At 44.8% G+C, this 64,037-nt stretch overlaps 2 protein-coding genes across 3 annotated transcripts; both read left to right on the top strand.

Annotated features, from left to right (window-relative positions):
- The first annotated feature begins 6,113 nt into the window (after positions 1–6,113).
- On the top strand, positions 6,114–16,893 carry FGF3 (fibroblast growth factor 3). 2 transcript variants are annotated; one of them, XR_009114589.1, is made up of 4 exons: positions 6,114–6,363; positions 8,137–8,240; positions 12,009–12,525; positions 16,658–16,893. XR_009114589.1 is itself a non-coding variant. In XM_058026577.1 (3 exons), exons 1-3 carry the CDS (start codon positions 6,114–6,116, stop codon positions 12,339–12,341), a joined length of 687 nt encoding a protein of 228 aa, XP_057882560.1. In that variant the 3' UTR covers positions 12,342–12,802. The 2 variants fall into 2 exon arrangements, 1 of the variants encoding a protein (XP_057882560.1); XM_058026577.1 differs by lacking the exon at positions 16,658–16,893 and having other exon boundaries at positions 12,009–12,802.
- Positions 16,894–39,093: 22,200 nt separating this feature from the next.
- Positions 39,094–42,273, top strand: FGF4 (fibroblast growth factor 4). The gene is made up of 3 exons (XM_058026955.1): positions 39,094–39,397; positions 40,340–40,443; positions 42,097–42,273. Exons 1-3 carry the CDS (start codon positions 39,094–39,096, stop codon positions 42,271–42,273), a joined length of 585 nt encoding a protein of 194 aa, XP_057882938.1.
- The last annotated feature ends 21,764 nt before the right edge of the window (positions 42,274–64,037 follow it).

A 64,037-nucleotide genomic window follows, 5' to 3' on the forward strand; every position in this document is an offset into this window, starting at 1 on the left:
ATGGCCACTGTGATAAACCCAGTAATAACCAGAGAGGCCTTAGGGACATGGGCTCCAGAGAAAAATTCCATATTTGTACCCCCAGGAGTTATTCATGGCTCCAATTTGTGTCCCACCCAGGCTCTGAGAGATAAATGCAGGGAGTACAAAAGGGAAATATCCTTTCAGCTTGTTCCTCTTTGCAATGCACCTTTCCCTTTCACCATTTCTCTGTAGCATCCTGGTTTGTGTGGTGCAGGGACACATCTGGGAACATTCCCCTGGGACTTCCTCACCTCTTCCCCTGTGGGAAAAGAGGAATTCTGCTGAAATTCATCTAAGCTACTAACTTTCTGTTTCTGTTGTTCTCTCCATCAGCTTTTATTTTAGATTTTAAAATCACACAGCCTTTCCTAGCCTGTATTTCTCCTGATTCCTTGGCCTCTTGGAGATAGGAGGAACTTTAAGACATTTTGCATCGTGGCCTTCTGAGGACAGCATATAACCATGGGTGGGATTTTTGGGAAAACCCCAGGCGTATGATGCAAACCTTGATCTGAAGAGGTCTTCCCAGAAGATTTTAAATGCAGCAGTTGCTGATCTTCCTGGTGGAGTGGATCATTCCTGGCACCAGTGTTCTCTCCTCCAGGGACAAATGTCCATGCATTTGGACCGTGCATGTCCACGCCATTGTCCGTGCCATGTCCATGGCATTTCCCTAAGGCAGCCACTTCCAGGTTTTATCCCAGGCCTGACCCCTGTGCCTGTCATCTGATTTTGCCAAGTGTTGATCCAGGCACAGCTTGGAGAAAGAGAGAGATCTTATATCTCCAGGTAACTCAATTCCCAAGGATCTGCAGGGCTGAGCGAGATCCTAACAAACCTCTGATTTGCGAAAGCAATGGGGGGATAAATTCTAAAAGTAGTAGGAGATTTGTCTGAGATCTGTCTTCAGGCACAAAGTGCAATTCCATCGTGGATACGGTACAGGTACACCAGGCTCCTGTGTAAATCAGAAGAAACTCCTTGATTTCAAAAACATGTGGTGTGTTACCAAAAAAAAAGGGAGTAAAGTTTTTCCTGGCTATTAAGTTTTTCAGGCTGTTAAGTGAGGATTGAGATATCAAAGGTGTGAAGCAGGTATGCTGACACAGTCTCCAGGTTACCCCCAAATTACCTTTCTATTGTTTTGCACTCCCTTTCTCCTCTTCTGGACTACCTCTTATCTTTGTGTTTCATTGTTTTCGAGGCTGTAGTTTACAGTTCTGTATGAGTCTGAATATCCCCATTGCAGCCTGCTTTGAGCCTGCCCCAGACCTGTCCCAGCCACCTGACAGTCATCTAAACCTCACCATTGCACATTTTTCTCTGTTAATTTCTTCTACTGTTTCCTTTGTGGCTTGTGTTGAAAAGGAGTAAGCAATAGAGGGTAAAAAGTTTTTCCTCCTTTAATGTTGCTGCATTCATTGTTTTGAATATTTTCATTCAGTAAACCATTAAGAGATTATCAGAGCACGACAGAAAATAATTTTTTTGGTAATAAGATTGGGCCTGACCTAAATTCACTGGCATTAAAGAAAAGGCTCTTAGTGAATTCCATGGACTTTGAATGAAGGATTAATCCCTTGGTCCTCAGACAGAGAAAAAATTCCTACCAACCTTGGTAGGAATTTAGTAGGAGTAAGGAATTTAGGCACTTGCATATTGAAATATTAATAACGGCAAAAACAAAAATAGATCTCAATTATATAATGTTTTAACCAAAATACAGAAGATCAAAACTTGTAAACTAGTTTACTGTCTGAAGGGCAATATAGCACTAGCTCATGTAGTATGTGTAGAATCAGCTGTGTCATCCTAAAGTCCTCAGATAGTTTGTTCATGAAGTGCAAAGAAAAGTTACTATAAAAGTGAAAAACATTTCATATGAGTGGATAAAGGGGAAAAATATTTTATGTGTTTAACATTTCATTTAGGGCTTTCTTTCTGCGCGCTTTCATTGGAAATTACCTATATTTCATTCTCCCCACCTGGAAAAGCAACCTGAACTTCAGAAGCTGTGAATTTCCTCTCGGGAACTTTCCTCCTCCTGCATCCTGCTTTTGGGGAGCCACCAGCGCCCAACACAATAAAGAGCACTGCCCGCCCCTATGGACCGGGATAGCGCGATGCTGTGTGGTCTGGAAAGTCATTTAAACAAGATTATATTGTTGGCGGGGTGCAGGGTCACCCCGCCAGGACAGCACAAAGAAAACAAAATACAGCCGAATGAAATCAATTGGATTTTCGGGGCTCCTCCCGGTGCCAGCAGGTGTGCGGGGGCCGCAGCAGGGCGGGGAGGAGAGCCCCGCTCGGAGGATGCCATCAGTGCATCCCAAACCGCGCCTGCTTCCTCGGCACCTTCCCACGCTCCACAGCGGAGCCGGGATGCATTTTTAATTGGAGAAGGAGAAGATTTTTTTTTTTTTCCCTGCTGGGGGCTCCACCCACCGCCTCGGTATTTATTGCTCTACAAATTGTGACTTCCTTCTCCTTCGAGTAACGGGCCGGTCGTAAATCAGCGCTGGGAGCGGAGGAGCCGCAGCACATCCTGATTTACAGCCCCATCGCTGCGAGATGGGTGTTTGGGGAGTTTATTACAGCTTAAAGAAAGTTGGCGCTTTCAAAGTTTTGCCCTTTTTTTTTAATGTTTACGCTTAGGTAATACTTAAATAAAAATTGTGTCTCCATAAAGATCTTAAACGACCGAATATATATATAATATTTTTTATATATATATATATATTTCCGAATATAAATATATCCGAATATATATAAAATATATATTATATATAGTATCTATACATATATTGTATATATACATATATATAATATATATGTGTATATATACATATATATAATATATGTGTATATATACATATATATTATGTATATGTGTATATATATTATATATATGTATATACATACATACACATATATATTTTTTTTATATATATGTATATACACACATATATATATTTTATAAATATATTCCTTCTCAGAGGGCAATTAGCTCTGAGTACGAGTGCTTCACGTGCTTGCAAGGACAAAAACTGCCTCTGTCTCAAATATTCGCTTTCACCCAATGGCTCTGCAGGAGAAACTCTTGGTTTATGGCTGAACTGAGAGAAGCCTTCGAAATACTCCGTTAGCAAAAAAATAAAAAAAAAAAAAAAATCAGATCCCTACCGCGTTCCATTTATCATCACACACTTCTAGCGAATTAGAAGATCATTATCAGCCGTAATTCTGATTTAGTTAGGTACGGTCTGGAGCCTCTTCTCCCCCCACCACGTGAAGTAACAGACTCGAACCGCTCTCTGATTATTACTTTGGGGCTACAGGGAGCTCTGGGGGCATAATTAAAAATATTTCCAGAAAGACTCGGTGGACCACATCTGACGTCGCAGGCCCCGTTAGAACCAGACCACATCAAAGGGACCCTTTTTGTTTTCAGAAATGGTCACCAGACAAACTTAAAATATACAAGAGTTTGGCTTATGTTTTATTGTAGAGATGTCTGAGCGGAGCGAAACGACTTTGGGAGTGCTGCTCCGGGTGGGACGGGGTAGTTAGGGCCCTTTGATATTTCCGTGGGGGTCGGGTGGGTTTCATTTGAAAAGGGGACCATTAATGATGGACCTGTGAGTGTTCCCCTCCCTAACAAGCGGAATCCACATCGCTCGGGAAGCCCGAGATGCCCAGGGCGGAAAGATTTGCGGCTGATGGCGCTAATTATGAAAATGTGATCAAGATGGAAACAATTTGAGCCAAAGTCATTAGCGTGTTACTCTTCCACCCACCGGTCTTTGGGGTTTATCGCTGCGGCGGGGGGCGGGAGGAGGATCCTGCGGGATTGGCGTGGGGCTTTTTGCAGAGCGCTAATGAAAATGCCCTGCGAATCCCGAGCCGGAAAACGTCAGATGCGCATCCACGGGGCGATGCACCAGGCTCGGGACAGAGCCCGGGTTTGCTCTTAGGAGATCGCTGTAATTACTGTCAGTAATTGCGCTTTATCTTCTCTTCAGGCGGTGCCGGTGAAAGCACCTTTCAGGAGACTCGTGGCACGCCAGGAGTTATTTTTCTGTTGCCACAGTTGTCTCGTAGCCCGTCAGAGGTTACGCGTACCCAGGAGACGATTTACGGAGCATCCCCGAGAGGAAGGTTTTCCACAGAGGTTCTTCTTTTGGGAGAGACCGGCGGATTTGGCCCGCAAGCAACACCCCTCACCCCATACACTCCAAAACTGGGGTCCTGCACGTTTAAGATTTTCATTTCTTTACTTGCATACACTGCTTATTTAGCTTCCAATGGATACACCGGGACCACACGGCAGTGGCATTGTAGGAGAACAGCAATAAAGAATTAATTGTACAAACATTTATCATCCCCAGATCAAACTCTCCTTGTGAGGCTGGGGCTTAACTTGCGGAGAAGAAAAGGGGGAGGAAGGGTGGTAATGGCGGAGAGGGTGCTTGGGGGTTTTTTTGTGTGTTTCCTTTTATTCCAGACGACTGTATAATGAAAATCCTTTTAGCCTTGAAGAACTACTAAATATTAAGCACAGCTTAAAACAGGGAGTAGCTTTCGAGACGGTTTCGTCCTCCTACCATTCCTTTTAGGAAAAGGTCGTACCCCTTCCCTTATTTTCCTGCTAGTAAAAGCTTCCCTTTTAAAAGAAGTCTTTAACGTGTAAGAAAATCCCCCTGCTCTACATAGGAAGGTATTTAAAAAAATTTATAGACCTCTTCATGTTCGCCAGTTCCGGGAAAATAAAAAATTACATTGATCAAGGTCAAACGCTCGAATTGTGACGTGACTCACTTCAAAGGTGCATTTGTGTGCCCTTCGAGCACATTAATACTAATTATCTCTCAAACACTTCCCCAAAACTCCTACTGCCTGTTTCAGATGCAAATCTAATTAACGAGCTGCCTTTGAGGAGCACGCAGGGACAGCGTAATTCACGGAGCTGTTGAACCTTTTGCCTTCTTTTATATTTATTTATAGGTAGCTCCATCCTCTTTGGAAAGCGTAGGCAGTGGTGTGAAGCGACAGGGTAGCGAGGGCAGCTCCGCGCCAGCTAATGAGACTTTCCAGGAGTCAAGGAAAAGGATTAGCCACGACTTCTTGCGAATGCGCTCGGGGATGTACATCAGAACACTCGCCTTCCTTTGCCTAAGTTAATTTGGGAATGATTAAATCGTGAAAGCTCTATCTAAACAACGCCTAACAGTCCCTAAGAGCGAGCTGAATGATTTGGGAATGGCTGTCTGTGCTGCTCACCGGGGGCAGAGCAGGGCACCCGCACCCGCACAGCGAATCCCGACTGCGAGCCCGGGGGGTTCTCTGCCCCCAGCGCCTCCCGGCGAGCCGGGACCCGCACCCCCTCCTCACTCCTCTGCCTTTAACACTCCCCAAAGCCTCCTCCCGAGGATGGAGCATCATCATCATCCCCGACCATCCCCATGCTCGGCTCGGCGGAGGCTCCGCGGGGCGGGCGGCCCCCGTGCGGGGGTGTGCGGTGTGAGAGAGAGAGGGAGAGACGGAGATGCTGTGTAATTTTATCCACGCTGCACTCTGGGAGTTCACACGAGACTGATACCTTTTGCCTCCTCTCTGCTCCGTATCAATTGGTCGTAGATCAGGCTATTGTTGCAGGAAGCTCCTTTTATTTCTATGCTCCGTCGATCAACTATTTTCCCCGCAGTCTCCTGCCGAAATTCAGCGGCACCCTCCTTCTCTCCCTCCCTCCCTCCCTCTCTCTCTCCCTCCTTGCCTCTCTGTCTCACGCATGCCGTCTGTCTATCTGGGAATCCAAGGAGAAGGCTGATCACGGCAGCTGCGTGTAACACAAACAGCTGGGACTCTTCGGTGCCCTTTGCCGATGTCTATTGATTTAAGTAAATCTGAGACAGATAAAAGGGCCCGGATCGAGGCTGATAAAGCCCCGCCGATGCTGCGCGGCTCGCAGCAGCGTGCGCTCGGCATCTCCGGAGCGCTGCTGGCAAGACGCCTTTAATGGGAGCCCTGGTGCCTCTCGCTGCGAGCCTCGCTCTCCCCGGCAGACCCGGCGCCGCGGCCACCATGCCACGATGGTTATAACCTGGATCCTGTTCCTGGCCCTGCTGCAGGAGCCGCGCTGCCCGGGCCGGGCCGCGGCCGTGCCCGAGAGCTCCGGAGCCGCGCCCCGGCCGCGCAGGGATGCGGGGGGACGCGGCGGCGTCTACGAGCACCTCGGGGGAGCGCCCCGCCGCAGGAAGCTCTACTGTGCCACCAGGTACCACCTGCAGATCCACCCCAGCGGCAGGATCAACGGCACCCTGGACAAGAACAGCGCCTTCAGTGAGTACCGCGCTCGCCTGGCCCGGCACCGCTGCCCCCTGGCTGGCTTTGGGGAATGGGGATCCCTCGCCCGCATCAGCGGCGCTGCCCCGGCCGCTGGACGGCACCGACGGGGCGGTGGCGAAGCTGCTCCTGCCCCGCACTGCCCGGGATTAATTGTACAAAATTACAATTGCCTCCTCGGCGGGCACCTGGGCATCTCCCATCTGTGTCCCCCTCCCCTCCTCTCCCTTTTCCTCGGCATCCCAGGGGCCGCCCCGGTGGCTCTTTCAGACGCGCGGCTCCCCTGTCCCGGGGCTGGCAGCACCCCCGGCCCTCGAACCGGGCGGGAATGCCCTGCAGGGTGCGGGGGCCCGACGGCCGGCCCAGGGCGGCGATGCCCGCGGTGCAGGAGGAGACCCCCGAAGCCCCAATTTCCCCGACGGGGACTGCGCCCCTGCCCTGCGCAGCCCTGCCGAGCTGTCACTGGGGCTCCCTGTCCCCTGCCCGGCATCTCCCGGGCCCATCCCGGAGCCCTCTGGAGCTGCCCGCGGGTCCCCGTCCCGTCCCAGCGTGGCTCCCGCGGGGGCTAAATCACATCTGTCCCCGTGACATGTGCCGGGCAGCGGCGGTAATTAGCATGAAAGCGGATCTGTCGGGAGCGAGGAGGTTTGTGCGAGGGCGGCAGGAGGGAGGAGAGCGGGGCTCAGCACCGGGGGAGCCCCTGCCGCCCCAGGATGCGCAAATCCCGCCCGGTGATGGCGCACAGAGATAGGGAGACCTCAGGGATGCGTCTGAAGTCGATAAAGGAAAACCACTATTTCCGAGAGAAGTCCCCCCTCGCTGTCACGGCCCGGAGGAGGCATCCTTCAGCAGTCAACCGGTGCCTGATTCAAACCAGCTGTGCCCAACCCAGCCCAGCTCTCCCAGAGCTCCCAGCAATCCAGCTCTGCACACGGGACTTGGAACCCAGCTCTGTCTTCAGGCTTTCCCAAAGGCAGCAGGGGTTTGGGTGCCAGCGTCGCCTCTCGCTCTCAAGCACTCATAGAAAGCACAGAGCCATCAGGATGTGGCTGGAGAGCTGAAAGCAGGGTCTGAGCAAGCCTGATGGAGAGCCATGCACATAAAACAGCATCCTCTGGGTCATCTGTGCCTCCATGGGTGTCCTGGCACCTTTGGCCGAACATTTGGGCAGGTGTTGCACCACTTCTGCTGTTGCAGGATCCTGTGTTGGATGGCCTGAAAATGTGCTCCCTTTTAATTTGTCTCAGACTGTCATACAGCCCTTGTCTGGAGGGCAGCGCTGCCTTCCTAAATCTCAAGTGCCTTTCATGATTATGTTCATGGCAGCCTTGCTCAGGCTCACCCTCTGGAGACCTCAGCAAGGGCTTTGTCCTGAAATGGGCAGCTTTGTGACTGGCTCCAATAAGTCAAGAGCTCTTGTGTTCCTAAGCATTAAAAGGGATGTAAAGTTTTTTATGCACATATAGGATTAAGTGAACCTCTAGTTCAGTGTCGGATCTTTTTCATTTTTGAAAGAGTTCAATCTCAATCAGACATCTTGGGGTTTCTTGTCCACCTTGTCTTGAATAATTCCCACATCATCCTTGCTTTGTGTTGTTTCAAATAATAATAATTTCTTTCAAATAATAATAATTTCATTCATGTGATTGCCCTGATTCTTGTGTGAGCAAGTGGTGGCTGTGAGATCACACTCCTCAAGTAAGCAGCCATGCAAATGCATCTCAAAAAATTACACCTGAGCAACAACTCATCTCTTAATTCTGTTTCAAGGTATTCTGGAGATAACTGCTGTGGATGTTGGAATCGTTGCCATCAAGGGCCTGTTCTCTGGCAGATACCTGGCCATGAACAAGAGGGGCAGACTTTATGCATCAGTAAGTTTTACTGAGGCCTGGCACGTGCCTGCCATTTCCTGTGGGGGGAACGGGTCTAGTGGGGAGCACTGATTTCTTATAAATCCACATTTCTGGAGAAGAGTAAAGCTACAAGAATTTTTTGCCTGGAATTCTTACAGGCAACCAGTGAGTGTATTCTTAAAAGTGGGGAAAAAGCTGTGTTCTTACCTTCTTACTGCCTGGACAGCCGCAGGTATGTGGAATGTCAGAATGGTCCATGTTTTATATGGATCTTGGATGCCTGCAGAGACACGCCAGGTAAAGAGAGTCCACAAGTAACTGAGCATTGGTGCTGCAGGAAAGCAGCCTCCTGATGGGAGTTTCCTTGCACAGAGCTTATGGCTGGGCAGTGGAAGAATTTGCACCACTAAAAGGCAGGGCTATGCAAGGAAAGCAAACAGGAGAAGGTGCTAGAAGATAAATGTGAAAATAAACACCTTATTTTACTCCTTTAACCTAATTTTTTTTCCTTAATCTGTGAGATAAAATCTGGGGTGTGCTGATATAAGTGGGAGCCTTGCCTCCTCAACCCAGACAGTATCTCCCCTGAGTGAATAAAATACTTCAGCTTAGACTTCTTCACACTCAGGGACATACCAGGGCATGTTTTGTCAGTGTGTGCCGCACACTTTATCTCCCTGCTTGAATTTCTTCCACTGTCTTTGATTACATCCCAGCAATCTTGTGATCTCTCTTTGGGTAGGACAGCCCAAACTGTGCAGTTTCCCCATGAATCCTGGGGCATGGAAGCAGGTTTGAACAGGGGAAATATGGCTGAGGTGAAATTTGCTCCCTCCTAGAAGTCATTAGATGTAATTCTGTTGATTTGGGCAGCAGGACACACCATTGAGGGATGTGATCTTTCCCCATGAGGACCCAGCCTAGGTGACACAATCAACTCTGTCCCTCCCCAGGTTGACACCTTTAGCCCCAGCTTTTCAGCAATGCTCTGGCACTGTTTACCTCCCAGTTTCTTTAATGTGCCTCATGTGATGCTCTCTGATTAAGGGGGCTGTGTGTAAAGATGAGTGTTCTTTGCTACTGTGGAGAACCACACCGCAAATGATTTTGGCAAAGGAAAATGCAGCTGAAGAGGAATGAGGGCATGGTAGCTCTGCTTGCCAAAGGCAGAATATTAAGCAGAAGTTAATATTCTGATTGAAATGGGTATATTTTTCAATGAACCTCCTCCATCAGTTCAGAGCCAGCATCTGCTGCAAAAAAATTATTTGGAAGGATGATTTTTTCAAGTTCTTTCTCATCTTTCTCTCTTTCTTCTTCAAAATAGGGTTTTTCCCTTCAGATTATTTACACTGAATTAAAATAAGACTAAACAAATTCTGAGCAAAAAGCTCCTCTCCTAAAGTGCAGAAAAGCCAGGAGCAGGACAGCTCTGAGACTCCTTTTTTCCTGGATTTCTCTTTCTGGTGGTAGGAGCATCAGGCCATCTCCTGATTGTTCATTCTCTGGTTTGTTCACCTGTCATGTGCCAAAGAACATCAGCCATGGGAGGTTTCTGTGTAACTTGAAAAGATAATTTGTCCCCTTCCAGCTCAAGTTTGAGAGATTTGATTCAGGCTTGTGTTTCAGGGAATGATGCTCCATTCCAGCTTTTTTTTCACAGGAGCAGGAAGGGATGAGGGCTCAGCTCAGGAGAAACTTCTTGTCTTTGCTTGCCTGACTTCACTGCTATCACTAGCCCAAGACCCTGTGCAAGGCCCCTGTTTAAAAAACCTGACTAATTCAGGGATAATTATCCAGGGAGCATTTTATGAAATGGAATTGGAATAACTCCATTACCCCTCACATCACCGATTTTCCCATGTCAACAAGATGGGTTTAACAGAGTCTGCAGAATTTATCCTGTGTGATAAACCCTCCCCAGGCAGAAGGGAGGCAGGCAGCAGGACAAACCCACCTACATCTGGTGGCTGTGTGGGCTCCAGCCCCACAACATCTGAGAACCCTGTCCTCGCAAGGGAGGGCGCTTCCGCTGCACAGCTGGGAATCCAGGACATGTGGAGTCCTTTAAAACCTTGTTCAACCCCCATCAGTGTTTCTGGGGAGTGAGCAGCACTAAAGACGAGCTGCTCATGGGGTCTAGGGCTTCTCAGGCTATCTGTGCCCTTTCCACGCCCTCCAGACAAGGAAAAATAAAACCCCACTGGGCTGGTTCCTTTCTGCCTCTGTGCTTCACGCATTTTAGATGCTGAAATCTCAGTCCCACAGGTGGAGCAAGGATGGGTTTGGAGTTAAGGAAGGATGGGCAGTGTGGGAGCTCCTTTGTGCAGGTTCTGCTCCCAGGGAGGGGGAAGGAGTTCCTCATGCCAGGCTTTTGCAGAGAGCTCTCTCAGTCAAGGAGCAGGTGAAAAGGGGCAATTTTGGGCAGATCATGTGAAATGTGAGCAAGTGGGATGGGTGCATATTGTGCCTTACAGTTTGTGATGAAGGAGCAGCCTGGCATTTTGGAGGAGCACACTGGTAGGCAGAGTGTGCTTTCAATTTCATAAATTTCAAGAAGGTCCATAAAGGTATGTTTTACTGCTCAAATATCCAGCCTGAACTGGATGGAACAGACTCCAAGTGTATCTAATGACTAATACACAAATTGAAGAGACACACTTTACATTACACTGTAGGATTTTAGCTTTTCAATAGATGGCAGAGGTTGATAGGCAGCAATTAAATAATCTGTCCAGTTTCACAGCTGCATTAAATTCATAAGCACATAAAAACTTACAGCTGAACAATCAGTAGAGCTATTCATCCCTATCCACATACCACCTTTTTGTTTTCAGTTTGGTTTGGGGCTGCTCCCGATGGTCTTTGGTGCACAGAGTGCTCACACTGCTGACAGAGATCACCTTGCTCAGGCTCAGTGCTTCCCTCCTGCCTTCTGGGGTTTTCTTACCAAGTGTGTTGCTGTCCTTGTCCTAAAACTGAGGAGAGTCTGGCTTAAGATTTTTTTGTCGCCACATTTCTCTTCACAGAGAAAAGCAAGGCACAATTCTTCCCAAGAATATTTCTGGGTGTCACATTCTCTGAGCCTTAGAGAAAGGAAAAACAATTCTTAATCTCATTTGCTCTGCCTGTGTTTGTGCCAAAGTAGAGTGCAACTTGGAGATTGTTTATCCAGAGTGATGGGGTTTTGTTTCCTTGGCCTGTCAGGGCCAAGTGTGTGTATGTGTGTCAGGATTGTTGGAGGGCAGTCACAAGATTCTGTGCAGTGGAGTGCTTGGCAGATTCAGTTTAGATGTAATGTAATACAGTATAGAATAATAATATAATATTATAATAATATATAATATAATATGATATGATATACGATATATGATATACAACATACGACATATAATATAATATAATATAATATAATATAATATAATATAATATAATATAATATAATATAATATAATATAATATAATATATCATAATGTACAACAATAGTATAATAAAGTAATTGATTAATAAATATATAATATATAATAATATATAACATAGTATATAGTTTATATAGTATATAGTATATAGAATATACTCTATTGAATATAGAATATATATACTTTTTAATATTAGATATTTATATATAATACAATATATAATGATATATGATAGAATATAATAATGATATAATAAAGTAATTATTTAGCCTTCCTATAAGATGGAGTCCTGCTCATCATTCTCCCCTTTTGTCGGGGGTGCAAACATCCCCTATATTTATATTTTCCCCCATGTTTCCTCCCCAGGAGAGCTACAACGCCGAGTGTGAGTTCGTGGAGCGCATCCACGAGCTGGGCTACAACACGTACGCCTCGCGGCTGTACCGGAGCGTGCCCGGCCGGGCGGGCAGCCGGCGCAGAGCCAGCGCAGAGAGACTCTGGTACCTCTCCATCAACGGCAAGGGGCGACCCCGCCGGGGCTTCAAGACCCGCAGGACACAGAAATCCTCTCTCTTTCTGCCCAGGGTGCTGGACAACAAAGACCACGAGATGGTCCGGCTGTTCCACGGCAGCGCCAAATTCCGGGAGAGTCTCCTGAGGGCGCCCAGCAGGAACCAGCGCAGGAGGAGAGGGCACTGATGGAGCTCCTGGTGGGGCTGGCGGGGACTGAGAGCCTTCGGAGAACTACCAAAGGACTCACAGCTGTGATTGTACCAGGGGCATGAACACTGACAGGTTTTATACACTCTGTGATAGAACCAAACCCCACATCCCTTGCTTGTAGCTGTTGTAGGTTTGTTACCTGTGGGGAAGGAGATGGGAGGTAAGCTGAGGCACAGTGAAAGGTAAATCAGCTGGGTGTAATAATTTTGCAATGACATTCATGTTTTCTTTTCTTAAAAAAAAAAAAAAATTCAATATTAATTTCAAAAGTATTTTCATTCTAACCTGCCATAGGCTATAATCTCGGTGTTGCCCTCCCAGACCATATGGATATTTAACACCAAATTCATGTCCAGAGAGAAGATACAGTGCTTTCATGGCTCTTCTGGCCTTGAGAGGCTACATTCTTATTTTTACATAATACAGGAGTTAGAAAACTGGTGGTTTGTTTCTTTTAATTTACATATATTTATTTTTATTTTATGACCACCCATTATCAATTATACTTCTTCCAAGACTGTCCAAGAAAAGTAGGACTGTCAGCTACTTCAAACACTTCAACAGACCTGCACATTACCAGATTACGTTTGGCCTTGTGCTCTTCATTTCCCTGAGTTAGGCCCTAATAGTTGAGAGCTGGAAAAAGGAAAGATTGCAATGAAATAAATGCTCCATCTGAATTTAACAAAAGATCTGTAAGTTAAATCTGACATTACAGAGAAACAGACGGATTTGAATCCCATTCCTGGTCATACTGAAAAAAGAGTTCTTGTGGGCTGCTTTTGAATAGACCCATTTAAATGTGCTCATTTAAAACTAGGTAGGGAAAAATCTTCCTTTCAGAAGGAGATGAAATCTGTGAGAGAGAGAAGTAAGATGAGTTCACAGAATGAGGTGACCAAGCCTGGGTTTAGCACTGCTTACACCTCCATAAAGGTAAAACCAGAAAGGTGTTTTTATACCAAATAATGTGTTCCATTCCTTCCACCCTCCTATCTTTTCTGTAAAATTCTAAGAAAAGGAGGAAAGTATGTTTCCATAAGAAAGTCAAAGTTCCTTGATCTCCGTTCTTTTTTATACTAAAATAATGTAAAAGGCCCTTTCAATGATGTACATTAAATAACGGTGCACACAGAATAGACCTAGGTTTAAAGAAGAGCAGGGAAAACCATGACCCATGGCTCCCAAATTTTCCAAAATAACAAAAAATAGTTTTTGCAAAATAACAAAAAGTAGTGATGGGATCTTCATGGAGTTAACCAGGCAGCCTCGTGTCAGGAGCCACTGTGCAAAGACGAAACAGAGAGACTGAAGAGGAAGCAGAAAAATTCAGGTTTTCTCTTTGTTCACTGTCCTGCCAACCACACAGGGCCCAAACTGCTGCAGGATGCAAGGTGCCTTCTGAAAGGGAAGAAAATTAAGTTTTGCCTCCTGGGCATCAGGGCTGTTTTGGGGACACTCTTGGTTCTCCCAGCTCCCTGTCCAATTCACTCCCTGTCCAGTTGCACTTCCCACTGGAGGTGGGAGATGACTGGGCAGGAAAGGGGGATGGAGGAGCCCTCCCAGCTCTCCAGCTCCAGGAGCAAAATGCAAGGGAAGGAAAGGGTCAGCAAGAAAAGATCACATACAGCTGAAGGCTGAGAGACACTGTTTCCCTCAGGTGTAATTTCTAAATAAATAACGAAAAATATTTATTTGATCACTCTCAGATTTACTTGACCTCAACTTGTAGCAAAAGCACAATCCATTCTCAGCTTTCTCTCCCCTAAAATTGCTGTTAATGTAAAGTTAATGACTACTGTCTGCTTCAGATGTTTTTGATAGACCTGATGGTCTGAAGAAAATGACCAAACTCATGTTTCCCGTGACACGAAGATGCATCTTCACCCCTGCTCCAAATCCATTTCCTATCAAACCTTTGCTCTTCGCTCCCAGCTTTTCTCAAGGGCAAGGGGTTTTTTGTGCCAGCTGTATCCCTTGCTTTGCAGCACCTCTGCTGTTACCATTTTTCCCCTTGTTCTTTTCTCCTGCCTCTCTTTTCCAGATGGCCCAGCTCCCTACCATAAAGGATCTGCAGTGTGTGATACAGGAATATCACTAATTACAAAACACCTTCCTACTCCTGCCTTTGTTTAGAGCTGTATTTCATGCTTGTGGGAATACTGTTTTAACAATTTTCCCATAGGAAATCACAACAAAGTTAAGCTTAACACATGAATTAAATTCTTATTTCGGTGTTAGTTTTTGTCCCAGCAAAGCCTAAAATGCTATCACTGTAAAAGAAAGGAGAAGAGAGACGAAAGAAAAAATAATTAACTCATTGGACACAATGTCATTCTAACTACTGTAGGTAAGTGATGATTTTCACATCAACCTAAAACAATTTCATCCACATTCTTAGGATTTTTCTTTGCTCAGTCTCATTGCAGCAATTCAAAGGAGATGGCTATGGGATTTGGCTTCTTTTTTTTTTTTTTTCTATCTTTTAAGAAACATTAATGTTCTTGTTGAAATGCTTTTCATTACAGACATTCATTGCTTAATATTCTTTTAGCAACCTTGAATTCCACAGTTCCCAGACACTGACAGCCTGAAATCCTATTCATGACAACGATCCCAGTAGTATTTTATATCCCATTTCATTCATTTTGACCAGAACCACAGTGGATACCTTAGAGGAGGAAGTATATTTGAGCTATTTTCTCCTTAGGATTAAAACATCAAGAAGTATCTCCTCTCTTAAAAGTTCCTTGAGTGAATCCACACCTTTCCATTGTACAGGATTTTTTTTCTTTTGTGTTTTTTGAGGAAGATGCAAATTTTACCCCTTTGGAGGCTCCAGAGTTTCTGCAAACTTCACAAACTTCAGAGCACAGAGCTATTGCTGTTCTCACCCTGGTGCCAGGAGAGGATGCTCACCACAATTTCATTTATCCCTTTCTGCTCTGGATGACCCTGCTTGGATCCTTGGACCCTCCAGGGCTCCCACCCACCAACCTGTCTGTGATTCAGTGATCAGCTGTCCTTAATTCAAACTGATTATTGGTTTGGAGTCCAGCTCCCTCTCCCAGCCCCTCTGATTTCTCTCCATTCACCAAGGCTGCTCAGTTTGGGATCAGCAGTTCTCCAGCCCTCTCCAACCATCTGCTGTACTAACTTTCTGTTCTCTCCCTTGAATTCACTTCCTCCCCATTCAGTAGAGCTGCCCAATTGGAAGGTATGAACAAGAATGGAGCAGCTGGTGTATGTACTTCCAAAAATTGTCTTTTCAGGTTGCTCTTCTGCACCATCTCTTTCCCACACTATACAAGGTTCCTCTTCTTCATCCCCTTCACCTCCTCCCCATGGCAAAAAATCTTTCCATTTGTGCTATTTCTAGCACTTGTAGAACCATTTCCTCAGAGTTTTGTACTTTTAAAAAACATTTTTCTGCAGAAATTGTAAAAATTATGAAATTTATTTATTTAATTTTACTTTTCCACTCACTGACACATTACTCAAACAGGGCTTGAAAGTCATTATCTTTTCATGAAGTAAAGGACAGTGAATTGAGAGATTTTGGCAAAATTTTCATTTACTTGCTTCCAGACAGAAGACACACACCCTGGTGTGTGACTTCTTGATTTATATCTGGAGCAGATTTTTAGTTCTAAAAAAATTTTTAGCCCATCATAGCTCTGTTCACCAACCTCATGTAAAATATCCTGGCCTTTGGTGTTTATGTTGGGACTTTTGTGGCTGTCTCTTGGTAAAAAGCAAGAGCTGTGCTTGAAACATGAACAGCTCCCCCATGCCAAAGAACTAAGCCAAAAGGCAGGAATTGTTACCCAATTTACTCACACCTTTTTTTCTCCACTTTCTAAGCATGGATTTCTCTTCTCTTTGACCATCAATAATTTGTCATCCTGAGATTATATTCTGGTAATTCTGTGATATTTCTGGCTCTTTGCTTCACCACTTTATAGAGGTCTGATATTGGCTTCTACAAGCCCTACTCCTGTTTCCTGTTTCCCTCAGCAACAGCAGCAGTGAAATCCATTTTTATTTGGAAACTGCTTCACAGTTATTCCCTCAACATTTCTCAAGGTAATTTTATTTAATTCCAATGAATGTACAAAATCTGTTTTTCTCAGTCACCACAAGCATGAAAATAATGCTAGAAGGGAAGTTTTGTTCATACTCTTTACTAACCAGCCCCAAAATCCTCTCTGTTCCGAGTCCTTTTGTGAGCTCTTGGATTTCCTGCTTTGCTTCCTGACATTTCCACTTTCTTCTCTGCTTTTCTTCCACAGATGTACAACCCTCTGGAAAACAAAAGGCAAAGAAATCCCTTTGGCCACACGTGTCCTCCCTTTGGATGCTTGCTCATGGGGCTGGTGGTGGAATGGGGCTGGTGTTAGTTCAGCTATTCAGTGGACAAGGCTTAAGTGTGTCCTGTAATTGTCTGAAGCAAGGATGTGGTTACACCCCCAGCTTTCAGAAGGTTTTCTCCCGTCCAGTGCGGCTCAGGATGAGAAAAATCTCTACGACAAAGCTGTTACAATAGTTGATGTTCACCATCATAACTTTGATTCGCAGCCTCATCTGTAAATATGAACTCAGAGGAGCAGAAAAGTAAATATATTAAAATTGCAGCAAGGCAGGGCAATATATGAGATATCCCAGAAAAATGCCTTTAAATAACATCTTTTGAGTTGCATTGAAAACCTTTCCCCGGAGCACCCTGCCACCAGTGGGCACTGACATCCAAAATCTCCTTCAGACCTAAACAATAACCCCAGAAAATAAAGCTGTTAACAACAACAATGAAAACTTTGAATCTTAGTGCTCATTTGTGCCTGATGCAAAGCACAAGATTCTTCATATTTGGATGCCCGTGTATCTCACAGAAACATGGAATTTTCCTCTGGAAAAAAATGTATAACATTAAAAATCAGGAATCCCTTTTCTGCCTCAAAAGCTGAGGAAGGGCACTAAAAGAGAGAAGTTTGCAATGTACCTCCCCAAAAATGAATACAGACAAATTAAGCCAAACCTTTCTAAGGTTAGTTGTAACAAAATCACCGATTGCCACATTGATACAGCAAAGGCATTTACACCTTTGGACTCAAAGCAAATGAGATTCCACATAACTTTGCATTCCTGGAATTGAAATGCTTCAATATTCATTTCAATATTAATAATTACCAGTGATATGCTGAAGGCCTTGTAAAGGGAGGCATTCAGTTAGGACAGCTGTTTATGCATTATTGATGTGCAGAATTGTTTTCTAAGGATAGAAAGGATATCAGCTTGTTACTCTGCCAAAAAAGATTTTGATAGGAACTGCTGAGATCTGTCTTATCAAAATAATCTGTGCACAGAGGGACCTCACTGACAGCTTTTCTTCTTCTCCTTCTTGGAATGCAAAATATTTTTCTCAGTAATAAATATAGCATCTTTCTACTGGCCACAAAAGAAATATCTTTTAACAGGAAAATACACCAGCAAAAGGCCTTTCCAGCCCAAATTATTCCATGGTTCTCTGTGGAGAGGTGAGGCAGAGGGGAAGGATGCCAACCTGCCATACCAGGAGACTGCAAAGGGCATCTACCCATGAGCCAGATCCTGGCAGATATTCCTGCATTTTCTGGAGCTGAACAAGAGGATGTGAAATGTCTTCAATCACCCCTCAGCTGCTTCTGCTCTCCTCTGTACAGATCTTCAGGGATTGAAGAATTCTTGGTTTTCCTCTGTTCCATTAATGGCATTTTAAAAAATTATCATGGATTCCTCGCTGCTGCCAGGGGGGGTTTTCCAAGCAGTGAACTCCTTGGTTTGTCCCCATGAAAATTTAGCTGCAAGACGAGCAATGTGAGGGAGGTCTCCCCCTCTGTGGTTGTTTCTCATGTTTTTCACTTTGTGGTAAGTGAGAAATGAATCTGTAGAAAATTTTCAAAGTTTGATAGAAGGCTTATTTAGTATGTATTTGTATAGAAACTTGAAGATAAGTTGAATTGTAACATCTGTATTGTCTCAGCCTTCACATAAGACTGAAAACAGAAGTTTTTAAAACACCTCTCAATCGCCCCATCTCTGGGTCAGGAAAGGATTTGACCCTGGTACATAGCCTGAGAAGGCACCTGGGATGGGAAATGGAAGTTCTCACCCTTTTCCATGATGTGGACACAACCATTAAACACAAACAGACCCAAGGGAGAAAACATTGCCAGCTGCAGATGTCCCTTTTTTATTGTGGCCCATTTTATTAAGATAACAGCAAAAAGAAGTGACCAGCTCCTAAAATACGAAAAATTTTGACCCCAAAATACTTCATGAATAAAAACAGACACAAAAATATCTAGGTGTAAAAATTTGACTTGAATTTGACTTATTTTTCTCCAATTTTAGGCCAAAATATTTTTTTATAAGCAAAAGGTGCCTTGCTCTTTTGGATGTGCTCAGCAAAGAGCACTGCCCATAAGGAAGATGTTGGAAAAGATTATTTCAGCAGCATGAATTAGCAAAGCAGAGAGAAAAAGAGAGTGAGAACATGCATGAAACCCTAGGGAAATTTTGGAAACTTGTTCTCCTGTGGGAACTAAGTGATACAACAAAACTGAGGAGCCTGGATAAGGTAGCAGCCCTTTAGTCCACATATCTGCCTCCTCTTCTATTAAAGATTCGCTCTCTTCCTCCTTGGATTTTCAGAGAGCAAGAAAAATGCATTGAACAGATTGGTCTTTATTTCTTTTTAAAGCTATCTTAAACAGTCCTTTGAAGTTTGCAAGTTCAAATGTCTCCTGTTTCCTTTCAGAAGGTTTGAAGGATTTGGGAAGGTGAACAAGCAGATCTATAATTACAGAGCAGTTGATGGGAACTGCCCTCCTTTGTGAGCATTCTGGGGCCACCTCCAAATTTAGATGCTTGAAGAGAACTGTCCCGTTTTAGTCCTGCAATTGTTCAGATGCCACCACTGCATAGCAGGAGGGAAGCCTTTCTAAAAATCCAGGGAAGATCCCCTTTTTGCCACAAAACAATCAGGGGTTTTGTTCAAGGGCTTCACTTTACGGTTAAAGAAAATATTTCTTTTTCTTCATGGCATCAATCCTGAATGCTGGGGTGTCTTTATTGCTGAAATATGTGGATTTGAAGAACACCGAGGAGAATTTAGAGACATCCTGCTGCTAATGCAAGTGTAAGGAACACAGGACAGTGAGGGTGGCTGCAGAGCTCCTGGAGGATCCAGCCCCCTCTGGGATGTGCAGTTCCACCAGCTTGGAAATATCTCTGGCATCGGCTGCTTGGTTTGCAAATTTTCGTCTTAAAAGAAAGAAAACTAGGTCTGATAGTGTCACAAGGTCTCACACTTTGAGATGAATGTCTGTTTCATTTAGAAATACCCTTTTTTTCTTTTAATATTTGGAAATAACCTTCTGTTAGAAGTACTTCATGTAGGTTTGATTGCTCTGTCCCATAAAGCATCATATGTGATAACCAGACAATAGTTTGTCTTAAATCAGTTCTTATCTCTAGAAATTACCCCTTGCATGAATTTTGGAGGGAGAAATGGGCTCATTCACCAAGTGTGACCAGAATTCAGTGCCTTTGGATGCTTCATTGAGAAAGAATTGACAGCAGGTCACGGCTCCACCTTCCCTTTGTGTTTCTATGAGGAAAAGCCACACAAATGTTACTTTAGGGAGCCAGAAGTGATCCAGTCTGAAAGAAGTCCCCTGAGACAGTGTCCCTAGAGGAGAGGTGACACTGGGCACAGCATAGCTGTGGTGTGACCCTGCGTGCCTGGTTTGCACTGCAGACACTGGAGGCTCACAGGCATGTGTTGCTCAGACCGTGAAACCAACTGAAAATTATTCTTAAATCCTTGGACAGTTTTTCATGGCAACATGGGTCTAAAACTACAGCAGCAGAAACTGAGTTTATTTGTGTCCCATAGCCTGTCTGCTCCAAGTATCTGTTACCCATTTTCAGTAGTGCACATGGAGAGAAAGCCCTCCGGGTCAGATTAACTCTTTCTTTCCCCAGAATGAAGAATGAAGCTGTATTTCAAGTGCTTTACTGGAATTGTGTTCAAAAGTAGCCATGAAAACTGAGATTATCTTTTGTCTTTGGTGGTAAAACAAAGCTCTTCAGAAGTGAGTCACAGATGTCTAACAAGCCCTTAGACAAGAGTTTGCTTTCTTGATAAATCTTGGAGACAATCTAGGTTATGTTCCATGTAAAGAACATGTTGGTTAAACAAAGGAATAATTATTCTTTATTTTAGAAACTAGTGAAGCATTTGGTAAAAAAGCTATGGGAAGACTGAAAGACACTTTGTGCCTCTTTTCCATGTAACATTGGTAAAACAGAATAGGAAAGGAGATGTGGACAGGTAAAAATAAAAAGAGAGAGAAGAAAAATACTCTTACACCTTGAGCTGCTCTTGAGGGGCTGTTTCCTCCATAGGGCTGATGGAGGAGAAAGAGGAAAAGAAGCAGGGACAGGTGGGGAAGAAAAAAGAGAATCTGTCCTGGAGAACCCTGCCAGGTGAAGCCCAGTGGGTTTTTATTTTGCACACACTTACAGAACTAAAGCATTTTATCTGAGACAAACAAAATGCATCTTCTCACACCAATGCCATCATCCCCTTGTCAGTGTGACCCTTCAATTTCACTGATTTATGAAACAAACTCGTAGTTTCTATTTGGCCAGAGGGCAGTAGCAAAACAGGGATGTGTTTAGTGGATGCAAACCCAAGTTTTCAGCTTTGGGTGCACCTGTGTGCTTGCACTTGGAGGCACCACAGGAAGGGAAGTTCACGTTATCCCAGGAAATGATGGGATGAGGCTCCTGGAGCCATCATGGGCAGGAGCCCCAGGGCAGTCCTGCAGGTGCTGGAGGGAGCAGGAGCTGGCACAGGCTCCACATGGGCTGGTGAGGAGCTAAAATAAACCAGAATAAACCAAATGGCAAGGCAAGAACAAAGGCTGCACACCATGACAGTGCAGTAAAACCAGGATTGCGTTTCAGGAATTGGCTCAGCTCTACAACCCCACTGCATTTTAGCTGCTCTTCAATCTTAGTGGTAGCACAAGGCAACATTTTCAAATAATTCTGCATTTCAGAGACGAGGTTTTCTTGCTCCTGAAAAGGTACAAACCTGACAACAGTTCCAGGATTACTGGGGCTATGTGAGATTTCTTTCTCCTTTTTGCTTCCAACTAAAGCAAAGGTAGGTCTCTCCCTTTCTGAGTGATTTTTGTGCAAATCTTTGCATAGCTTCAGTACACTTGTGAGAGGGGAAATGGTTTTGAGCCAAGTGAATTAATTGCAAATTGATTTAATGGGTTCAGCCACTGAATCTGAGTCACCAGGGTTTTGAATAACTGAGATACTTTTCAGTGTAAGCAATAAATGCCAGGGATAGAACTGTATTATAGGCAACAGAGACTATGACTGAGCTTTGGATAATCAAGATTCTACTTTGTATCATGTATACTTTGGCAGCAGCTGATTCCTGTAGGAATAAGAAAGAAAGAACATGTGCAAACTGCAGCATGACACTGCCACTGTGACCTCGTCAACAACTTCAAGGTCATCATTTAGAAAATCCTTCAGCTTTTTTTTGTCGCCCGGTTACACGTGGGTTGTTAAAGATTTATTACAATCATTGCTGGAGAACACCTGCTGAATGTCAAAAGATTCCTGGGAATCTTCAAGTGTTTTGCTAAGGCAAAACTGCACCTTTTACACAGCTTTTGAGAATTCAGCCTGATGGAATACAGCGCAGTCTCCACTGACTCAGGGTATTTTATGGTTCTGATTCTATGATTTGATCATGCCCTAAAGCAGAAACATAGCCACGAGTGGTATTCAAACATATTTGCCCTCCAGACAAACTTACCACTGTCTGAAATGGTCCATTTTTGTTTCCTGGGATTCCTGATGTATTTCATACTCTGAGTAAGGACCAGATCTTTGGCTGAAGTCAGCTGGCATTGCTGTAATGGCTTTGCTGAAGCTGAGCACTCAATCAGGTGCCTAAGCACTGTCTAAATGTATTTGGAAAAATTAAATTTCAGCTGTGAAATTTACCCTAACCAAACATGAAGAAAGAACTTTAAGTTTCTAAAGGTTTTTACTGAAAGTCACCATGTGTCTCCTTTGCAGAGACAAAGCAGTGTTCCTCCCCTACATCACCATTTTATTTTCAGCTCTGCAATTCTCTGTTTCTTTTCTTTTCTTTTTTTTTTTCTTTCCCTGAGCAATGAAACTCTGTCTGCTTTTCAAGACTCATACACAGCCCCTGAGTGAAGGCAAGGCTGTGATTCAAATCAAGGGTTCTGTTGACATTATAATCCTTAGGAGCACAGCTGGAGCATTTCATGAACGGTAGCAAAGAGCCTCCATTGATTTACTGCCTTGGTATTCCACCAGGAGTCCATGTTCTGTGTCATTGGCTGCAACTCACAAAAAATAACTCAGTGGACTTCTAATTAAGGCATTTAGCTCCTTGCCTATCTCGTAAGAAGGGAGCTGTGCTATATAAGTGAGATGCTGCTGCTGATTTTATGGATTCTCCCCTATTTTTATAGCAGGAGGGCTTCAGGCCCTAAGAAGGTCCTGTGGGCTATAAACAGGATAAACATTAAGTCTCTCCCTGACCCTTCCAGCAGTGTGGGATGGCAGGAATTTTCATGTGTCTCCCCCAAGCTCCTTTCCATCCCAGTTTCACAGAAACCTTCCCCAGCCCCATCGTTCCTTGTTGCAGCTCGTCCAGGGGTCCAAGCAGAAAAACACTCATCCCAGCAAAGCAGGGACCCCCAACTCTGCTTTCTGGGCATGGAATACACCCTTCCCTTGCTGCAGGGCCAGTGCCCAGGCACAGCATGCACGAGAGCAATTTGGGAGCCGTGCTCTTTCTCGTCTCGCCCCTCGCTCCCCGGCCGAGCTGCCAGCCCCCACTGACCTGAAGATGAGAGTTCCCCAGATTGTTTCCAGCTTGCCCCGCTGAATGAATAGCCCCAGCAGTATTTTTGGGGTGGTGACTCACCACAGAGTCATGAATGGCCCCTTAAGAGACCATCAAAAGCCCCCTGGTCAAAGGTTTTTGTTGTCCCAAGCTCCGGCGCAGTTCTCTCGGATCATTGTCCAAGCAGAGAGTTGATACTTAAAAGGCAGCAGAGGAGAGATGCAGCCCCTGATCTGACACCATTCCTGGTTATCCCAGCCTACAGCAACAGCCAGAACAGCCTTCCCAGGCACTGCAGGGGCTGCCAAAGTGCCAGCCAGGACCTCCACTCGCTCACCTGCCCGCTAATTCCAGTGGTATGGTATGATAACCATCATGGAAATGCCAGGGTTCAGGGATAAAGGTGTCCTGGCAGATCTGGTATCAAGTGTGATCAAGTGTGGCATGTTTTCTTTTTTCACCTTCAGGAATCACTTCATGAACCTCATTGATCCTCTCAAAAATAACATCAGGTTGCCAGGGATTGTTATCACAGTTCCTTGTACCTCCAAGTGTGATGAGATTCAACAGCTTGGGCAGGACCAGAGAAAAACTGGTGTTGATGCCTGGTCTGGATTCAAAAAAGGGCTTGGAATGGCTGCAAGTTCTGGAGTTGTGAGGGTTATATTTGGACAGAAAGACAGCTGTGAAAAGGAAAAATGGCATATGTCCACTTTTTTGTCTGAACATGTGGCAGGACACACAGCACTTTGATAGGTGTTGCCTGTTTACCTTCCTTCATCTCTGACATCTGAGTTCTTCAGGCACCTTCACGGGGCTTCAAGCCTTGGTAAGCATCTCTCACTGAGCCAGAGTGGCAGAGCTCTGCTAAAGCCACCAGGTCAAAACCTGCCCAGATGCCTGTTGGCACACCCAAGAGCTCAGCGACACAGATCCTACTGAGTAATTCTTTGCAGGGCCCAACAGTGTTTTATCTGACCCACAATTTTGGGACTGAATACTCCGGGAGGCAATAGGAAAATGTTCTGGAATCGCCCTCCCGTGACCAAGGCTGGGTTCCACCTCAGCAGCAATCCCTCCCTGGTGGTGATACCCCAGGCCACATCTTCTCAAAAGTGGGCCATTAGAGATAAGAACTAAACCAAAAAGCTGAAGACAAAACTTTTGAGGCTGGAAATCTCACAGGGTGAAGCAGCGCAGAGCAGATCTCTCCTGAACCACTTTCAGTGCTGCAGGGTGATGGAACAGGTTTGAACCCTGTGAGATGGGCAATCCTCCCGACAGAATCTCCCAGTTTGACTTCCCAGGGTGGCCCTGTATCCTGTGAGAAGCTGGAAAAGCTTCTGGCAACACCAGGCAGGACTGTAGGAACAAAATTCTGCGTGGTGGTGGACTTGCTGCAATGATTTTTATCCCAGTCAACTTGCTGTGAACAACCAGGTGGACAGAGAGGCTGGGTTGCTGCTCCATGGTTCAAGTGAAAACCTTTCTCAAGGTTTTTACCTTTCTCAGTGCATTCCTTCTGAAAGTGTTCAGCTGTGGTTTCTCTCAGAGGAGAGGAAGAACTCTCACCATAGCTCACTTTCAGAACAGAAAGTTTTCTAGTCCACGTATAGCTAAAGACTAAGTGCAATGAAGCCATGAAGCATTCCAATTATTGCTCCTTTAAAGGAATATCTCAACATTGTTCTGGTCCAACAAACCAAATATTCCATCATATTCATTTCTCTTAGAGTCCTGATTCCAATTTGGTAAAAAAAAGTGGCGAAAAAACCCCAGGATCTGATATTAGCAAAACAATGTAATGTAAAATAAAGAGAGTGTGAGGTTTATGACTGCTTATTTGGTAGGACTGGGGTTATCCAATGGGAGAAATACTACCAAAATCCAGCGAGATATGGTTACCAGACAGGAATCCCAGGAGATTCTGTTACCATGCAGGAATCCCATGAGACAGTATTATCAAGAAGGAATCTGTAGTATTCAGTACACCACAAGGCAGTAATATTAGATTTTTAGAATTAAATCCTGTGGTATCTTGTTTTATAAGAGTTGGCATAGGAAGGACAGAGAAAAATGCAGTGGAAGAAAGATGCCTCCCTGGAACCTGAGCTGAGAGCTTTAATTGTTGCACTGATTTCTAGCTGAAATAAAACATCACAAACCTTTCCTCGTGGTCCAGAGATATTTTTACTCCACATTATATAAATAGTTTATTAGTGAAATGTATTTTAATTTTTTTTCTTTGTTTTTACAAAATACAGGTTCAAGCATTAAAATGCCATGATGTGAACATCAACATGACTATTTTTGATTGGCATAAATATCTTCTGGATTTATTTATTTGTAATGGGTTTACTTTTGCCCTGAGCAGTACTGTTTTGTTAAAAATGTGTGAAATGGCTGTTGTACATCAGCACCAAGCAAGCTTCTGAGCTGTTCAGAGCAGTGTCTTACACTGCAGGATTTTGTGATGCCTCTCACCATGTCTGCAGTGTTTCAACAACCAGAAATGTTAGGAATTGTTTTGCTTGTATCTTTTTTTTGTTTGTTTTTGGTTTTTTGGGGGTTTTTTTTGGTAGTAGTTTTGTTTGCTGTTTTCACCTGATCACAACAGGTAATTCTGAATGCTCAGCATCCTTTACATAAATGTACCATTTTGCCTGCCTGTATCATGGTACATCTGTATGAATATTTAATCAGATAACATCTGACAGAAGTCCATCAACATAAAAAGTTTAGTGTGAAGAGACAGATCAGTTTTGTGATTAGCCTGAATAAAGGCTGAGTATGTTACATTAGGACTTAATCCCAGATTCCAGTTGTACTTTTAACTCGTCTGTATTTCTAAATAGGTCCTTTGAGAGAGAGATCTCTGCATTTTGGCAGGTGAGGGACACACACAGTGGGTCACAAACCCACACAAATGGTCACAAACCTGTCAGGATGGTTCATCCCTCCAAATCTGATTTGATGGACAAGGGAGACAGAAAAAGGCAGGAATTTAGGTGAGAAGTGAGAAATGAGAGTGTAAATCCATCGGAAAGAGCATTGCCAAAACACGATGGGAAATTTTGGAAAGGAAAAGCCAACAGACATAGGTGCCATGAATTGAGACCAAAATCCATGGAGTGGCTTTGCAGATCCCTGTGGCTCCCTGGATGCAGCCCTTGGCGTGGCACACGGCCCTGCACCCTCCTGGCTGTGCTGGCAGCAAAGGTGTCACCCATGGGACACTGCCATGTATCCCCAGGGCTCTCTGAAACTGCAGAAGGACTCGTCCCTGGCATTCAGCTGGGCTCACAACGAGCCAAGGAGAAAGAAAAAGAGGCGGCAGGAAGGAGTATAAAACTCAAGAGGCATTAGGCTGTTTGCTGTGTTTGTGAATCCCTCTGCTTGAGTGCCTGTGAACAAGAAAGCGGGCCCAGCTGAATGGCAGGCTTAAGGAAAAGTCAGCTCAGCTTCAGAAGAGGGTGTGCAAACACTGATCAGATCTTAGCCCTAAAAGACATAATCAAACAATGCTGGGAAGAGCTCTGAATGTGCTAAGTGGACCATTAGAAAACACAACACCTATAGTGGGGATGTTGGTGGCACAGAGGTACCGGGAAGATTACACAGAGAGATTACTTGTGATGACAGATGGAGAAGTCACTGGACCCATCCATACTTGGGGAGATGCAAATCACAACCTCTGGTGCTTTTGTGATAACGATTTCAACCCTGTAGGTAATGGTTTGGAACCATTAGTGCACACACCACCGTGGATGCTAACGGATTGCAGCTCTGGGGACAGGAGAGCTCTGTCACCCCACGGTCCCGGGGCTGCTGAACTTCCCTCTGTGGTGTCTGTGAGCAGCTGAAGGCACCCCACACACCTCCGCTGCACTTTTGGCTCAGTGGATGACACATACCCCCCTGCCCAGAAGCCTATGGAAGGGGGAACAAAACCTGCGAGTGAACCCACAATGAAATTCATTCTCCATGTGCAGTGACCATTTTCGCGTGTTGCTAGAAGACAGAAAAGTCAAATCTTGGAAGGATTAACAAAATTAGTACATTCAATATCAAGCTGAGAGCCAGGACAACAGTTCATGGATCTCTTGACACAATCTGCCAGGGAAATCTCACCTGTGTTCATGTAGCATTTCACAAAGTTGGTCTCATCCTGCTTAACTAAATATCTCCCTCTTGGTATAATGTTCTTCTATTTGCCTGTACTGCAAAGAAATAATTCTCATCTTCCCCATTTCCCACAAATAACCCTCACTAGGGTCAATCTCACCAGCAGCACCTCCTGTGCTTCCCTGCAACATGTATTTTCAAAAGCTTGACTTGGGAGCCACCAGTTTTGGTGGGAGTGGAGTTTTTGCAGAGAGACCTGGTGGACTTGGAATTTCGGAGCAGCCTCCATGGCAAATCACAGGATTGAGGCTTGGAGCAGAAATCTGGTCCTGAATTTGGTGTGGGATTTATTGCTCAGCAACTTGGAGCACAGCGAGTCAGCAGCTGGCTCTCCAGCCAAAACACACCAGCAAACAGAGCAGAACTGTCATGGTAACAGGGACACAGGGCGTGCTGCAGTGGCACCCTGCTCTCCACAGGGAATTCCTCACTGGTACCACAGTAAAAATTATGGCTAATAATAACCTTAATAGTGACTATTGCTGCTACTAATAATAGCAGTCATTATATTTATGCTGTAACAACAGCGAGATATATTTGGCTGGGATTTGGTGATTCCAAATTGCTCTTTAAATGTGTCTGGCACATTTCTTTGTGACCTTTTTGTTGAGGTGCTGCAGCTCCTTCGGCAGTGTACAGTTAGTCCATGAGAAAAGGTGTCCTGCATTTTTTCCTCTGCAGGTGATGGAAATGTCATTCCCTTATCCCTGATCATCACAGAAGTTTTAGAAATATGTAACTTATTGTTATTGTTCAAATAGAGTAATGTTCAAATTATGTAGCATTAATTGAACAGTATTGTTCAAATTCTAGTAATACATAACCTCAAGTAATAGGCAACTCTGTCATAAATGACAAAGTACAGTGTTGGTGATGCAGGAGTATTCCCAAGAGGGAAGAAAAGAGTTCCTGAAGCCACTTTCCCCTGTATTTAAGAACTTTAGCCATCATCCCTTGTATTTAGGAATTGATCCTGCAGCCTGTGTCCATGTTGAGTTGAAAATTGAGAATGGGTTGCAAACCATTCCTCAGGCTTGGTAAAAAAATAGTGGGATTTTGCTGCTGTTAAATAATAATCCCCAACAGCGTGTGTGAGGTTTGTTCCCATGGCTCTGAATTATGATTGCACCTACAAAGCTGCTACAGGAGGGAGTTTGGGGGTAGTTTTTTGGATATACACTCCTCAATTTGCCTGCTGCAGTTCAGGTAAACTACTGTGATGATAGAGATGGGTGGAGAGAAACTTTCTAAGCTCTCTCAAAATATATTGTATAACAACACTTGACAGCACAGCTCTTCTCCCCTCTCTCCTTCATCTTCCTAATTTTCCAGCAGTGGCCCCAGCATTGGGAGAAAGAGCGGAGAAGTTTCAGGGGGGAAAGGAAAAGATGCAAACTGACTGTAGGTGTAACACATCCCCATGCTGGTGTTAAGGATGACACTTCTTGCCTCTTCAGTACTCACAGTGAAAACTGTCACTGCCACCAAAACTAACATTTTATTGAATTATTTTGGCAGCAGTTCAGTGAGGACTTCAGGCAAACAAACAGGAGAGCTCTGCTCACTCCAACACCTTCCAGTCCTCAGGCAGTGGGATTTTTACAGTCCCTCACCCCCCAAAAAAGGGTTCTGAGCCAGGATTTCCATCCACCCTCTTAGCCCCAGGTGGAGCCCACACCAACAAACACCCACCTTCCCTGGGCTCCTCCACTGACAGGACCTTGAGGATTGCTCTGATCTCTCCCAGGCTGGCTCTGGTTTGACAGAGCTCCAGTTCCCAGAGGTCCTGGTGTGATGTCTTGACCTGTCTCAGCTGCCCTCCTTCTACAAATCAGCCAGCAGCTGATTTTTTCCATCCTGTTTGTGGTTTGATTTTGACTGAAGTCTTAGAATGATTTTCCCTCCCGCCCATAAAAATAACAATGAAGATGATAGTGATAATATGTATGGTATTGTAGGCAACAGAAATGACATTTTACAGTAAGAACTATTGTCCCATTATGATGATACTTTCTCTTCCAATCCAAAAAATGCTCATATAGACTCCAATATTTTCCCTTTTTCTGAAATCCTGCATTTGAACTTCAAGTGACAAGTAGCCTCCTACTGTGCTGGTCCAGCAGCTCTCAGGAACATAAACTTGCAAATTAAAAAGTGGAAAGAAGGAGGAGAAGGAAAGAAGACAGAATAATTTTGAAAGTATATGTATTTTTTTAAGGACAGAATCCTTTGTTTACCTAATAGTGGTATCTGAATTCAGCTTTCAACCACTGGAATAAATGGATACTCTGAAAACTCCGGATAGTTTTGTAACACCTAATTCCAGCATTATGAATCTCATTAGGGGAGCAAAAATGTTTGTTTCCCTGTTGCAGAGCAGTGCTAGATGGCCATGAAGGCACTGAAAGCAGCCCCTGTGGCTGCTGCCTGACTCTTTAAATACAGAACAAACTGCATGCAGTGTGTCCCTGGCAGGTCACTGGGAGCACTGCTGGGCTCCTTTTGTGGAGGAGGGTGTGCTCCAGGGGTTATTATAAGACTCCAAGACTTTGGGGTTCACAGGGCTTTTTCTGGCCATGTCACCGAGTGAAATATTTTGTGACTGGATATAGCACGTGGCAAATAGCACAGCAGTGACTGCACAGCACTGTCTGAATTCCGCGGGCAGGGAGTTTTCCCTTGGTTGTGTGTTCTTCCCATCCTGCTCTCCTGGTTCCAGGAGCTCTCATGTGCACCCTCCATCCCTGCCAATATTGAGAATAACCCACGTGGAGTTTTGTGTCAAAATATTCGTCCTTGGTGGGTGTGCTGTGAAGGAAAAGCAGTGTCTCTGGTAGAATCAGACTTTGTGCAGCCACAGCTTCATTTGCTTTATTCCATTATCCCAGGAAGTTACATGGAAATGAGCTCAGGGGCACCTTTTCATGCAGTAATTTACCTGTTATTTCAGGTGTGTGGTAGCAAAGGGAGAATGTCAGGGAAAAGCTGCTGGGATGTGGCAGCTCAGAGGTTCTAGATGGCCATGCTGTTGCAGGACACACACATTTGTAGGACACACACATTTAGGAGGGACACTTGGCTGAGTTCCAATCAATGGAGGGAATCACAGGTTGGTCCTGGAAATTATTAAAAATACCAAAACCTTCATTCTGCTGTTGACTGCCTCATTAAAGACTTTTTTTTTTTTCCTCAAGACAATCTTCAAATTGGTAATTTCTAATTTGCATTTATCTCATTCTGCTTATTAATAAGCAGTCCCAAGTCAGGTAAGTGTCTGAATTAACTCCCTGGGGATCTCTTCCCTCAGAGCTCATTAGGAGAATGGAAACTGTACATTCTTCTGCTCCAAAGATAAACATATTCAAAATGCAAGAAAATTCATAATCTTCACTCTTCATGGCTGAGAGCTGAGGAGGCTTCATGGAGCAAAATTACTCAGAGCCTGGGCCTGTTCCCTCTTTCACCTCTGGGAGCAAAAGCAAACCCTGTGGGAAATGTGCTCTCAGAGCAGCATGAGGAATCCTCCAAAAGGAGATCAACAGCCTTTACTGTTTTATTTTTTTTGTCTTTTCTTAAGGTGCATGGATTAATTCCTGTAATGCTGATGCTTCTGTAGCTCTCAAAGCTTTATGAGTGAAGTGAAAAAGATGGGAGCAAAAATAGTATTGAAGTGGTTGACTGGAACAAAGCTGCTCTTGGGCCTTGAATAGCAAGGGGAATTCAATGATTAAATGAAAAATCAAGCCATGCCATCTCTGCTGCTTTCTTGGTGTCAAGGGGATTTTTCTGGGCAAGGATCATTCATCCAAACCTTATTTACTTGTAACTCGTGTGATCTGAACGGGGAGTGAGAACTGGCTGCCATTGTGATCTGCCTGGCCTGTAACCCAACAGCACAAAGAGGGTGAGTGACAAAACCTGTGGCAAATCCCCTGGACAGGTCTGCTGACAGATGACTGACGTGTCTGCTGACAGGTAACTTGTTTTACACCCTGCTGCAATGTGCTCCTCCACTGCAGAGCTCAGCTGTACACCTCCTCAGCTTTGCTTTCCAGATAAAGGGGAAGAAAATACATTTTACCTGGCATGTTACTGCTGCCACTGCCCTCAAACAAGTCAGAATTTGGTGAGTAGCCTCCATGCTGGTTGATCCTCAAGCTCTAGAGCTGTTACCTGTGCATAGCTCATGGCTTGCAGTTTGCTGCGCAAAAACTCACCCATCAAAACCCTACAGATGTTTCTGGCTCCATCAGGAGCAACGTTGTGCTGCCCTGGTTTTATACCTGTTCTTTGGGCCTTTTGTGTGCCAGAGTGAAAGATGAAGCAGTTGCCACTGTTAATACCACTGCTGGCATCAGGAAAGCAGAAGATTTGTTTCACAGTTGTGACACTAAAGGTCAGCTGGAAGAGCTGGGCTCCTGCGTGCTCAGGGAGGCTGTGGGTTGTACATCTGTGTCCATATATGTTCTGACAGGTTCTGAGTGCCGCTTGGCTGGGGAGTTAGAAAATTCAGTAATACACGTCATTTGCTTACAGCAGCCAGTTTTTCTTCACTTTAGCCATGGGTAAAAAATGATTCATGCAAGAGAGGCCACATGTTGAACAGATTGGTGCAAACCAATTATGCCACGTTCAAAGTCAGCTAAAACATTCTCACACAAAAAAAGTCAACTCAAGCTACTATTTCCCACAAAAATAATAATAAAAATAAGCTTAACAAACACTTACTCTGATTCTCAAAACTCATTTTCTATTATGTTTCCTTTTTCCAGCTTTGTTTGGCAGAGTGCCACATAATGTATCAGCACAAGTATGTGTGTCATCATCTGACAAAAGGAAAAAAAAGGTATATTTTTAGTTTTAAAGTGTTTGTAGTTTCAATAGGTGCAAAGCATACAGGACAAGGAAGGACAAAACAGCAGATGCAGAAATTTCAGCAGTGAGTATGAAAGTATCAGCATGTGAGCTTCAGCCTAAGAGTGAGCCTGGCTGGGAATAAACATTTCCAAAGACCAGCATCAGTAACTGGAGCCACCTGAGCTTGATATTTCTCCATCTGTGCTCTTAGCAGACCTCCCTCCCAAACTTTGGTTCACACTACATGAGGATGAGGGGCATGGGAGTGTGACAAAGCCCCCAAAATGATCTGCCTGGACTGATGGCTTCCCACTGTCCCATCCCACTGAACCCTGCTCCTCAGGGACACCAACTCCAGGGGTGCTCCTGGGGGCTCCTCCACCTTCCCCACCCATGCCAGCACTCAGTCCAGGTCTGGCTGGTGGCTGGGGATGCAGCTTCCATGGAGGGCGCTTGTCCTGACAAGAAATATGGGAGCAGAAGAGCTACAGGAAAAAAGAGAGGACAGGGGACAGCAGGAAGCACGTGCAGCCAGAACAGTTGATAATGGAGCAAGAGCCACTCGGTGAAGGAAACTGCTGGCAACACAGAGCAGTAATGACATTATTTTATTTATTTATGGGATTTATTGCTGTGGACAGCACAGGAAAGCATGGAGCAAAGCTGCAACCTGGGAAACAGGTTGAGAAGCAGAAGATGTAGTAACTGTCTAGACGTGTTGTTTCACCCCAGAGCTGTTGACATGCCAGGAGGACAAGGAAAGGGCTTGGCAGGACCACATCAGGCTGCTTCTCAGTGCCCTTGGGTCTCCCAGACGGCCACTCCACACCTCTGCAGTGATGCTGAAGGAGCATCAACCCACACAGAACAAACAAACCAAGCACAGCAGCTGAGAAAGGGCTGCCACAGAGCTGAGTGGAGTGCCCAGGAAGCCAGAGGTCTGGGCCTTGATCTCCTGCAGCAGTGGGTGTAGGTGAGCGGTGAGGATGTGGAAAGCCAGGGCACTGGGAATATTTCTGTGTCTGCTCTGGGGTGCCCTGACCCCCAGGGCAGCACTGACTTTGACCCTCATCCGTGGAGGTTTTCCAGACTTCAAGATAAACTAGAATGCACAAAAGTGTGCAACAGATTATAGAGAGCAGTGTAGTTGTATCACTTGGTAAGAAATCTAGGTTTTGGGATTTTTAGTATGCTGTGGATGGCAGCAAGATGGAGGGCACAGGGTGTCGTCCTGGGTTTGTTCTCCATGCTTCTTCTTCCTTCTTCTTCATGGGTTTGGGTGGCATTTGGTAATTGGGCAGAAAAGCCCCAATGTGGGCTCTGTGGGATCAGTTATTGGGTTAAAAGGGAAAATAATCCAGGTGTCAGTTCTTAATTGGATAGTTTAGTCTTAAAAGACCTTGTACCAAGAGATTGTTAGCCATTTTGTGCCTTCTAATGGAAAGCTGCAGAACTCACAATAGTGAAACTGTTTTACTGATAAGAGAAAATAAGCACCTGAGTACGAACATGAATTACTGTCTCAAGTGCCTTCAATCCAGACCCAGAGAAACCAATGGCGGGTACCCCACATGAGGACACAAGCCGGAAGTGTGAATTGCAGCCTACAGGAGCCCACACAGACGGGCACAGCTGTGTCCTCTCTGCTTGGCACGGGGATGTGGCCCTGCAGGAGCTGCCCAGCAGCAGAGGCAGCAGCTGCTGGAAGCATCCACACCCATCCCAAACCAAGCCATGCTCAGTCCCCTCCCTGAATCCATCCAAACACACCAGAGGGAGGCTTTTGCTCCCTTTATTGCCTGCCCAATCTCGGGTTTCCTGTGGCTGAAATGGCTCCTGAGGTATTAAAGAGTCTTTTTTCCCAGCCCTGTGACCAAAGAAGAAGTTGAGATTCTTCAGCTCTGGTTCTCAAGGTTGTTTATTTTCTCTTATCTAACACATTCTTTCTCTGACCTGCTGAGGTCTGTCCAGCAGGTTGGGTTGTGGCACAGTCCCTGCCCTTGGGGTGGTGTTGGCTTTTTATATTAAAAACTACCTCTACTTTATTTACAATAATTTTCCAATACCTATCACCTATGTTAGACAGTCTGTCTCTACCCTAAACCAATCCAAAAGTGCCACCACCACAGCAGAAGATGGAGGACAAGAACAAGACAGGACACACCCAGATTCCTCCATCTTGTCTCTTGAACCCCCATTCTAAAACCCCAAAATTCTACTTTTTCACCCTGTGACAAATTCACAATCATTCTACTCAAACCCTTATGGCTTGTAACTCCTCACACAAAGTTGGTAATTGTTTCCATGGGCTAAAATAGAAGGCACAGGTGGTTTTGACCCTGTGCCAAGATCTCTGAGCCCCTTGCCAGGGTCTGGAATCACCCAGGGCTGCCAGAGGAATGTCCTGGGTTCTGACAGCCCGGCGCTGTGGCTGCCCTCTGCTATATTCCACTGCCCCTCTGCACAGCGCTGGGTGCTTCTCCTCCAAAAGCATTGCCATGAAAAGGGGTGCAGGCAAAAGGGGAGCCGGGGTGCCTTTTTGCCAGATTTTCATAGCTTGCAAAGAGGGTGAAAGGGGTTTTTCCCCTACCAGTACAGCCCCTCCATCCTTCCGGACCAAAGGATCCCAGTGAAATATTTGCCTTCAGGAGAAAAGCTCATGAGCAATAACTTTCAGGGTCGTTTACATTTACTGGAGCTAATAAATATGTAAATTGATTTTTAAATTGTGGACCTGGATTGCTTTAGAAAGGCAGACACAGAGCCTGATTTGGATGGCTGCTAAACCAGTGTAAATAATGTACAGTACAGTACAAAATAATACTGTAATGATTCCTTCTTCTTTTCCCTTTTTCCTTCAGAATCCACGATATGGGGCTTGAACATGGGTATGGACCTGAATTCTGTGGATCCTTCCTTCTTTCTTATACTTTAAACCTAGAGGAATTTGGAAACAAGAGCTGTCTGAACTGTGACATCCACATAGGCTTTTTAGAGAAGAGAGCCAATACAGAGATGGAGACATTTTAGCTGGTTTAAAATCTAAACTGTTGCTGAGAAAGTGTCCACCAGGAGTGGGGACACATATCAGCAGAACAAGGCAGGATATGGAAGATTCAGAATTAATTATGGGATGATCTGGAGACACCCAGCTCCACTGCCTGAAAGCTGACAGCACATTGGAGCATCAGTCCATCTCTGCCCTGGGCCTTCTGACACTGATTTTTGGCTTCCATGGGGAATATCCTGCTTTGATGGTTTCCTGTGCCAATAATTTCTGACTGACAATGTCTGTGTTACGGCACTGAGAGCTGTAGGTGAGCACCTTCCACCTGTCATTTACACCTGGTGCAAACTGAGAGCGCTGTGGTTCTGCTTTGCCTCCATCCCTGTGGGGTTTGTTCCCCAGGTGCAAACAATAAAAACCAGAGGGTTTTGGAGCAGCAGCACCAGGGTTTGTTTCACAGGCAGCCTGCACACAAGCTCACACACATGTGGATATAGACAACTTGAAAGCAAACCCACACCTCACAGTTTCATTCTTAGCTGGAAACTCACTGCTTTTCCTCTCAGAAAAGTTCACTGTGAGCCTTTATGGAAAGCCTGATGTCTAATCCTTTGGCAGGTTGAACAATGGAGCTGCAGAAGCATCCCTTATTAATCTGTGACGTCGTGGCAATACCACCTGATGCTCTGCATTCTCTGTGCAACCATTTAGGACCTGATATTGCAAACATAAGGACCAGGAACCTCACAGGGTGTCCTATTGGGAAGTATGGAGCCATTTCCATACTTCCCAAAGGGGTGAATCATCCACCAGGGCACATCCCTAACTCAAGTTTGAAGGATGCTTAGACCTCACTCACACTACTTTGGGCAGGAAGGCCAAGCAGAGCCAGCCCTGGGCCACCAGCCACCCCTGTGCTGGGGAGGTGTGGCAGCAGCACTGCCACTCCTTCTTCTCATCCCTCAGAAGGTAAATAAACTTAATCCCAAATCCACCCGCTGCTGTTTGCGAAGAGCAAATAATTCAGAGTGGGATCGCAGCATCCTGAGGAGCCTGGGGAAGGAGAAGTGCCCAGCCCAGCAGAGCAGGGCAGCTTCCAGGCCTGGCAGCAGCTGCTCTCTGCCTGAAAAAAGATGAAAAAGATGCCCTCTTTCTCTGAACAAGGGGTGGCTGTGTCCTGGCTGCTTGCTCAAAGCCCTGCCAAACAGAAAATAGCTTTGTACAAGACGGTGGGATGTGCTGGAAGTGAGCAGAGAGAAACTATGCCTGCACTGGAATGGTGGTGAGGGAAAGGTTATTCCCAGTATTGTCACTGCCTTTGCACCCACAGCTGAGCCACTCAGCTGATCAGGTGCAAGGAGAGGGTCTGGATGGCGCTGATGGAAATAAAAATGTGGCAAATACCTGTGCATTTCATATCAGTGGATTTCGTGGAGTCACAGAACCCTTAGTGTTGGAACAGACCTTCAAGATCATCTCATTCCAGCCCCCTGCTACATTTCCCACTAGAGACTAGGCTGCTCAAAGCCCTGTCCAACTTGGAACATTTGTAGGGATGAGGCATTTTCACCTCCACAGTGAAAAATCTGCATTGTACTGCCTTGGAACGCACACGGAGGAGTGAACTTGCTTGAGGCTGGGACAGAAACTGCACCGAGGAGATTGCAATCGCCCCCAAAGCAGCGGCATGTGCACCTCACAAGAAGAAATAAAAGCACATCATCTGAGTTTGCTCAGGTTTAGCGAAGGTCAGAGATTTTCGCACCTAGGTGAGCTGTCATCTGCCTCGGGGCAATTCTCTTTTCTCTCGCATCCTTTGCTGGAACAGCGGGAGAGCTTTAGCGGCGTGAAAGACTAAACTGGCTTCGGGCTGTAAAGGACTTGAGTCACAAACCACTTCTCCCCCCTCCCCCCGAAACACACGCTTTCCTATTAATTCAGGACCTTCCAAAATTGTCCCAATGTCTCCTCACCTGTTTGTGCCGAAAACCTGCGGAGGGCCGAGGCTTAAGCTGTGGGATGTAACAAAACCTATGGGATTTGCTCGAAGCAAAGTAGCTCTAAACTGATGGGCTCAAAACTTCTCCTCCTTTTAAATGACAAGCTTCATTTCCAGGAACCTCAACCACATGAAGCAATTACCTAAGAATAAATGCATCAGTAAAACACAGCAGCAGCTGCAGCAGCAGCATGGAAGTAAAGATTAAAAACTAACCATTCTGTTAAAAAGTGCAGCAATATTTGAACGAGTGGGCAACCTCTGGGCTCTGGAATAAACTTGTGTCACCACAGCCCCCGTCAGTACAGTGACCAAGAGGGAGCTCCACATGTCTGGTACTCCACATTTCTTAAAGGGATATTTAGAACCAAAAACTTTATTGCCACTTGCTGCCTCTGTAAATGTTTTCCTCTTTATTAAAAGCTTTGTCCTTTCCTTTTGGGTTTTTTTTTTTTTTTTGGTTGGGTTTTATTGTTTTGTTTTGTTGTGGTTGGGTTTTTTTTTTTTGCAAGTTCTTTCATTTTTCATTTCTTAAACCTCCCATTCCAAAACTCTTTTTGGCTTTTAATGAAGGGAATTTTGTTTCTGCATCCAGCAAACTGTTAACCATGTCGCTTGGTTACAGCAAAAAGCTGAAATTCCACAGGTTTACATAGTCGTACATTGTGTTGGGGGAAAGTGTGCTGGGCGCTCTTTGGGTTTTGTATCTTGCATTGGCATTTGTAGGCTTTTGAGAAAGGGAAAAATATAAAGAAAGGAGACAAAAAGGGAAAAGACAAAGAGGGAAAGAGAGGGAAAGAGAAGGAAAGAGAGGGGAAGAGAAAAAGAGAGACGGAAAGAGAGAGAGAGAGAGAAAGAGAGAGAGAGAGAAAGAGAGAGAGAGAGAAAGAGAGGAAAGAAAGAAAGAAAGAAAGAAAGAAAGAAAGAAAGAAAGAAAGAAAGAAAGAAAGAAAGAAAGAAAGAAAGAAAGAAAGAAAGAAAGAAAGAAAGAAAGAAAGAAAGAAAGAAAGAAAGAAAGAAAGAAAGAAAGAAAGAAAGAAAGAAAGAAAGAAAGAAAGAAAGAAAGAAAGAAAGAAAGAAAGAAAGAAAGAAAGAAAGAAAGAAAGAAAGAAAGGTTGCTGTTGCTGTGATGGACGTAAAAAATGACCTTTTCTTTTTAAAAGTTTGTGCTGTCCCTGTTGTTTAGCACCAGTGCTGCTCACCCTTTCTCTTCAAGACGCTTCAGAGCTGTTAAGCATCTAGGGGTGATAATTTGACTTTCAGCTAAGCCGGAGGGCTGCAGCAGACAGCAGTAGGTGGTGATGTAATAGGTACCAACGCACATGGATATATAAATATCGTGGCTAGGGCTAAAGCGCTATGGCTGAGCAGCTATAGAAGAAGATCAGCACTTCAGACAAGACTCCTGGAGTTGAGATCAAGTTCAGAAGCTCTTGCTCCCGGGATTTCCTCTCCATGCAGCCAGCCCAGGGAAACCGCAGATCCTCAGGGGATTGAGCACTAAGCTCCTTCCTTCCCTCCCTCTCCGCTTTGCTTTTTTTTTCTCCTTTTTAATTTTTTTTTTTTTTTTTCTGTTTGGCTTTTGGTCAGTTTTCTTTTTTTGTTGTTTTTTTGGTTGTTTTTTTTTTTTTCTTTTTTTCCTCCCCTTCTTTGACCTCAGCATAAAGTGGGAGCGCATTTTGGGAGCGAGCGGCGGCCGGCCCGTGGCTCCCCGCCCCTGACCGGGATGCCTCTCCCCGCGGCGCTGCTCCCGGCGCTGCTGCTCGGGCTGCTGTGGCCGGGGGCGGTGCGCGCCCGCTCGGCCCCGGGCCGCGTCCCCGCCGGGCCCCGCCAGCGCCGCTGGGACGCGGCGCTTTTCGCCCGCTCCGTGGCTCGCCTGCCCGCCGAGCGCCGCGACGCCGCCCGCGACGGCGACTACCTGCTGGGCATCAAGCGGCTGCGGCGCCTCTACTGCAACGTGGGCATCGGCTTCCACATCCAGGTGCTGCCCGACGGCCGCATCGATGGCATTCACAGCGAGAATCGATACAGTAAGCCGGAGACAACCTCCGCGGGCGAGACTTTCGGGACGGCCGGAGGGCAGTTCTGCGGGAGGGGACCCAGTGAGCTGCCCCGGAGAGGGGCATGTCCCGAAAGGAGGGTGGGTGCATGGCAGACCTCGAGCTTCCCAAAAAGTCCGGCCGCAGGCAGCACCGCGGGGCTGCGCCCTTCGGCTCCCCCGAGGGTGGCGGGAGCCCGGGGCAGCGGGGCGGCCACCGACCCCATCGGGAGCTCCGGACCCCATCGGAGCTCCGGAACCCATGCGAGCTCCGGAACCCATCGGAACTCCGGAACCCATCGGGAGATCCGCACCCCATGGGAGCTCCGGAGCCCATCGGGAGCTCCGCACCCCATGGGAGCTCCGGAGCAGCTCGTCGGGCGTTCGGGAGGGCTCGTCGGCGCTGCTCAGTGCCCCGTTGTCCCCTTGCCGCCGTCAGGCATCAGGTGTCGGGGTTGCCTCAACATCTGGAGGATCCGCAGCGCCGTGGGCCGCCCACTCCGAGCAGGGGCTGGGGTGAGCCCAGCTCGCCCCCAAACTTGAAAAGCATCTGCTGGGGACTTAACCCCGCGGCCCCATGGCTCTGATATCCAACTGAAACAATAAGATCCGGGAGCAGGGATATAAGCTGCATGATGACAAATGTTTCATTTGCCCTAAGCATACTCTGGCTTATTTTAACCTTGCGTACACAAGAGGATGCCTGGAGGGCAAAATAAAAATAGATACTTAGCTAAAAGAAGAGAGGTCCCAGCATGGGGCATGGGACAGCACGTGGAGTATGAGGTGTGGGGTGTGGGGCTCTGTGGACACCCACGGCAGTGCTGGGATGTGGGGATCCTGTGGGTTTTGTATCTTGCTTTGGCATGGCACTGTCACCACACACTCCAGGGCACACCCTTTTGTCCCCCTGATTTCTGTGTCTCCTGTGCAGGTCTGCTGGAAATCTCTCCTGTGGAAAGAGGTGTGGTGAGCATATTTGGTGTCAAAAGCGGACTCTTCATGGCCATGAACAGCAAAGGCAAACTCTATGGATCTGTAAGTAGCCACCGAGTGTGTGCCTGGGGAGGGGATGGTGATCAGTTGGGGTGAGATGTGTGCTAAAAGCTGCCCAAGCTCCAACCCTGCCCCTCCTGGGCTGGGCAGCACAGAGCAGCCCTTCCTGCCTTGCCAGCAGAAGGTGTGCTGCCCAGTTCTGCTGCTCACTGAGCTTTGGGAGTGAAACCCTCTCTTCTGCGTCACCCAACCATGGCTGCACATCCTGCCTGCCCCATAGACCAACAGATCAGTCGCCTGTGTGGCAAGACCACAAGCCAGGCTTAGTCCATTTGTTTGTTATATCTGAGTACAAACAGCCTTAGGCAGGTGTGGCAATCGCCCCATCTCTCAGAGGGCACTTGGACTTGTGCCCAGCCAGGCCCCACGAGTGACCCTTTATGAGATGTGATCAGTCAGGGGCCTATTGACCACTCCTTGTTAATGCTCTTGAACAGACAGACAGTTCCCGTGGCAGTTCAGCATCCTTGGGGTCTGAACTTCTGCTTAGGAGAAGGAAGTTCCATTAGGAAGGCAATACAGACCTTCTTTTACATGGGATCTTTGGAAAAGATAGAGACATCTTGTAGAATATACTTGAGGTGCACAATAACAGGGTGTATCTCTGCTCATGTTCAGCTGTATTCCTGCTTTGGAGTTCAGCTCTGTACAGGTGACTGTGATCAGCATAGTTTTAAAGTCATAGTTTTAAAGTCTCCTTTCTCACCCATGAATTTCCCATGCCATGCTCCCCAAGTGAAGAAACTTGGGCTGAGGAAGAGCCAAACCATGTCAGAGTTAACTGGGGCATTTTCACATGAAGGCATGAGGTATCCAGAATTATTTTCTGGGCTATTGGTCCTGTTGGGGAGGATTGTGCCTTGTATAAAAGCCAGGCAGAAGCAGTCACCAAAATGCATCCTTTCTTAGGGTTACTGCTGCCTTGGCGTCCTGGATAGAATAATGCCTAGTGCAGTGCTCAGCTTGGCAGGCTGAGGCCTCTCTCACATGCCCTGAGGTTTTTGCCCGACAGTAAGAGATGAGTTCATTTGTCCCTTCCCAGATAAGACACTTGCAAGACCTGTCCCTCTTTGTATGTACTTGCAAATGAAACCACAGCCCTGAAAGGTGCCTGCTGCTACATCTGTTTTCCTGATCCATTGACCTAAGTTATCCAAACCTTACCTTTGATTTTAAAGCTAAAGAAGCAAAAAATACTGTCCATGATGAGTGGCTTTAAAATGCCTCTTTCTCCTCAAGCAACACAGGAAAGCGCCAGGATTCTGGATTTTCTGAAGCCTCTCAGGCAATTTATTGCTGATGAGACAACCAGGAGCAATTCAATGAGCAGGACCATGGGACTGGGCTTGGGACCAGACTTAGTCCTTACCCAGCTCAGCTCTGTTCAGGTGACCCTGTCCCTCCATGGGTGTCCTTCCCACCTTTAGATCTATGCGCCTGGGCTAGGCACAGCATCCCTAATTGATCCTCCTGAGTCCTGTTTGAAGCTTCAGAGGCCACTTCAAAAGATTACTAAGTGGAGGGAGCTCACCTGCACATTTGCCCACAACACACCTTCTTACACCTGGCAGCAAGAATATTTCCACACCTGATGTTTAAAATTCCTTCCCTCTCATTCTTTCCTTTTCATTTCAGGCCCATTTCAATGATGAGTGCAAATTCAAAGAGATTCTCCTGCCAAACAACTACAATGCTTATGAATCCAGGATTTATCCCGGGATGTACATAGCCCTAAGCAAAAATGGAAGAACAAAGAAAGGCAATAAAGTATCTCCCACAATGACAGTGACACATTTTCTTCCTAGAATCTGAGACATCTCCCTTCAGACCTACCTCAGCACAGGGGAAGACACAGAACAGAACATCTTTGGGGAAAAGAAACATGGTGCACTTTTACTGGAGAGTTTTATGCAAGAGTAGGTGTAAGATATTTAAGTTAATTATTTAAATCTGTATATATTGTCACAAAATTTATTTATAGTTACTTTTTTTTTTTTTTAATTTTAATCTCTGGAAACAAAACAAACCTCCAACCCAAGGTCTTTCATTTCATGGTGCAACAGTAGAAGTCTTCTGCTTGGTGGTTTATTTAATTCAGCTGAGTTATCCCAGGTGTGCTGCTACTCCATGTCCTAAGCCAGGTGACATCCAATTCTGCTCTCCCAACGTTTTGCACTGTTTGTTTGTTGTTTATTGCTGTACAGGTGTGGGTTTGTTTCTTTGTGTGTTTGTTTGTTTGGGTTTTATGGTGGCTTTGTCCTCCCCGGAGTGTTTCCCAAGCCGCCGGTGGCTCCCGGCCGGGAGCAGGAGGTGCCAGGGTGGGATGCCAGGGTGGGATGGATGCCAGGGTGGGATGCCAGGTGCCAGCAGGGAGCCACACACAATGCCAACGATCCCCTGTGCTATTTGACTGCAGCAGGATCGCTTTACCCGGCACGGGAGCTGCACAGCCACCCCGCAGAGCTGTTTTTAGATCCGCCAGCGCTGAACTCTGAACTGCCCTGCAGCCCCTCTGCTCCTCCGAGAGGCTGAAACGCCTCTGCCGGCTCAGCAGGGCTGGGGATGCCGTTTTCTCTGCAGATAAACCGTGGCCCTTAATGGGAGCTTTTATTTGGCACAATTGCTTGTCATCAGGCTAAAATATAACGCCCATCCTTCCCTCAGCAAACGTGCTGTGGAATATGGGACAGTGAACCAGCTCTGCTTCACTCTAACCAAATTCCCTTTCTCATTTGGACACTATATTAATTTTTCAAATTGTGGGGAGCTCTATAACCTTCCAAAGTTTTCTACAAGGGAAGAGCATTCACTCTTCGTAGCAAAACACAAGCTCCGCATTCACTCTTTGTAGCAAACACAAGCTCCACAGAAAGAATTTAGATTGATGATGAGAAATTGAGGTTGGTTTGTGCTATTTATTGTTTTTGCTGCAGTATTTGGAAGGAGAAATATGCTGCTTTCTTTTTTTTTTTTTTTTCTGTCTCATTCCCTGACGAAGTTGATTAATTTCTACCTCACTAACTCTCAAAGCCAGTCTTGTAAAACAATTCTGCATGGCAGGAAGGTGCCCACTTTCCTGCTTGGGCTTAAAGTTCTGGAGGAGGGCCTGGGGGAACAATCATAATCCCAAATCTCTCTTTTTTCCATATGTAGCCAAAAGTATTCAGGATAGAGTCGGTTGCATCCTATTTGAGCCTTGTCACGTTTGAGCTATCTTTACCCAGTGGTTTACTTTTAGTAAGGGTAATCATGGTGAAAATATTTGCAGGCAGCTGTCAGGCTGCAGTACTATATGGTGATGAAGTAATCCTATATTTTTCCTTATATATTTTGCAAGTGTAACTCATGTCTCTAACGTGATGAAGGAAAAGATAGATTTGATTATAGAGGAATCACTAAAAGGATTCATGTGTCTTTGTTTTTTCCTTCTTTTTTTTCCCTCTTTTTTAATTTTTTATTTAAAAGATCCTTCCCCTTTGGGGCATCAACATGTTAAGTGGGAACCAGGACTAACCACAATGTCTGATGACTTAGAGGACGTTTACAGATCATCTTCCAATCCAAATTAATTATTTCTGACTACACACAAATCTTTGATTCAGCTTTTTTCTTTTCCTCTTTACATTCCTACACAAAAGCCTTGGTTCCTTTGTAATGGTATAGACCTGCCTGTATCCTCTGCTTACACATGACCTTGAAGAGAAACTCTATTCACCAAAGTTCAGTAACATCCGAGCAGACCAGGACCAGACCTTAAGGCAGCTGCCCTTGTAGCAAAAATAACTAAGGAAAAGGAAATGTCATGCCTAACAGTTTTTAGGGTTTTTTTTTCAATGTAAAACTGGGAATTTTCTGTACTTTCTGTGTTTTCTATATGTGAGTAATCATTGTGTATTTATCACCACTACCTCTGACAAGTGATGATTTTGTTCCAGATTTCAGATAGCAAAATCAGACCACAAAGGTTCTCTCTGGGAATGGTTCTTTGCCACTTTTCACTTCATTAAATCCACAACCAACCGCCTCACACGAGATATGTTCAGAGGTAGTTGTTGTAACTTTTAAATATTGTGATGCAACCTTGTTAACAATGTTACATGGTATGAGCTTTCACCATTTACCAGAATCTGTCTGTAGTTTTATACAGGTGCTGTTCAAGACTGTGGTGTATGTGCTGTGCACACTTAAATGCATAATAAATGATGAACGTTTACAATGCATGACACCCTGATACTGATTTTTAACTCTTTATAACAGAAGGCATCCAGCAAGGAAAGGAAGAAAAAAAATGCTATTTCACTTTCCCAAAGCCCGGGGAGCCTTTGCACCTCTGCCAGCTACTCCAGGACTGACAGCCTGGATTTCTTACTCAGCTAAAGTTCCCCCTGCCAAAGCTGGAAGCTGTCCAGGAAAGCCCAGCTCCAAGCTCAGTAACAGATATGCACTCTTGCATCTGCCACACGCTGCTGCTCTCACTGGTGTCCTTTCCCTGGTTATTAACAATGGCAGCATCCAAAATTAATGGTCAGGGACACAAACCAGCTGCAAGGTTTTTGTTGCTCATTGTTAACATTGCAAACAAGCCTGATTGCCTGGTTTTGGCTCCACTGAGCACTGGTTGCTCTCTCTGTGAAGAGTGACAGCTCCTATGCAAGAAACCTGTTTGGTTTGGGATGGGATCTTTATAAACTGTGTTCATACTCAATACAAATGTACAGAAATCTGAAGTGCTGTGTGACATCATACGGTGAGATTAGGAAACATTTATTCATTGGAAGAGCAATCAAAGCTCCCAAGGGAAGTGGTGGAGTCACTGTCCCTGAAAGTGCCCAAAAAATGAGTAGATGTGGCACCTTGTGCTGTGGTTTAGGGGACGTGGTGGTGTCTGGTCTAAGGTTGGACCTGATGATCTTGGAAGTTTTTTTCAGCCCTAATGACTCTATGATTCTTTGGCACAACTTTTATTTGTAAATACTCACACAGGTGCACTTGCACACACATGTGCACATCATGTCCAATTCCCACGCTTTCAGTTTTACCCCTTCCCTATGACTAGGAAGGGTTTCACAATGGGACAGACAAAACTCAGCTCTGATTTTCCACACCCTGACAGCAAAGAGAATTTGTCCAGCTCAGTAAGGATCATGCAAAACAGAAATCCAGATCCCATCATACAGACTTCTCCACCTCATTTCCTACTGAGTGATGTTCTTTTTTCTTCTCCTGGCAAGGGGAAGGCAATGGATGAGCTGGGAATGTCCATTGCCCTCTCTCTGAACAAGGGCAATTTCTCTCTAAAGTTGTACAGGCTCTATAAATATGTGGCACAGGTGGAGTTTTTATAACTGCACAAGTATAGCTGCAGTGTATTTAATGCTGCTATGAATAGAGCCAGAATAAATAGGCAGGCAGACATAAGAATTTCTCATAATTAACTTTTTTGTTTACTACGTTCTAAAAAGAACAAACACAAATTTATCACTGCCAGGACTGCCAAAATTATAACAAAAAGTTGTCGCCAGGGCTAAAAAAAATTTTGCAGCCTTGGGGATGAAATTTTATCAATTACAATTTTAAGACTGGAGATAAACCCCAAGGCTTGGCTGTTAGGAAGGTGAGACTTCAGGGCAGTAGCTTTGCAGGTTCACAGGACCTGGAGAACTGGTGCTGCACGTGTGTCCTACACACAGGAAAACACAAAGGCCACCAGAGATGGAGCAGCTTGAGATGTCACAGAGGACTCTGGAGAAACTTTCCTCCTCTGGCATCACCCATTTTTAGCTTCAGTGCTAAGCCAGCTTTCATAGAATCATCACAGAATCACAGAATCATTGAATTATTGAGTCATAGAATGGTTTGGCTTGGAAGGGGTCTCAAAACCCACCTCATTCCAAACCCTCTGCCGTGGGCAGGGACACCTTCCACTAGACCATGCTGCTCAAAGCCACATCCAACCTGCACTCGAACACTTCCAGGGATAAACTTTCCTCATATTACCCTTTGAGGCAGTAAAATCAAGGCATTAAAGGTGAAAATCAATTTTAACCCTCCAAAAGAAGGCACTGATGTGTCATGGGTTGCAACGCTTCTGAGACAACTGAAAGCATTGCCAAGGTTCCTGCCACCCACCAAACATTTACCTGCAAGGAACAACCCAAAACCTGTCCTGAGGATGGGTTCTGCCAGCCAGGCAGATTCCTCTCCACCCAGGGATGATCCAGCCTGTGGGATAACCAAAAAGGGAACCCCTGCACCGCGGAAAAGGACAGAGACTCCAACCCCATCTCTCCTTTGCAGCCTTGCCTGTTTCAACCAGCCCGTGCTGAGCATTTTGTGACTCACCCGTGACATCTCCCAAGCTGTCTGTATCTGATCTGCCCTAGTAAAAATCAGCATGACAAAACACTGCCTTGTATATAAATAGCCACGGGTTTTTCAGAGCGGTCACCGAGTTTATGGTGCCAGAGCGGGTTGTTCACACTTTACCACTTGGTTTCCACCGCAGCCTGTGAACTGACCAGGCAAGTGGCCAATTAAAGGCACTCTGCTAAGGGCTGAGGAGGCTTTTAATAATGACTAGTGAGCACCGCAGCGAGAGAGTTGAAAGGAATTCCCTCAAATGCTGTAGCTCACTTTATATGACACTATGCTGCTGCTTGCCAAGCACAGATGAGAACAGATTTTTAATGTGGAAAAGCCAGTGTGGAGTTAAAAACAAAGCAAAACAACCCCACCAAAACAAAACTGCCCCAGTTCTCCTTCTACTAAATAATCTAAAAAGGGATGGCACAGTGCAAAATCGTCATGCCAAGCTGCTATCAGGAAATACAACGTGCAAAAGAGGGACACAGCACAATTTCTGTTCCCTGCATATGAGTCATGAGTTCCAGACTTCAGACAAGAAACATTTCCCTGAACCGTCTGGTTTAAAAATCTGATTACTTAAAAATATCATCCAAGAAGTGTCTACCACATATTACTTAATGCAAAACAATGTTGCTTGCTTACATCACAATTTTCATCATGAGTTCCAAGGCCGGGTTGGATGGGGCTTGGAGCAGCCTGGGATAGTGGAAGGTGTCCCTGCCCATGGCAGGGGGTGGGAGGAGATGGGCTTTAAGGTCACCTCCAACCCAAAGCATTCCATGATCCTGTGCTCCTGAGCACCACCCAGCCCAGCACCATCTCAGGGGCAGGGACACCTTCCACCATCCCAGGTTGCTCAGAGCCCCTTCCAACCTGGCCTTGGACGCTTCCAGGGATGGGGCAGCCACAGCTGCTCTGGGCAACCTGTGCCAGGGCTCACCACCCTCACAGGGAAGAATTTCTTCCCAATATCCCATCTAACCCTGCCCTCTTTCCATTTAAAGCCATTCCTCCTCGTCCTGCCACCTTGTCCCCTTGTCCAACGTGCCTCTCCATCTCTTCCAAAGCCCCCTTAGGTACTGGAAGGGGCTCTAAGGTCTCCCTGGAACCGTCTCTTCTCCAAGGGGAGCAACAGCAAGGTCCAGCCTTTCCTTCCTGAATGCTCAACCAGACTCCATGAAGTGTGACGAGGATGGTGAGCACCCAAAACTTAAATCAGCTGTGGCTGTGTGGTGGGTATAAACATCTGACATTGGCAAACACTAGAAAAAATCATGCCAGGAAGGTTTGAACCTGGGCAGTTTACATTAATTCAACTTTTTGACACTAATATCCCTGTGCTTTTAGCTCCTTGTTTCCAAGCTGTCATAGTCTTCAAAATACGTTCATTAATACATCAAAATTTGCGAGACATGAAGATTTTGAGTCAGTCAGCTTGAGGCTGAACAAAACAAAATGAGGAACTGGTGCTCATTTATTGAACAGCCTCCATACTGGGCACTGAAAGAGGAAAAAAAAAGGTGGTGCATGACAGATTTTAGTTTCAAAGCAGGTTTAATTGAGTTTTTCTTAAATTCTGAGTGCTGGATTGACCTCGGGTAACTTCTAGTGTCATTCTCTGTGTGTACATGCAATTGCATTTTATTAGTAACCATACTATTTTATTGTGGGTAGATGCAGGAGTACCCATCCTCTATGGCTCCCCAGGCTGTGTTGACCTCCACTATCGTTCATTCACACTGCTCCATATAGGTTAAAGAAAGTGATTTAGTGATGTTTGTACCAATTACCATATTCCAGACTCAAATTGGTTGCTAATCAGGTTACCTCTGAAGTACAAATCAGATCTTTATCAGCTTAAAGGTATTTGGCAAGTGTCAAAACCACTTGGTAAAGCTCGGTGCTTTCTGGGGGGCTACTATTTACATACTTTTTCATTATCTCTGCAGCCACATCTGTTTGCTTGCAGTGCCTTCAGGAAAGGTGTTTGTAGTGCTGGCTGGGGCCCATACAGCTGGGGAATGTCACTGAGGGGAAGGGTGCCTGGGAGAAGAAAGGGGTGAGAAGCACCACGAGCATCCCTTAGAGACGGGAGAGATGCCAGCCTTTCCCCCAGTCCTGTGGGGATCTCTGTGAAGGAGATGAGAAGCAATGTCCAGCCATGCACCTCTGAGTGAGGGCTGCTTGGCAAGCTGGAGGGCTCACCCATGAGGAGCATTTTGGACCTTTTGGTGGACAAACCTTTTATGAAGTCTTTTTCTTGGCCAGATGGTAACCAGATCGCCACTCTGATCCCTGTCTAGGGTGGGGATGGTCCCATGGCTGAGCAGCGCAGTGGGATGGAGGCCCTTCTCAGGGCTCCTTCATCAGCAAGCCAAGGCTGCTCCAGAGCCTCCCCATGCCCTGTACCAACACTAAAACCCAGCCCTGTGATGGCCTTTTCCCATCTTAAGCCCCTCCTGGCCCCGTGGCAGGACAGCCCCAGCAGCCAGGAAAGACTCAGCTCCTCCACCAGGAATGAGTACCACTGCTCTGCCAGGCTGGGACACCTCTCTCCTCCTCCTCCTCCTGGAGGGAGGGAGACCACTGTGCTCCAGACCTGTCCCCTTTCTGGGAATGGGCATACACAGCCCCTCAGTGCTCACCTTCCATCCTGAATCGTGCTCCGAGGCACCCTGATGCTGCCGTGAGCAGGAGCTCAGCCACGAGGAGTTACACATTAACCGGGGCAGTTAGCTCCCTATCTCCCCTGTGTGCTCTCACTCTGGAGCCAGGGTGTCTTTCCGTCGGTGCCTTTCCTTCAATGAGCTCTGAGATAAGGGCTGATCTGCCCTGGGGTTACTCCCGTGTAATGACCCCAGGTCTCCTGTGGTGTGCTCTGGAACCTGGGCAGGAGCGACCTGCCAACAGCCAGAACTATAGCTGCAATTTATTACAGCTTCTCCACACCTCCTCGGCAAGATTACCTTGCTTTTCGCCGTGGTTTCGACCTTCCTCTGCCAGGGCAGGGTGACTGGTACTGCCCTTCCCCAGAAGCCCTGCCTGTGCCCAGCTTCCTCCTCACATTGAGCCCAGAAACATCCCCCATCCGAGCCAACACCCTTCCTTCTTCCACATCCTGTTCTGACACGTTTACACACTCCTCTTTTGATTTTCTACCACCTTTCCTGATGGTTTTCAGTTGCATTCTCTCTGATCGCCTCTCCCATTTTTTTCTACACCTTGAACTCTTTTGTGTAGATTTTATTCTGGAGACCTTATGCACCATGTTAAGGCCAAAGACAATCAAGGACAAAGACACTTAAGCTTTACCCAAGCACTGGCCTGGACCTGCCTGCTGGCCAGGCAGGGTCAGAAGAGCAGTGATGCAAACTCTGCCAACGTGGGAGCGACTCATACCTGCATCCAGCCCCGTGACTCAGATTTGTTCCTGCAGATGTTAATATGCATGGACTGCCTGCTATGTTCTTGTCAGGGTGGGTTTGTTTTCACGGAATCACAGGCTCATGAGATGGTTTGGGTTGGAAGGAACCTTTAGAGGTCATCCAGTCCAATGAGCAGGGACATCTTGAAGAAGGTCACGTTCCTCAAGGCCCTGTCGACCCTGACCTTGAGAGTTCCCAGGAATGGGGCATCTACAGCCCCTCTGGGCAACCTGTGCCAGTGCTTCACCACCTTCATTTTAATGAAGTTGCTCCTCATATTTACTCTGAATCTAACTTGTTTAAGCTTACAACTCTGTTTCTGCTCTGGTCAGTATCTGTATCTGCCCTCAGTTTTCATCTTCTGCGTTAAATTCTCTTTTTCAGTTTAGCACGGAGCTTCTGACTTGCCCATGTTTCATTTTGGCCCATGTATCTCCTTCCCCTCAGTCCTTTGCAGTTTCTCTCCCCACGTCTCAGGGCTGCAGAGGTGACCAAGCCAATTTTGAGCCAAGCTCAGCCTGCCAGGAGTTCAACACATCCCTGTGAGGAGCAAGGGTGTACCAGTCACGAACCCTGATGGAAGGGGAACTAGAACACCCAGTGTCTGCTTACTAGCCAGAAGGGCATAAAAACCAGGTTGTTCATGCTCTCTGATAAGCTATCAGATGTGATTCACTGGGCTGTATCTGTTTTAGCAATCACAGCATGGGCATTTCAGCACAGGGTTTTTCAGCATGCTTGGGGTGGTCAAGGAAAAGCACTTAAGTGCTTTAGAGATATGTAAGTTGTAAATATAGCTGTGATAGTCTCATGCCCTGCAGAGGAGGCATGCCCCCATGGAATGATGACAGGAAAGTCATTATATCATATCTTTCATCAGAAACATACCTACATAGATGGCCACCTCACGTGGCTTTGTGTTCAATAGGGATTGATAGTGATTGTGTGGGAAAGAATCTGATTGCTGATGGAGTCAGATCTATAAATGGAAACCCAAGAAATCACAGAGTAAGATAAACTCTTACTACAAGGTCTTTGACCTTGAGGGTCATAAATTTAGCATCTTCTGCAAATCTTTAGAAATACGAGCCACATCCAAGGCAGTGATTTATTTTAAATGAATTCTTGCTATTTACTTTGCTCATTTAAATATACATATAAACAGAGACACACAGTTTAAATTATTTAATGGGTATTGTAGCCATAAAATAACATTGACAAATAATTCATGGAGTTGATGTTGTGGATTAATGGTTAGTAAACAGCAAAGAATGTGACTTCATGGAATAAGATGATGCCATGTGATTATTCCTCAGAGCTTATTCAGTAAATGTTATGATTTTGGAATATATCTTAGTCCATATATTAAAGGATTAAAGGAGTAAACACAAGCACAAAGGTTAATGTGATGAAAGTCTATCAAAATATTCCCTGAGGTTACAAACTCAGACATTTCATTTCAGTCTTGAGCTTTTACATTTTTTATTATCAAATAAATACCATAATGGCAATCTTCACATTAGAAATAAGACTGTAATTACCACACTTCTAAACAAAGTCCTCCTCTGCAACCTGGGTGACTCTAATAAAATCATTATCACATATCATTTGGATTTAATCAGGACCCTGGGAGCCTCAGCTTACTCTTAGTCACAGGTGTGCAGCAAAATGAACAACAGGAAAAATAAATATATTTAAAGCACTTTGCAAATAAAGGCTGAAGAATCACTGAATACCCACTCAGGCAGATCTGGTGTAAAAAGGAACTCCTGGTATTCTGTGCTTGCAAGTCAGGTGAGAGTGAGGTAGTGACCTCACAGAATGAGGGAGGGCATCTGCTTGGAAGCATTATTAGTTTATTAAATTGTTAGTTTAAATCTCAGTTTCTAAATAAGTTATGCTCTTCTGCCTAATGATGACAGAAAATAAATAAGGCACTGAATGGCCCACACTGAATTAGAGTTTAATAGTCATGGAAACATTCTGCTGTTATTGCCTTCTGACTCTGACAGAAAGGCAAGCAGATGCAGAAATAAGGACCAGATATACATTTATTAAAAAGCTGTGGGTGCTCATGTGGGTGACAGAGCTGCAGACTGAAAGTCACCACATTCCCTTCCCCTTGTGACATAAATCTGAGGTTCCTTTCCATCAGATTTCTGGAAGATGATGCAGTATAAATTTGCATTTATTCATTGTTTGCACTCTCCAGAAGTTAATTAAGAAAAATAAAGAAGCAAACATGCATTTGCCTTGCCAATTTGTTCTGATTCTATTCATAGGAGCACCAAACATGCTGTCCCCTTGAGTGTGCAGAGCCCTTTGCAGGTTTGGCAGGGGCAGCTGGGCACTCACAGCGCAGGGTGCTGCATTACCAGAATTACCTTTGCACGTGACCATCAATAAAAATATTTCTTTGTGTTGGTGGTGGGAGTGCACTGAAGGATACATTCCTTGATAAAAGGGAAGAGTGAATGAACTGGCAACCATAAATCCATGCTTAAGGCAGATGCAGCACAGGTTCTTTGTACAGGGTCACAAAAATGCAAACAGCCACAGCCCTGTGAATGTGTCTGTAGATGTAAATATACATACACCCACTTAAAAACACCTCTGCTACCTATCAACACCTATTCCTTTTTCACCTATGACATTTCACTGAAGTTTACAGTTCACAGATTTTTTTCAAAATGGTGGCAAATCCACTCAATACTTCTGTTAAAGAAAATGTTAAAAACAAATCAGTGCTAATTCATTTTATATTTGACACAAGCACTCAAAAAGTTCTAGAAGTCTGTATAGGAACACATAGCCTCAGGAGATTTTTGTGTCTTTCCCATAAAATTTCTGTAAATAAAATCCACTTGGAAGTTAGTGGAAATAAAAAGAAAGTCTAATACAGTTGGTTTTTTTTTAAGAAATAGAAGGCCACAACAATGTTGGTAATAAGATGATGCGCAACAAAGAATAGTCAGTGGTAAGAACACTCCTTTTTTTCCTGCTAAGGAGATTACAAGGTTATAATTTGTAAAATAAGCATATTCCTGTTAATTAAATTAAGGACTTGGGCTGCATAAGCAAATATCAATCACAGGAGAGAAAGAGAGAGAGGGATACTGAGTTTCACACATAATTTGTTTCTGGCTACTTAGCAGGGCTATGACAGACATTCGCTAAGTAGAAAGCAAACATTTACTATTTAGTTCTCCTTTGCAGCTAACACCTACAAGCCTTTATTAGCAAAAGCCTCCTTTGGCAGAGAGGATGGTTTGTTGTGAAAATTTTTCCCTGTGATGGCTTTAAAGGAGCATTTGCTGCAAATTTGAAGATGTGACAGCACTGATTAATTAACAAACATACTCTTATGCTTTTATACCTTGTAAGTGGCAGAACAGTTTATCTTGCAGCCCTGATTCAGGTTTACTGGAATGAGTAGGGATCCTTCCACTGCCTTCACTGAAGTCACGCCCTAAATCAGATGCTGGGAAGGAAATATATCCATGCCCCCCACCCCATGGGTGTTCATCTTGCTGGGATTACACCATTTCAGAGCCCTACACGCCCAGGGGAGGGGGAGCTCCTTTTGGGATTCATGGCTCCACAGCCCACTCTCAAACGTGCAGCCTCAGCTGGCCGCACTCAGCAAGGGCCCTGTGTAAATGCCAGCTCCGAGTGGCACAGCCCAGAGACACTGGGGGGAATGCTGTGCCATGGCAGGGGTTGCAGGCTGCCAGGGCACCAGAAAACAACAAAGCCCCTTCAGCTGAGCTCCTGCAGGAATGTGCTCCCTGGAAGGAAAAGGAAGAGGAGGAGGGAGGACGGGCACACTGGGATGGGAACCGGCAGCTTGAAAACCTGGCTAAACAAGCATATGGCACTTTCCTCTTCTTCGTGTTTCAAAAATTAGAAGAGAAAATGTGAGATTCTTTCATTTATGTGTTTGCTTAAAAAAAAAAAAAAAGTTGCAATGGGTAAGATCACCCTGAGTACCACAGAGAGATGAGCTGATGAAATATTGTTGCACATTTTGCATATAAATAATGTTTTAATTGTCTAAGCGTCCATCCATTGCATTTTCTTTCCATCCTGGGGCAAATCCAATGGAGTAATTAACCACAAGGCTCTTGACCAAAGGGTAGCAGAGTTGAGATGAGCTCAGATGTGAATTCACTGAACTGATGTCTGGGATGTGACACTTCTTGACCAGCCTTAGTATCAGAGGAACGAAAGAGAGCAAATGTGATGCCTGCTTTCAAAAGGAGTCAAGGTAAGGCTATTAAAAAAATATTGAAGTCAGGAAATAATTAGCACTGGATACCTTGTTTGAAACCCTAATGGAAAAGAAAATACTGTAACCTTTGTTTCAAAAAGATCCACTAACAAATATTGCCCAAAGTTGAAGAATTACTCTGTACATTCCTTTTTGTCTTGTTCTGTAGTTATCTGTAGCCAGCTGCAACCAAATTGACATGATCCTGCACTAAACTCATCTTCAACCTGGCTCATTCCTGTCAAACTTATGTCCTTGCAAATCTCCCCCGACTGACTCTTCCAGTTACAGCAAAACATCTGAAGTATGTTGAACACCGAGATTCTGTGTTTAACCAATCCCTAAATCAGATGGTTCTACATAAACCCAACTGGAAATCAGGAAAACTGTCAATCTGGAAAATGATGTCCTGTGGAGTAAGCTCTAATGTTTAACACAGCAATCTGAAGGCCTCAAACCTCTTGAGGCAGGGACCTGGCACCAGGCAGCAAGATCAAAACAGCATTTACCAGGCAAGAGGTGGCCAACTCTCTAAATCAAACAGTGTCTCAAATGCAATGGCATTTTTCCCCCAAGATTTAAAAAAGCAGCGATGGCCATTCCCACTTCTGGTGAGAACATGCATTTTGCCTTTGAGCTATGACACAAAATTATTTGCTTCTATAACTGAGTTTTTGAATGGCAATGATGTTTTGTCACTCTTTCTATACACTGAAGTTGAGTTTAGAAGTAAAAGGTAATTAAATACAGGGGTAGAGAGACTGAAATTTGTAAGATTTTTGTCCACACCGATCCCAGCCCATCTCCTTTGATTTCCTCAGCTCTTTCATGGTGGGCTGTGGGCACCTGGCACCAGAGCCAAGCCTTCCTGTGCTCCTCAGTGGGGCTGGAATGGGCTTCCAAGGACAAATGCTGGACCATCCCTACAGCAACACAGCAGAACCTGCGGGGCCAGATTGCCGATTCTTTGAAGGTGAGGAGGAAATGAATGGAACCATCGCCAAAGCAAGGTAACAAGGAACAATTTGAGGCAGGCTGAGGAAGGAGAGTGGCCTTTGAGAGCGATGTGCATCCTGCTGGCCTTTTGTAGAGCCAGCTGTGAGGCCTGTGAGGTGGCAGCAAGGTGTGCAGGCTTCCAGATGTGCAGGTGCAAAGCCTGCAGACATCAAAAGCACTGATGTTCACCTCCATTACCTGAGCACCACCCTTCTGTACTTCAAAGGGAAACCAGCTGAACTTTCCCTGTAATCACCACCTTGTGACATCCCTTTAATGAACCAGATTGTACAGGACCTTCGTGTCAGCCACATAAAGAGGGTGCTGGCATTTTATTTTCCTCTGCTAGAATCCCTCCCAACCCTCTTCTTCCTGTGGGGAATTCACCCAATTATCCTGCAACATCAAGAGGGAAAAGGCAGAGCCAACAAAGCCACCACAGGGTAGAGTGGGCAAGGCCATGGTCGTGAATTGGACATGTTGGAAGAAGGCCAGGCTGAAATCTCGGGATAAGGAGAAGCATGAGCTGACAAACTCTTTGCAAGTGCGAAGAGTGCATTTGGCATTTTGTAATTTGGAAGTGCATTTGGCAGTCTGTAATATGGTTATGCTGTTTTCTGGAGTTTTAAGTCACCTCTTCGCTCAGAGAGATTGGATGTACCATGACAGCAACAAATAGGATTTAGTAAATTGCCCACAGAGATTTGATTACTTTGACTAATTAATAAACATGTGCTTGCTTGTTCAAACAGTAGTCAGTGGAGGCTTTCCAATATGAACCCAGGTCTGTGACTGGTACCTGTCTCAAAGAGAAAAACTGCTGAAATTTCTCTCTTCAGGATGTGCACATACGTGGTATTTCCTCCTCTTCTGGATCCTTAACTTACACCCTGGCATTTCTGCCTTGGGTGAATAATCTGCACATTTAAAAAAGGCTCTGTGCTGTGCTTCTAAAGAATGTCTGATCATCCACCCACAAAAACAATATTTTTTCTCCAGGGTGTGCAGAGAAAATAGTATGGCCATTACATTTGTAATGGTCAGTAATGCAGTGGGTAAAAATATGTGAATGGGTGGCTCTATGTCACTTAATCTTTTCCTTTCTTACACTACAGTAGCAGAGAATCAAGAAGGGACGGAGTGTTTCTGTAGACAGGAGATTTAAGGCCCAAAAGAGTCTTAACAAAACCCACATGAGGTCTAACAAAAGTATTGAGAAAGCATCTTGTCCTGTGGTTCTGTGGTTGAGAAATTAATTTCGAATTAGCTCCTACTTGCTACATAGCATTGCAGAAGGGAGGCTCACTCTTTAAACTCTGTTTCTCTCTTCTGTAGTCCCTCAAGTAACTCAAAACTGTAAGCCAGCTGTAAACAGGGTATCTATCCACAATATTTCTGAGATATGTGACCTGCCCCATGCCCCTGTTACGACTTAGAGCAATTTTCAATTTTCTCCTTGGGAAAACTGTTATTTTCCCCATAGGGAATTCAGGGGTTTTGCCATAGATTTCATATCTTCTGATCCACGTTTTGGTTTTGATTTTACCCAACAGCCTGCTTTGCATTGTTACTTTGCTAGCTTTCCCACAAGTAAATAATCTCAAGTCAGTGATAATCACCTCATTATTCCTTAGACCTACTCTTCAGAATCAGAGCAACATGGATCTAGATTTGGAATTTTTGCACCTGCTGTATGCCATAGGAAAAAAAAATATAGTATTTCTTTAAGAAGACAGAAGATGGTGTGGATATCCTGAATTATCCCATGAGGACCCAGCATCCACACTGGACATGGCTGGAGGGGGTTGCTTTGGGTAAGGTCTAACCTGGTCCCATGGACTCAGTGGCCACTGGGGCTAACACCATGTCAGGGGACGTCAGTGAGCACAAGCCCAGGCCTGGTTTATTCCAAAGAGAATTCAGCTCCCATGCTCCAGTGCCACTAGCTCCTAAAAGCAAACTGAAGCTCGGCAAGGAGGGAAGTCTTTTCCTTCAAACCATTTATTTTGACTCCAGCTTAAATGATGCCAAAACAGACCTTTTGTTTTCTGCTGCACAGAAACAAAATTCTAGTTTCACTGGGCTGTAGAGAGACTCCCCACAGTCACTCACATGAGCTGCTAACTGGAATAAGTCAATCCATCCTTACCTGTGAGGATAAGTCCTGAGAAGCAAAAGGTTATTTATTTTCTATATTTGGTCCTTGTGTTTTATTTTTTAACTACCACTTGAATGAGTAATAAAATCAGTTTACTTTTTTGCCTCCATTCATCTCCATGGTTAGGATATCACCATGGAGAGGTGGCTACAGATTACTTCTTGCTCAGCATTAATATCAACATTATATAAATGCAATCTGATGAAATATTTAAGTTCTAAGCATTCCTTGAAAGCTGTGGAAAGAGGTAACATTTAGCTCTGTACAAGCAGCCACTGGCTGGCTCACAAACAAGCCAGCAGCAGCCATTTAAAGGACGTTGCAAACCCTTTGGACAATGTGCATTTTATTAGGAAAAGGAAGCAATGAAGAATACACACAGCAGGAAAAACTAAACACAGTAACTGACCTTAATGTTGATAAAAATTGTGGCACGGGGAGAAATTCTGTTCCAGAAAGGTCATTCCTTTGCCTCTGCATTCCTCCCCCACATTTACATGCTGCTCGCTGGATTCATCAAAGGTCTTCATTATTCGCTCTCAGCACGCATGAAACAATCACTTTCAGATATAATGACCTAATTACTCAAACAAGACAAATGAAAAAAAAAAAAAAAGGAGGCAGTTATTTACTTCAGACGTTAGCATTTAGCAGCTTTTCAGAAAAGCCATTTAAAGGACTCTGGTAGGGAGTTAAACCTGGAGAACCAGGATAATCTCAAAGGGTGGGGTTTGATGACTGCAGGCACTGGTGATGATTCTCAGCCATTGGGACTCAGGCTGTCCCAACTTAAACTCCTCTCCCTACGGATCAGGTAACCATGAGCTGCACAACGAGGATGGGATGTTCTCCCCACCTTTCTCCCCCAGTTTCCTTGTGGTCAGAACCAGATCATCCTGCATGCCCAGGGACAACCGGGGGCTTTCGGTGACTTTGGGACCTCTACACAACATGTACATGAGCCAACGTTGCCTTTAGAGATAATTTCTGCTCCCTCTATGTGTTTTTCTGCTTCCTGAGCAGCACAGAAATCAGATGCAACAAGAGAAAATTTTGGATTGAATATTGGTAAATGAAGGCATAACCAAGAGCATTTATTACTCAGACTTTCTGTGCCTGAAAAGAGACCCAGTCCAAAAGGTGGATCACAATGGTTCTTTATTTTGTGTTGTTCTGCAGAATGGAACAGTAGCAATGATACAATCACTACCAGTAAATGCCCCAGTCAGGTAATGCCTCACTCATTTGGCACCCACATTTTTGCAGAAAAATAAAAAATAGATATCAGTTTGATGATGCTTATCAGTGCTGTGTCACTTACATAACCATATAAATTGTCTCAATTAAAAAGAGGTGATTTTGGGAACAAGAATCAGAGTATGAACTTTTGAGCCTCTATGCAATTTCTCCTAAAGATGTGAACTTTATTTGCTGTTCCAGTACCTCTGCAAGTGTGGGATATTCACCCAGTGTCAGGAAATGTTCCCAGATATAATGCTTGAGCCTGTTTTAATCAATATACACCATCCCAGTACCTCTGCAAGGGTGGGATATTCATCCAGAGAATTCATCAGGAAATGTTCCCAGATATTACGCTTGAGCCTGGTCCAATCAATATACACCATTACAGAGAGATCCAGCTCATTTCCTAATTGCTAAACATTTCACACAGAAGGTTTAAGCCCCAGTGGGATCATATGTGTCTGACCCACAAATAATTGTGTGACACCAGAAGGTTTATTATCTCCTAGCAGGAATGAGAAGCATATTTCTTAATAGGTTCCCCACCCTGGGCAGTGCAAGCCTTCCTTTGAAGAGTGTCTCTATGGTAATTGATGTTAATGAGCAGCCGGCAGAGGAGAAACACTGGGTCACCAGGTAGGAAGCCCCCCAAGAGATAATCTAATTACTCTCCAAAACAAATTACTTTCAACCAAAACAAATTACTTTCAATCACTCTGCAACAGATAAGATCAGTGGAGGGGGCTCAAAGCTGATGACAGCTGGAGACTGAGGCTTCATGAGTTTATGGATTGATCGCTTTTCTCTTTGGTCCGTTTTGTTGAATGACAATGGAGTGACAGAAAACTGGAGCCAAGAACTGAGCTCCCTTTCATTTCATTCAGGACCTGCCAACTCTGTGCTCTTTGCTGGGTGGCTCATTGATCTGAAATTGGAAAAGCTGGAGCTGTGTGTGTCCACAGCTGTAATGGGAGCAAGACTCTCCAGAGGGATAAATATGCAGCCTGGGGGGCTACAAAACCCACTCCTTGTGCATTTTGTTATGTGAGGAAGGGAAAACATGATACTGTTGCTTTTTTTTTTTTCCTGATATCTTTTTTAAAGATATGAGGCAAAATGGAGCCTTCATTCTCATGAAGCCTCAACAGTACTAAACTACAAATATTAATTTAAATTGCAGCTCTACAGGGAACATAAGCGAGTCAGTTGGAGTGAGGATTGAAAGATTAATCAGTGGGGTTTTATATCTGCTACTTGCTGTGCAAAGGGTTGTCATTGCTGCCTGTGTATGTGAGAAAATCTCATAAATTTGGCAATTACTGTCTCTTGAGAAAGGTGCTGGCATTGCCACTGGAGCCATGAATTGAAAGGGTTTGTGCAGTGATCAGTTACAGTTCTGCTGCTTTCGATGTCATTACCATTGGCTGCTCCCTTCCTTCTGTTATCCAGCTGATGGAACATCTGCCTGGCTGAGTCCAAACCACACTGGTGGCAATCTGTGTCCTGATAGTGCAGGCAATGGGAAAAAGGGCATCTCCCTGCTTGCAGCAGCAGCTCTCCCTTGCAGCGAGGCTGCAGTGGCAGCGATCAGTAGCTGTTTTGTGACAGGCTTTATCTGCTGGAGGCCTCTGATAAAGAGCAATAGACAGGTCTCAGGGAGCCTTTGGTATTGATTGAAACCTCAGTGCCCCACAGGGAGAGAAGGATTCCTCCCCTGCTCTGTAAACGTTCTGAACTAGGTTGAATTTTGAATTAACTGGGGTGTGTGTGTGTGGTGTGCGATTGTCTTTACAGCCCCCTTGGCAAAGGCAATGCCCAAATCCACAGATCCACAACCCAGAGTGGATGAACTGCATGCTGAGCCATGTGAAAGAGCCACTCCACCTTTCCATCCCCAGCACATCTGTCTGCTTTGCTTACTTCAGCAACTGAGGGCTCTCTGCCTCTGGTCGTGCAAGGATCTTCCTGCTGCCTCCAGACATGAAAGAGCCAGAGGCAATGGGGCTCTCACTTTCAGCTTGAAATGTTCAAGGAGCTTTGTTTCCAGAAAAAGGAAAACAAATTGAAGATGTGTTTGACATAAAAATATTTAGCATTTTAAAATGGTAAAATAGAATTTTTCTGACCATTATATGTCTGATTACAGTTGTAAGTATACACAAAAAACATTTAGTTTCATTCTGCTTCTTATAGCAAGTCAACGTACAGAACACACAATAACCAGATAGTGGAGGATTCTACATTCCTTCCTATATTTGTGATGTTTAGGTAGATGTTTAGGTTTAAATACCTTGTGGTAATGCAGATATTTCCTTTTACCTTCCAGTGGTGTTTCGGATTTTATGTCTTGCTGAAAGTTATTTAATGAAGCTGAACTACTTTTGGAGTAAGACATCCATTACTCACTCGTTTCCTCACTAGTCAGATGTGTAAAATCTAAGTAAACTTGAATTACTTTCTAAAGACCATGCAGGCTCTTTCCATGCTGATTTGTTCTGCTTCTCTTACTTTCAAATGGCCTTTTAATTGGCCATTAAAGTAGGAAATTATGGCTGATTAGGATCAATCCAAATGCAATGCTTTGGATGGACTGGCTATTTGAATGCCATTCTTTTAGATCCCGTGTCATTTCTGCTTTGTCAGCTAAAGGTCACTTTTAGCTGCATTGGCAGGATGCTTCAGTAACCTCTGCCCTTCAGTTCTTGACCCCAAATGTGCCACAGCCATGTTTGGTGGCAGCAAAGGGGACCAGTTGCAATAAGGAACATCAGAGAAAGTTACTCTGTTTCCCAATTCATAGCAAATTGTGCAGCTACACCCAGGCTATGCTTTAGGCTCCATTTCAGATGAAAATTACTTACAATGACCTCCAAGAGGAAGAACAGTTTATTAATAATCTTCCTCTCTCTTGAGCAAAGCCATTGTAAAACTTCCTACCTGGTTGTCACGAAAGTTAAGGAGTGAATCTGGAGGTCTTCTGAGAAAGGAGGCAAAATACCATTGCACTTTTTAATTTCATGTACTAAACAGATTTTGGAGTAGCTGCATGAGAATTTTGTTTTTTCTAAGATATTTCTCCAGAGTTTTAGGCCTATGGTATGAGCTGGAGTGAAAGGTTAGATATCTGTTGACTCAGATAAATGGTTTTGCTTTCCAGAAGCTGAGGATATGCCTGTGTGCAAAATATTAACAGTCTTAAATGATCAGGAAACTTTGTACTAGTTTTGGGGTTTACATTTGTTCAGACTGTTTCATAAAGGGCTTTACAGTTTCAGTCCTTCCTGCAGTATCATCATAATCAAAGGTGATGACAGCAGGTCAATAAACACTCATGGGCTGAATTTAATAATCATTTACATGTCTTAACAATTTATACAGTTCTGTTGGTGCCTTGGAGTTTTTAGTAGTGATCAGCAGCAGTGTAGATGAAATATAGACAGCAAGAAAACTATGAGACTTAGCTGGCTTCCTTAACTCCCTTTCTACCTCTTTTACTTCACAATATGGGAAAATTTGTAATGTGTTCAGCACACACTCATTTTTCTCTGATCTTCATTTCTCAGTCAAGCCTAACTGATTCTAGCTAGAACACCACTTAGATGGTCATGAACATAATAAATACCTACAGTGATGTAATTTATTATCATCTTCATGACTAGAAGACTTTGGAGTATCAATTTTACAACAGAACAGGATTATTATAATAGGTGTTTTTGAGAAAACATCTGCCTTTAATCAAAGGTACAATCACATTTCTGAGGTGGTTTAACTTCAAGGGAAAGGAGGGATTCAGTGTCTCACCAAAGAGACAGGCAGAGCTAAACCCCTTTCATACCTCTCCTTCTTACCTCTGACTCCCAAAAAATCATCACCTGAGCACCCCTGGATCAGTGTCCCTCTTAACAATGCACCTCCAGTGAAAGTCAGACCTCTGTGGGACAAATTCATCCCACATTTCACTCAGTGAAATTGTTCTGGGGTCAGGTTTGTTTTAACAGGCCTGTATTGGTCTTGTTGCCAAAGTCTTTGCAAATCCTGGCTTCCTACTATGCTCTTCAGGGGTGATTTTGTGGGAATTGTCACTATATCAGGCTGAATAAAACCACCTGATTAATTCTGTCCAGATGTGTTTGTACAGGACCACAGGTCCAAGTATGCACTCTTGCAAGTTTGAAGCATTTCTGGTATATCTTTTTCTACTGTTCTCTGTCTATTAAAGGAAAAATATTTCCAGTGAAGCTGGAACTTGTCATGCAGACAGCATTATTTAGTCACTGTCAGGAAAAGAATACAAGTAAATGCTGCAAGGATACCACATTTGACTGAGAAGCTGATGGTCTAGAGTCACCCTCTTCTAGAAAAGCATCCCTTATGGCTTCCAGGAACACGTTGTGTAAACAAAGTCCAGGGGCATTACTCCCTAGGTCAAGCTGGAAATCAAAATATAATTTGTTGGCAAATAAACCTGCAATTATTCATTTCTGTTGCAGGACGAAGATCTGCTCAAAACATAAGAAAAAACATAAGAAAAACACAGCCTTTGTTGGTTTAGTGCTGGAGAATCACAGTACCAAATATGATCCCATAAAATCAGTAAGGTTTCTTCTATAGGAGAATTATGAAGGATTTGATAGCACACAGAAAAGATGGGGTGGATGAAATACCTCTAAAACATGAAATAATGGCTTGCAGTGATGACAAAAAAAAAAAAAAAAAAGTATTTAGGCTATTTGAAGCTGGTGGGAATTTTGTGAGCTTTAGAGCAGACCTAACCAGAAGATATCATTTGACTGTGCAAGCTCCAAGTCGATTCCAGGCTCAGTATTGCTCTCTGGAATGCATTGACTGATAGCAATAGCTGAGGAAGCATTAGATAACAGAATGGTGAGAGATATTTGAAATTGGTTGTCTGGCTGTGCTCCTTGGAAAGAACCAGCAACAACACACACCAATTACAGTAGCAAAAATCTCCCCAGCATGTTGACCTTCCTTAGCAGAGCAGTTTTAGAAGCAGAACCCCTCTGGAAGTGAATCATTTGGAAATCTATGACTCTCTGATGCAGTTGAATCCTACAAATTCACTGAGGACTGTGGTATCAGGGAAGAGGCTCAGTGAGTG

This window comes from Melospiza georgiana, chromosome 6 (genome assembly GCF_028018845.1).
Source record: "Melospiza georgiana isolate bMelGeo1 chromosome 6, bMelGeo1.pri, whole genome shotgun sequence".
In the NCBI taxonomy this organism is placed as follows: Eukaryota; Metazoa; Chordata; class Aves; order Passeriformes; family Passerellidae; genus Melospiza; species Melospiza georgiana.

What these genes read in the sequence shown, in the direction of transcription:
- FGF4 (XM_058026955.1), top strand. Translation starts at nt 39,094, where the DNA reads ATGCCTCTCCCCGCGGCGCTGCTCCCGGCGCTGCTGCTCGGGCTGCTG. An exon ending in TCACAGCGAGAATCGATACA is followed by an intron (nt 39,398 to 40,339) that starts GTAAGCCGGAGA and finishes TCTCCTGTGCAG; the next exon opens with GTCTGCTGGAAATCTCTCCT. An exon ending in AAGGCAAACTCTATGGATCT is followed by an intron (nt 40,444 to 42,096) that starts GTAAGTAGCCAC and finishes TTTTCATTTCAG; the next exon opens with GCCCATTTCAATGATGAGTG.
- FGF3 (XM_058026577.1), top strand. Translation starts at nt 6,114, where the DNA reads ATGGTTATAACCTGGATCCTGTTCCTGGCCCTGCTGCAGGAGCCGCGC. An exon ending in GGACAAGAACAGCGCCTTCA is followed by an intron (nt 6,364 to 8,136) that starts GTGAGTACCGCG and finishes TTCTGTTTCAAG; the next exon opens with GTATTCTGGAGATAACTGCT. An exon ending in GGGGCAGACTTTATGCATCA is followed by an intron (nt 8,241 to 12,008) that starts GTAAGTTTTACT and finishes TTTCCTCCCCAG; the next exon opens with GAGAGCTACAACGCCGAGTG.